The sequence below is a fragment of the Dipodomys spectabilis genome, unplaced genomic scaffold, assembly GCF_019054845.1.
Source record: "Dipodomys spectabilis isolate Male_0828 unplaced genomic scaffold, ASM1905484v1 ptg000096l, whole genome shotgun sequence".
NCBI classification, from domain to species: domain Eukaryota; kingdom Metazoa; phylum Chordata; class Mammalia; order Rodentia; family Heteromyidae; genus Dipodomys; species Dipodomys spectabilis.
The window spans coordinates 10,156,112-10,228,050 of NW_024870773.1; the positions used below are offsets into that span (position 1 = coordinate 10,156,112).

Below are 71,939 nucleotides of genomic sequence, written 5' to 3' on the forward strand. Positions count from 1 at the left end.
ACAAGGCCATACTAGAGCTACCAGCACAACTATGTTTATTGCGGAATTATTTCCCATAGCTAAGATACAGAACCAACCCAAATGCCCCTCAGTAGATGAATGGATCAAGAAAATGTGATATATGTATATATGAATTCTATGTCTCCATCAGAAAGAATGACACCGCCCATTTGTTAGGAAATGGAAAGACTTGGAAAAAATTATATTAAGTGAAGTAAGCCAGACCCAAAGAAACATAGGTCCCATGGTTTCCCTTACTTGCAATAACTAGTATATGTCTAGGACAAGCAGAAAAGGTCGCAAGCTCTGTACTTATGACCATATAAGATGATGTTAAGCAAAATGAACCGCAAGATAGGGACACAAGTGTTTCTTTTTTCTTTCTTGCTATTGTTTTTAATGTACTTATAATGTACTATGTGATTTTTTTTGTTTCTTTTGTATGTTCTTCCCCCAGGTAGAACCCCTGTTTTCACTGCATTTGCTTCCAGCATCCTGCATCTTGTATATACATTTTTCTAATTTGGGGAGGGGAAGGGAAATAACAAAATGCTGAGATAAGGATACAGGTTGACCCATTGTAACAATGAGATGTACAAGACACTATGTTGAAATGAACTTTACAACTTTGGTGGGGGGGGGAGGGATGAGTTGGGGAGGTGGGGAGGAAAGGGATGGTAGGGGTGAAACAAAGGAGGAGGTAACAATGCTTGATAGAAAGTGTACTCATTCATTACCTTACTCATGTAACTGTAACCCCTCTGTAAGTATTTTTACAACAAAAAACATTTTAAAGAGAACTGAATTATCACATGGCATAAGAGTAGATAAAAGACTTGTTGACCCAGTAACTTTGAAAGTGGAATATGTCATGATGACAAAGTCATCTCATCTTCATTTAAAGATAATCTTATTGATTTATATATTATTTCGTGTTTTCTGTGTGTGGTGGTACTGGGGCTTGACTTTTGAGCTTCACACTCTCACTTGAGTTTTTCACTCAAGGTTGGTGCACTACTACTTGAGTACAGTTCCACTCTTGGCTTTTTGCTGATTAATTGGAGATAAGAGTCTCATAGACTTTTCTCCCTGTGCTTGCTTTGAACCATGATCCTCAGATCTGAGCTTCCTAAGTACCTAGGATTGTAGGTATGAACCACTAGCACCTAGCTAATTTAAAATATTGTGTTTGGGGCTTTTTAGTGATATAACAATGTGATATGACACTGGGAACTACAAAAGCTTTATTTTTTTTCTCCCAAGCCAGGTGCTGGTGACTCACACCTGTAATCTCAGCTACTTAGGAAGCTGAGATCTGAGGATCACACTTCAAAGCCAGCCCAGGCAGTAAAGTCTATGAGATCCTTATCTCCAATTAGCCTCCAGAAAACTGGAAGTGGAGCTGTGGCTCAAAGTGGTAGAGTTCTAGCCTTGAGCAAAAGAGTTCAGGGACCATACCCAGTCCCTGAGTTCAAGCCCTACAAATGACCAAAAAAAAAAAGTTAAAAATAATTTTTTTCCAATTTTGGATTGGAACCTTTTGGGCACGTTAGATAAGCACTCTTACCACTGAGCCACCCCCCATCCTCAGTGAAAGGTTTTATAGGTGACCGTTCCTGTTTTTCTATGAAAAATGTGGAGATTTTGTATATAAGCATATAGGTTTGTGTATTATGTATATATGCACACACATATAGGCAATACCTATATTAAAAATGAAGTTTAAGAAATACTAATCCAGGCTGGGCACTGGTGGCTCACACCCGTAATTCTGACTACTCAGGAGGCTGAGACCTGGAGGATAGAGATTCAGAGTCAACTCCAGCAGAAAAATCTTTGAGACACCATCTTCTATAAAGCAGGAAAATGGCAGCAAAATGATGTGGTTCTAGTAGCAGATTCCAGCCATAAGCAAAAAAAGCAGAGAATATGAGGCTCTGAGGAAGGGGCAAAAGGTTGTAAAGGGGGAAAAGAGTGGAGAGAAAGCATGAGGAGGAGTTTGAAAGGTCAGACACACACACACACAAAAGAGCAGAGGGGGAAGTGGTGGACATGTGACAGGCCTAGATTTAAATTCAAGTTCAATACCTGCTCCATATCTTATCTTTGTTTGTTCCTGAATAAGTTTCTTAATCGTGCTGAACTTCAGCTTTTTTGCCTATAACAATGGAAAGAAATAATTATGTCTGTCTTAAGGAGTATCATACAAAGTAAACCAAGTTGTAAATGTGAAGTAAATTAAGTTTAGTAGGCACTCAGTGGAGGCCAGTTCCCATGTTGTTCTCTTTCCCTCTTGTCAGAGGTTCATCAGTAAGATTTCACTGCATGTCTATCAAGTAGAGAAAAAGAAAAAAATATATGAACGAGACAGAAGAAGAAAAGAAGGAAGAAGGAGGAGAGGGGGAGGAAGGAAAAGAAGGAAGAAGAGGAGGAGGAGGGAGGGGAGGAAGAAGAGGAGAAATAATACTCTTTTCCTTTTGAGGACCAGACTTGATGTTTGCACATATCACCTGATTGCTGGTCATATTCAAATAGTCTGAGCCATCACAAGGCCACGTGTAGCTGCAAGGGAGGCAGACAGGCTTCGTTATGAGCTGCATTGTTATATTCCTAGTTAAAACTTGGAGTGATTTTTTTAAAGAGAAAAATAGTATGTCTTATGAGGATTGAACAAAATTTAGCTATGCTTCATGTAACTTATTGTTACCAGTTTTTTGAGTATGCACTCATAAATTCATGGGGCTGGGAAGGTGGCTCAGTGGTAGAGTGCTTGCCTTGCATGCTTGAGGCCCTGCTTTCGATTCCTCAGCACCACATAAACAGAAAAGCCGGAAGTGGCACTATGGCTCAAGTGGTAGAACACTAGCCTTGAGCTGAAGAGCTGAGGGACAGCGCCCAGGCCCAGAATTCAGGCCCCATGACCGACAAAAAAAAATAATCATGTAATAATGTAATCATATATACTTATATACTTAAATTGAATACAAATAAGACACTATTGCAGTTTTTGCATCTGGAACTAGGATTTGAACTGAGGGCTTCATATTCATTCAGCTTGGTTATTTGGCTGGTGCTTAAGCTGTGCCTCCTGCCCAGTTTTTTGCTGGTTACTTGGAGATGGAATCTCACAGACTTCTTTTTTCCTTATTTTTTGTTTTTGCCAGGGCTGACCTCAAACCTCAGTCTTTTGATTTCAGTCTCCCAAGTTGCTAGGAATAAGGCATAAGCCACTGGAGTCTGACACTAGTACATTTTTAAACATGTCAAAAAATAAACTTAAAAAGATGGGTCAAAATATAATAGAAGTTCTAACATTTTTTTCTGTGCTCCAAAAGAAGAATACACTGTTTACTTTAGCTACTAATCTACATGCTGCCAAGTAAACACTTATATCTTTAAGCTGAATGTTCTTGTTTTGTAAATCATTATCTATAAAGTTGTAGGCAATGCAGAAATACTGAGAACATGTAAAATGACATCTTGTTTCAGTTGGTCTCACTCTTATGTGGAAAGAGCTGGGAATTGAACTCAAGGACTTGCCCTTGCTAGGTAACTGCTCTACCATTTAAGCCATGCCTCCAATCCTGTAGTTGGTACTTTGTTTTTGAGCTCCCTCTGCCTCCCAAGGAGCTAAGTTTACAGCCACCATGCCTGGTTTCTTTTAAACCATTCCTTTATTCCTCTAAGAAATATGTTTCAAGTGTCCACTACATTCAAGACACCACATTCAATGGCAGGGAAAGAGGATAAAGAAGATGCAGTCTCTCTGTGAATACTTTCTTAGTGTCATAGTGGGAGGAGCAAGCTATTAATTGTGACTCAGTGCAAGAGGGCTGTAGATAAGGCATAGGGGCTTACTCTGTCAGTAACAAGAGTGAGGGGGCTAGAAGAGCCTCAGAAACACAATAATGGTAGGCTGTGAGGGCCAGGTGGGAGCTGCTCATCATTTGTAAGACTCTGGGCTCCATTCCCAGCAATAGTGGGGAGAGAGGAAGAGACAGAGAGAGACACACAGAGAAACTGCCATTGAACTAAGTGACCACACCTAGCCACCTAACCATATTTAGTAAAGCTCAAATACAGGCAGTAGGCTGTATGCAGCCCCAGGGGAGTGAGTAACAGATGCGTGGCCACTGAAGTCTCACCTTCAAGCAGAGCACATGCTTGATGCCTCTCAAGGAGCCTTTCTCTGCCTCCATCCCATCCCAGGCAGTGGCCTTGTGATGACCACACGGGTGCCCCACCAAGACCCGTGTCCTCAAAGCAGGCCCGGTGCTCCAAATTATCCTTTTTGCCCTCTATAAAAGCCGATTACTTCAGGGCCATTGAGCTCAGCAAGAGGCCACAAAGGGAAACATCTGCTGGGCTAAGGTATGAGCAGCTCCGAGTGACCCAGCCTCTATCTCTCCCTCACTTGTTTTTTTCAGCTCTCTTGAAAGGTGATGCCATAAATCATGGGAATAACGTTTCTAAATGTGACATCAGTGGCCTTATTGCATTTGTTTGAAAGCATGCTGAAGGGACTTCAGAAGCCTCTGGCTTATGTTTATTGAATCTCACCTTTATTTACCCTTGGCCAGCCTTGAAAACACATTGTATGTATTTACCTTGTGGTAACAGATCTTTCTCAGCCCTTCGCTGGTGGTGGCACACGCCTGTAATCCTTGCTATTCAGGAGGCTGAGGATCATGGTTCAAAGCTAAGCAGGGCAGCAAAGTCTGTGAGACTTTTAGACTCTTATCTCCAAGTAACACAAAAAGCCAGGAGTGGTGCTGTGGCTCCAGTGGTAGGGTACTTGCCTTGAACAAAAGAAGCTCAGGAACAACACCCAAGCCTCAGGGCAAAACAAACAAACAAAAAACAACTTTCTGTATTCTCTTACACGTCTGAGTTTTGGAGGTCTCTATTTCATATCCTCCACTCTCCCCCCACCCTTGCCCCCCAGAAGCTTGGTGTCCACTGTACTTGAAAGCAAACATGCTATAACTATCTAACAAGGCAGTCTGAAACCTCTGAAAATGACACAGGATGCATCCTTCCATCTAATTGATGGGGGGAGGGATGTGTGTTGTTGGTTGCTCTAGAGGCTCTAGCAATGTCTGGTATATAGAGAGCCTTCCCCTGGGTGCCTGGACAGGTGAAGTGAAGAAGAAGTAAGGTGCAGAAGGGGGTTGGTATACCTCTTGGAGGCTTTACAAAGTCATTAGTACTCAATGATTAGAGACTAGTGGTTAACCAGACTAGCTATTACCATAGCCAGTTTGAGCGAGTCAGCAGTACTCTAGCTCTTCTTCCAACTGTCCTTTCTCTGCTCTGTGCCATGTGGAAATGACAAGTCATCTCCGGGACAAGGAGGCCCTAGCCTCTGCATTGCTGCTCCCTTTGGCTTCCTTCTTTTTGGCATGGTGATGGGAACACAGCTTGACAGAGGGTGTCCATCTGCAGGAGTCCTCCAGGAACTGTGATGAACAGGTTTCTCCCACAAGCCCTCAGAGAGCAGGCAGTCCAGGCTGGATATCAACTTTGGTTGTGTGAAGCTACTGAGTCTGGGAGGCTGCTTACCATAGTATCCCCTGGCTGGATATACCTGTATTTTGTTCCTTGCAATTGTAAACCACTTGGCACAGGTGTACACTAATTCAAAATCTTTTAGGTTTAAGTAGTAAATGCCAACTGGAACTAACTCAAACATTAAAGAGGGCTTGTGACATGGAATCTTCTCGAATCCGAGAGCAAGAATGTATCTATACCCCAGGGAAGACAGAGGGGCCAACTACTGCAGAAACTGAAATGTCTCCCCTGATATCCATCTTCTCCTTCCATTGGTCATAGAAATCTAGCATTATATTGGGGGGGGGGGAGCCAGTGGCCACCTAGAGGGAAAACTACATTTCCTAATTCTTTGTGTCTCCATTGACTGTGAAAACTCATTTTTTAACTAATGGCTTGTGAGCAGAAGTGAAGCTCACCTTTGGGGCTCGAAATTTGGAGAAGACAGACATTTCTTATGCTGTTACTTCCCCTCTTCTCACCAATTAGGATGCTAAAGCAATGTGAGGAACAGAGGTAGCCATTTTGAGCCATAAGTTGGAAGTTCCAGGTTGAAGGTAGGTGAGTAGTTCTATAGAAGGAATCTGTATCATTTGGAGCCCACACCAAGCTGGTTCTTCAATTTTCTTTTCTATTTGTGAGAGAGAAAAATCCCATCTCAAAACCAGTGAACACCTCATAATCAGGAAGATAGACTTTTAGATTTCTTATGTCCCATCCACAAGCTTTCTCCACTTTCCAGTCTCTTTTTTTAAATAGGAGACGTGGCTGTCCCAGAGATGCATTATGATTATTTCTGCAATATATACTTATTGCAACCCTGTCCTGTGCTGGGAACTGTGCTACCCCTCACAACAGAACAACAAATGAAATAGTCTATTTCCATGGATATCAGACTAGTGGGAAGGCAGGAACAGTGGTAGAGATCAAATGAAACAGAAACAAGGATATTTGAAGAAATAAAAGAACTTTATTAAGGATGGAATCAAGAGTGAGGAGGGCCAGGCAAATGAACAGCTTGATAGGGAGTTTGTCATCAGATGAGATACTTTGGGTATGGGAAGAACACAGTAGAACTATCATGTATATTTTTTATCTTGTTCTTTCAAAATTGTGTGCCTTGTGTATTATGAAATGTGTAATTGGTTAGTGTGAATACACTAAGCAGCACGTTTCTAATTGGGAATGGGTTTGGGTTTTAGCTCCATGGCAGAATGTCTGCCTAGCACATATGAAGCTCTGGGTGCTTATGTGCTTATGTGTGTGTGGGGGGGGGGGGAGGGGGATAAAACAAGGTATCAAAGAATTGAAGCCAGGGTCAAGTTTGCCATTTAAGGAGGACACTTGAGCTTCTGCTGTGTGAGAGCAAAGGCTGCAGTAGAAGAGCTGGTACTTCTGAAGGCCTGAGCTGGGAAGCAATTTTCTAGATGTCTTGGAATCTGTGACTTCTCTGTGGAGAAGAGAAAGAAGCAGAAGATAAGGACACAGATTCTGCTCTGGGCATGGAGCTAGTAGGGGGCTTGCTCCTGTGATGTTAGGCCCAATAAGGCTGTAAGTTGTTCTTAGCTTGGGGAAATGTGGAAGTTCCAGTGTCACTCTGAGAGTGTGGGCTAGAGTACAGAATGCTGAGAACTGGATCAAGGAAGATGGAGAGATGTCTGTGTGAGGGAACTTCTCTAGGACAAAGTTGCGGGAGTCCCCCTTACTTTCTAACATGGGAAAGTCTCTCGCCCTTTATTCTCCTCTCCAGCCCTCCTATCAGATACAAGATCACCTTCTCCTTCACCATTGCTGCTCCAACTTCTCTTACTTCATTTTGCTCTGTCAGGCTCCAATCCTAACATATGTTAAAGGTATGATAAAAAAAAAAAAAAAAAAAGCTGTGCACCAGTGGCTCACACCTATAATCCGAGATATTCAGAAGGCTGAGACCTGGAGAATCACACTTTGAAGCCATTCCAGGCAGAAAAGTGCAGGAAAAGTCCATCTCCAAAACATAACTAGTAAAAAGCTAGGCTGGAGGTGTGGCTCAAGTGCTGGAGCACTAGCCATGAACAACACAGCAAGAGAAGTCCTTTGTTTTGGTGGCTCTCCTCCGCCCCTCCCCCCCATCATAGTGGTGATCTACAAGAAAGAAAAGAAAGTCTACAACTAAACTTAGACGCAGGAAAGGAGACAGACAACCTTTCCTACCTGGAACTTCTCTTCACACACATATATCCAGAAATTGTTAAACATGTCCTTTTCTTTTCTCAAATAGTCCTCTGTGTGTGTGTGTGTGTGTGTGTGTGTGTGTGTGTGTGTCACGCGTGCATGTGCTCGCATGTGTGCTGCTTGGCTTCCAGGTCAGGGCATGGCAGTTGTAACTTACAGCTTGGCCTTTCTTTTTTCCTCCCTCTTTCCTTTCTTCCTTTCTCTATTTCTTTTTCCCTTCTTTCTCTCTTTCTTTCTTCTTTCCTTCCTTCCTTTCTTTTTTCTTTCTTCTTTCCTCTCTTTCCTTCCCTCCCTCCCTCTCCCTTTCTTCCTTTCCCTCCCTCCCTCCCTCCCTCCCTCCCTCCCTTCCTTCCTTCCTTTTTGGGCAGGATAGCTGGTACTGGAGAAAGGGCCACGATTTTAACCTAGGGCCGCTGTTAAATGCGCCTGTGCCCAGGCCCAGATTTGCCCAGGAAGATAAGAATCCGAGGTGGGGGGCTTACTGGGAAGTTCAAATGAATGCCTGGCAGGCAGCTGCCAGTCCAGATACTCTCACACCTGGGCACAGCGCCCCTTTCCTGGCCCCTCTGTCTTCTTACTCTCGAAACCCAGTTGAGGCTGGCAGAAGCAATGATTCTTTCTCTCCACTGCCTTCTCCATCCAGCGAACACGGAACAAACGCCCAGAGGCGTCAGCCCTAGCTGCTCCCCGTCTCCCCCCACCCCCGCCCGCCCCAGCCCCAGCCCCCAGGACCTTGGTGTGCGCCTAGCCCAGGCTGGCCGCCAAGGCTGCGGAGGGGCAACAGTAAGGGGACCGCGCCTGCCCCTCCCGGCCGCGCTCCCTCCCTCCCTCCCTCTTTCCCTCCCTCTCCCGGGGCGTCTCTATAGCAGACACCTGCAGCACGAGCGGACGCTCGGGCTCCGCGACACAAGGCGCTGGTACCTGAGCCCTTGACTGGTAATGCACCATAAACAGCTCCTTTCAAGCCCTTTCAGAGTCAGAGCGCGGAGGTCACCGTGTCTACAAACCCCTCTGTGTCCGCCCCGTCTCCCCAGCCCCGGGCGTCCGGGCCTCCAGCCGCAGAGCCCGCCGGTCCGTGGGAATCCTAACACTTGTGCTCCGCAGGGCCGGCGGGGCGGGGCCGGGCGGGGAGTGCGACCACCCGGCCTCCCCCCGGCCTCCCCCAGCCCGGGCCTCCTGCCCACCCGCCGCCCGCTCACACAGCACAGTGAGTGGAACGAATGTGGGCCTAGGACGCCTGCGGAAATCAGAGGCTGAGGCGGGATGAGCCCCCCCCCCCCCAACCTCCACTTAGCCCAGCAGCCAGTGCCCACCGCGCTCCGAAGGTGCCACGCAGGTGTCTGGCCCCGCAGCCTGCCTCCCTGGGGGAGCGATCTGGATCCCGCAGCGGGTCCAATTCGGGTCCCAGCCAGAGGCGCACAGCCACCCGAAGTCCGGGTGGGTCGTACCTGGGGCGCAGATGGCTGGGACTGCAACGTCTGCTGGGGCCAGCTGTGCGCGATCGGCTCGCGGGCCGCGTCGGAGGAAAGGGGGCGTCGCTCGACGCGCGGGATGGCGTGGCTCTCCGCCATCTCCCCGGCCTTAGCGCGCGTGGTGCTGATCGCCACAGGCTGGTAAAGGGGAAACAGGTTCAGGTACTTCCCCGATATGAGCCCGGGGAGAACCCCAAACTCCCATCTCTCCGCTAATCTGTCCCGGGAGACCGGCGGCGCAACGTCGGGCGGATCACTGAAGAGGCTGGCCGGGGCCACCTGGGCACCGCGGGCGAGCGATCGGCCTTGGGGAGAGCCGGGCGTTGGGCCGAGGTTGGAGAGGAAGCGCACGGCCAAGGCTCTGGTGCCGCGCGCCCTCTCCCGGGGCCACAGGGAACCAGGGTTACCTGGGGCGCTTGGCTTTGTGTGCCACGCGGGCTTCTCCGCCGCACCAGAACTAATTAAACGCCTTTTTTTTTTTTTTTGGCCGGGGAAGGCCTAGGGTTCCATAGGGTGGGGGTTTGTGGGGTCGGCATGTGGGCAGAGGAATAATCGACCCCATTCTTGCGCTGTTACAAAACCCGTGGCGCAGCGAGAAGTGAACAGCGGCTGCCTGAATGGCGGTTTCAAAAGGCGACACCTGCAAGTGCGGCCGGTTGTGAATTGAATGGAGTGAAACGCGGCGCGCGCTCGTACCTGAGCCCGGAGCTATTAGTGTCAGGCGCGCCCGGCCGCCGCCCGGGCGGGGACGCGCGCGGCCCGGCCGCCGGGCTGAAAGCGGCAAGCTGCGGCGCGGCCGCTCCATGGGAATGTCGCCACTTGTGCCGCTCGCGGTCGGGAGGGGGTGCGCCGCCCTTTCAGAGACAGACACAATTAGGCAAAATGCTCAATGAACATTATAAATGATGTGCGATCGCTCTGCAGATTGCCTGGCAAATCAAATTATATGGTCGCTCGCGGACGATTTCCATGTGGCTTTAAAAAACTGAAACAGGTATTCGCCCATTAAAGTTAAAAATAAAAAGAAGAAGAAGAAAAGGAGAGGGGGGCGGGGGAAGGCCAACTCAGAGATTCCGGAAAATACAACTGAAAGACTTGGTGTTGAATATTCACGCTTGGTCTTTGTTGGCGATTGACTTCACAGTGGGTTTGGAGAAGGGGGTGAGTTTGGAACAGACACATTTTTTACTGTCTTCCATACCGCAGAGGAAGGCACCAGAAGTTTGCATTTATTACAACTCACAATTACAGTGAGACTTTTTTTTTCCTGCTAGGACGAAAATTCTTCTCATAATGAATGAGTTGAAAGCCAGTGTCATTCTAATCAGATGGAAGAACGCCCGCCCCGGGCGCTTTGGGGGAAGGGAATGAGTTAAAGTCTGCGCTTCTCCCCGGCCCTGAGAACCAGGAAGGGCGCTGGGAAATACTGGGCTCCCAGGTCCTGGGGCGAACGCCGTCCCCGCCAACTCACCGCGGCCCATCGGCCTCGGGAACTTACAGGGGTGAGTAGCTGCACCTGGCCAGAAAGAGGAAGCAGCGCGCCAAACAAGCTCTGGTACTGGCACAGGCACCAGAGCCACCAGGGCTATGTTTGCTCCGAGACAGCTTGGCCCTGCGCTCTGAGTCTGGCGACCCTCGGAAGGAGTAGTTGGAGACGCTCAGACTCACAAGACTCAGTGGAGGCCCAGGGAGCCGTCTGCAAGGGGGCTGATCACCAGCGAGAGCCTTACTTTCCGGACGACTTCCAACGCCAGGACTTTCTACACCCGCTGGTTTTCATATAACTGGGCTGGAAGGATGGATGCAGAATTGGGGACTCTGGAGACCGGAGACAAATGTGCCTTGCCCGGGAAAGACCAATAGAAAACTCCAGACATTCGGTTTAAGGGTTCACCTTTGTCAGTGATTCAGTTATCCTGGGCAAGTACTAACCTCTTGGGCTCAGTTTTCTTATGCATGAAGTGGGAGATATCGCCAGGTCTGATGCCTCACAGAGACTTTAAATCCTTCAGTTGAGAATGGACATATTTTTGGTAGATTGTTACTGGTGGTTGGTTTTAATGTAAGAGCTATGTACAAACTCCGGGGCAGGGCGGGGGTGGGGGAAGCACGAACCTCAGAAAGAGCAAACCTGGGGAGTGTGCTCCTCCAGTTCTTGACGGGAAGAGAGACAAAGAATGCTAATTGCCCTCCAGTGCAAAGAGGGGCCAAACAGCACACAGCCCATCTGGCCTCTCTCTCTGTCTCTGTCTCTGTCTCTGTCTCTCTCTCTGTTGACCTAGGGCAAAGGGGAAGGTCCTGATAAGTTGGACATTTTCGTCTTTCCTCAAACATAGTTTTTTCAGCTGGAGTCAATGAAGAAGCTGCAAGAAGAGCAAGAAGGCATAGCTCGCGATTGAGAATGAACTTTGTTTATTGCCTTTTTGCTCATGAGAGTTTTGGAAGGGGGAAGGTCGCGAGAGCCAGGTGCGCTGGCCTTGGTGCTGAAGGTAATAGCTGCGTGGTGATGGAAGACACTTCCCTTAAACCACTAGCAACCTATTGGAAGAGATGAATCACATCTTCTTATACCTCCTGCCCAGGGCATGGGCTTATTTCCCGCGAAAGGGAGAGGGAGAGGAAGGGGGAGATGGAGAAGAGGAGAAGGAGGGAAAGGGGAATGTATATCTAGATTTTTTTCTCTCTCTCAGTCTCTTCAGTGACTTCTTTATTGCATTCAGTGTGATAAATAATAGTTTCCCACTGTCTTAAGAATGCCTGAATTATTTCTGGCCCTTTTCACTATTTCATTTACATTTTGTTGTAGAAAAATTTGGACAAAGAGCTGTTCAGCTGACTCTACTTTCTGGTGACACTTTGGGTCTTCTCTGAGTGAGATGATTTCATCTCAAGGAAAGAGACAGATGATGGGGACAGGGTGATCCTGGACTTATACAGGTAGTTTTACTATCCAGCCTGTTTTGTGGTGTTGGAAGAAACCTGCTATACTGGGTTCAACCCAATGATTCATGCCTCTCATTTGTAGAAACCATTTTTCTTGAGATAAGATATGGTCAAAAATGCCAGTTGCCAGGTGCTGGTGGCTCATGCCTGTAATCCTAGCTTCTCAGGAGGCTGAGATCTGAGGATCACGGTTCAAAGCAGCCCAGGCAGGAAAGTCTGTGAGACTTATCTCCAATTAACCACCAGAAAACCAGAAGTGGTGCTGTGGCTCAAGTGGTAGAGCATTCAACTTATGCTGAAGAGCTGAGTGACAGTGCCTAGGCCCAGAGTTCAAGCCCCATGACCAACAACAACAACAAAAAGATGCCAGTTTACCCCTTTATCCTTAGTAAGAATGAAACTGGTGAGAAAGAGACCTTGAGAAGGCGCACCTTGCCTGGCCACATCTTTAGTGGGATACTGAGCATCTGAGTGCTGAGACACGCTGGCAGCCTGGCATTCCTCACAGTACAATTGTTGCAGCTTCTGGGTGTGTGGGGATCCAGCCTGATACTTAAGGATGATAACGGCAACAGTGCTTGTAAAAGAAGTATTTGTTACCCTTAGTGCTGGAACCATGTCCCAGATTTAGAACCCATGAAAATCATGAGTTGTAATCACCTTTCTAGACCATAGAGATGGTGATTCCATACATCCACCCAAATATATGCAAGCACATATGTATATATATTTATGATTTTTGAAAAAATAATTTTATAAACATCACAGATATGTGATGAGATCAATAAAATCTTGATAGAGATAAATTAGTTTGGGGCTGGGAAGGTGGCTCAGTGGTAGAGCACTTGCCTTGCATGCCTGAGGCCCTGGGTTCAATTCCTCAGTACCACATAAGCAAAAAGCCGGAAGTGGCGCTGTGGCTCAAGTGGTAGAGCACTAGCCTTGAGCTGAAGAGCTGAGGGACAGTGCCCAGGCCCAGAGTTCAGGCCCCACGACAGGACCCCCCCCCCCAAAAAGAGATAAATTATTTTCCAGTTTCTTCCATAGATGTATGGACTATGGGATTTAACCTGGACAAACAAATGAAGAAAAAAAGACGGGAAGATCACTTCTAGTATGAGTTACTAAAGCCTTGATTCCTTCACACTGTTTTGTTTTGTTTTTTTTCCTCCTCTTGACATTCGCTAGCTGACTTCTGAAAGTCCCACAGAAGACTCAGGCCTTAGATTAGATGATGGCAGAGATATAGATGGAGGAACCTGACCCCTGAGTGACTGAACAGAGAGGTCCACCCTTTACACCTACTAACGGACACTGGAATGCTTCGTCAACAACAACTAAATCTTTATGCTGTTAAATTACTGAGATTTGGGATTGTTTGGCAAAGCATCTGGCTTTACCTAATGTAATACACCAGAACTCATCTTTGGAAAAACACTACCCTAGACAAGCAAGAAGCAAATGACCCAGATTTCTGCTGAGATGGAAGAATGACTCAAAAGCTAGCAATTCCACATGTGGTAGCATACCAGGAGAAGGCAAGACTTGAGACAAATGCATCTCTGATTGTATCCCATAAATGTTGCCTCCTCTCAAGTTACACTGAAAAATCATGATTTTTTTTTTGGGGGGGGGTCCGGTAGTGGGGCCTGAACTCTGGGCCTGGGCACTGTCCCTCAGCTCCTCAGCTCAAGGCTAGTGCTGTACCACTTGAGCCACAGCACCACTTCCAGCTTTTTTCTTATGTGGTGCTGAGGAATCGAACCCAGGGCCTCGAGCATGCAAGGCAAGCACTCTACCACTGAGCCACCTTCCCAGCCCCTGGAAAATCATGATTTTTATAATATTATTTCACTTCTTAATTCATCCCTTCTCTCTTTTCCTTTACCTTGTCAGCACTGGGGAGAAACATGAGTGCCAAGAGAGAAGGAAGTATCATGCCCATAAAAAGTCGGACATGTACTGTATGTGGCTAATGGAACTGTATATACTGAAGTGTTTCCACATATTGTACCATAAGTACCTATCTATAGTCTTCAAATTAGGCATTAAGATGATCATTTTGCAATGAATACTCTAAAGCTTTGTTGGGATTGTTGAATGAGGTATTTCATAAATGTATGAATTAGCTTAAAGCTTTGCTCTTCCTAAGAATTTTACTGGATAACCTTAGTATACCTGCTTCCAGGCATACACAGAAACAACAGAAAACATACCAATAATAAGTAGATAGACAGACAGATAGATAGATAGATAGATAGATAGATAGATAGATGAGAGAAGACCTGTTAAGGGAGCTAGATAATGTAATTACAGAGGCTGAAAAGTTCCACAACTGGTTGTGTTACAGTCTAAAGACCCTGATACATTGGTAGCGTGGCTCAATGTAACCTAAAGGCCTCAGAGCAAAAAAAACTGATGGTATAATTATCATTCTAAGGCTGAAGACTGAGCACCTGAAGGCCTCTGGTGTAAGTCCTTGAATCCAAAGCCTGGATATCATGTCTTTCTGTTGTCAAAGGATAAGGAAAGAAAGGTTATCACTGCTCTGGAGATAGATGCTTTCTCTGTTCTTATTCTCTTCTGGCCTCCTAGCCAATCAGACACTGTTTGCTCACACTGAGGATAAATCGTCAGTCTACTAAATTATATGCTAATCTTTGGAAACATTCTTATAGCTCACCCAGAAGCAACATGGATTTGAGTTTTAGGTATTACTTGACCTAGTCAAGTTGATCCCCATAATTTCCTATCACCACACCTACACCTCAATGGGAAGATAGACAAAAGGGCACAAATTCAACTTTAGTGGTATTACTAGACCAGACTAGCCATTTGGAAAGTTCTGTTCCATGCAGTAGGCCAGCTGGCCCAGCACTGTGAGACCTAGGAGAAGGCTCTAAACTTTTTAGTTCTGATTCTGGATGGAGGAAGGACATACTTTGTTTAAAGACCTGGGAAAAGTACAAATACTTTCTAAGGAAATAATTTGACAGATGGAAAAGACTGGATAAAAAAAGCTCTTCCTTGACACTATTTATAAATATAAGAAGAAGAAATAACCTGTTTGGCTGTATAACACCATTAAGGAGCATATGTATGTGGTCATTAAAATAGTGTCACTGAATAACTCTGAAAATGTTTAAAAGAGCATTTCTTGAAAAATAGTAAAAATGAAGATGTGAGACTATGACTATATGAAAGGGAAAATAATGAAGACATAAAAGTTAGTCCTGTGAGAAAAAGATTGGAAAGAAATATACCAAAATGTTAACAGTATTTGTCTATGGCAGGGAAAATTAGAAATAAGCCTCCTCAAGCTTTTTAATTTTCTTCAAATGGTCCTTTTTGTTCATGCATATATTTTGTATTGAAATTTAGCAAATTTAAACATAAAGAATTTTTTAGGGAAATAGCTTAGCGCAAAAGCTTCAAACTTATCTCTTAAGAATTGTGAAATATAAAGCCAGAAACCAGTGGCTCATATCTGTAATCCTAGCTACTCAGGGGCATGAAATCTAAAGTTCATGGTTCAAAGCCAGCCCAGGCAGAAAGATCTGTGAAGCTCTTATCTCCAATTTGCTGCCAAAAAGACAGAAGCAGAGTTGCAGCCAAATGGTAGAGCAGTAGGCTTGAATGCAAATGTTAAAGGACAGCACTCAGGCCCCGAGTTCAAGCCCCAGTACCATCACACATACAGACACACAGTCACACACAGTCACACAGTCACACACACACACACACACACACACACACACACACACACTGCTTTCAAGAGAAACATTACTGACACCAACACATAGAGACACTGTGCTGCTCCCTTCCACTCATTCATCATTCCCTTAGTTATCCCTAGGAGTAAGGATGGTCTAACATCAGTCTTCAGTGCATGCATGTAGAAATTTGAATTATAAGCCTTGATGTGAAAGTTCTGGATTACAGGATCTACACATCTTTAACTTCAGTTGATTTAATACCAAACTGTTTCCTAGGAGTTTTAACAGTTTATTCTCCCATGAGCAGGAAGCATGGATGTTAATTCTATCTGGAATGGGAAATGATGGCCCACAGAATGAGATTTTCTTTTAGCCTTTTCTTCCCCAAGATAGGCTGGGGAAAGCTGTGTCTGCTGGTGGAAATCTGGAGGCTCACTGTAGTGCTGCCATTGCTGGACACTTGCCAGATCAGATCTAAACTGCTCTGGATGTCAGCTTCCCCATAGGATGAAAAAGCCTCACCTCTCACAGAGCTGTGAGACACTGGGAATGGCATTTTGGTGACTGGTGGATACTAAGGGGTCAAGTACTAGAGGTATGTGATCACTCAAATGAGCTATGATGTTCCAGTAGTTCTCAATGTGGTGCCTTAAGAAGTCACAGAGTAAGTACTTGGGCTGTATTAAGAACAGATTGAACAATCCTAATCAGAAAATCCAAAATGCCTCACCATCTGAAAAGCTGTGGATACTGACATGATGCCACACGTGGAAATGTCCACAGCTGACCTCTGCTGATGGGTCTCAGTAAAATGCGGGTGAACTAAATACTTGGTAAAATTACCAGACACATTGTCTATAAGGTATGTATGAAATGTAAATGAACTTTTAGATTTGAGTCCCATATCTCATTATGTGTATGTAAATAATCCAAAATTTAAAAAAATCTGAAGTCAGAAACACATGTTCTGAAGCTTTTCAGGTCAGGGATGCTCAATCTGTATTTTAATAATTAAAACTTGGAAAAATGAAAAACATTGCAGAGGATAGGACTGGGAAGGATTTCTAATGTTTCTTGGTTTTGTTTTAGCTTGGAATTCTGTGAAATCTCTGTAAGAGTCCTGACTACTTCATGCTAATTATAAGCTTTAGTTGGATGTCATATATATTATATATATCATATATAATCATGTATATATCATATATAATTATGTGTTCACACAATGCGATACAATTAGCCAGAAAATGGTGATTTATACCTGCAATCCTAGCTACTCAAGAGACTAATATATGAGGACCTTGGTTCAAAGCCAGCCTGAGCCAGAGAAGTCCATGAGATTTTTGTCTCCAATTACCAAAGAAACAGAGGTGGAATTGTGGCTCAAGTGGTAGAGTACCAGCCTTGAGTAAAAACACTAAGGGACAGTGTTGACACCCTGTGTTCAAGCCCCAATAACAGCACAAAAATATTTAGAAGATTAATTTATTTTTGGGTCCAGTCATGGGGCCTGAACTCTGGGCCTGGGCGCTGTCCCTCAGCTCTTCAGCTCAAGGCTAGCGCTCTACCACTTGAGCCACAGCGCCACTTCCGGCTTTTTCCTTATGTGGTGCTGAGGAATTGAACCCAAGGCCTCAGGCATGCAAGGCAAGCGCTCTACCACTGAGCCACCTTCCCAGCCCAGATTAATTTTTTAATTGTAATCTCTGTTATGTTGAAGCACTCAGGGTCCATGGAGGTGAAGGGCTTAGAGCCCCGAGGTTTAGCAGGTAGAATATGAATGCTCTTGGCAACCTGTGACCACACCTATACCACCTGTTCTGATGCCTCCTTCCAGGCTATTATGTGCCTCCTCGGGCATGCTTTCACCGATGGTTCCCTGTGGGGTTTTACCCCTAATTGAAGGGCACAGGGGCCTAGCAGCATTTGATTATTCTGTTACACAGAGATGGTATATGCTGTGAACCACCTGGATCATCAGCTGAGTAGAACCTGGATTCCATTTGTACCTTTAATTCCTTTTGCTATGTAGCCCAGCCTACTCACATGCTGTATAGATTAGGGTGTGATCATATTTGGGGTCTTATCCTGACCACTATAGGCCCTTGGTGGAAAAATAATGATTGATCAGCCACAGGACTGAAAACTGAGGAGGAGGCCCTGGGCACAAGTGGAGAAGTATTTGCATCTTAGCTTCCAGGATTTCAAAACAATTTCTCCTCTGCAGCTTCTATTTTCTCTTGGTAAGGCAGGGTGTCTGTGATGTGACCATATGTTTTAATATTGGAAGTAACATCCGTGGGTTTGCTGAAAAATCTCTGTTTACTTCTAGACACTTCCTGGAAACAGCCAGCCTGACTTGTTGGAGAGACAATGGCCTGTTTTGTGGTCTGTTTGAACCTTTCTCCCCTTGCATCCAGAGAGAGACGCTTTGCCTTATGACCAAATACCTGAAATACACAACTTAGAAAGAGAAAAGGTTTATTTTAGGCTTGTGCTTTCAGAGGTCTTAGTTCATGGTTGCTTTGAGCCTGTGGTGGCTCAGTATATCATGGTGGGTACATATTATATGGAGGAAGCCTCTTCACTACATGGTTGCCAGGAAATGGCAACAAAAGAAAGAAAGAAAGGGGCTGAAAGGTGGCTCAGTGGTAGAGTGCTTGCCTTGCATGCATGAGGCCCTGGGTTCGATTCCTCAGCACCACATAAGCAGGAAAAAAAAAGAAATGGCACTGTGGCTGAAGTCGTAGAGCACTAGCCTTGAGTTGAAGAGCTGAGGAACAGCGCCCAGGCCAGAGTTCAGGCCCCATGACGAACAAGAAAAGAAAGAAAGAAAGGGTCCCAGTTCCCTTGAAGGGCATGACCCCAATGACCTAACTTCCTCCCACTAGACTTGCCTCTTAACAGGTCTGCCACCTTCCAGTAGCACCGCTTTGGGGACCAACACATGGGCTGTGGGTAGTCATTCAAGATCTTAATAGTAGCTAAAAATGTCACCCCAAGTATTGCCTCAAAGAGTGAAAGAGTAGAAGAACCAGATGGAGAACTGAAATACTAGAAAGACGGGGTAACAGTGGCTGATAGTGGTCTTCCTTATTCCAGGTATCCGGCTTAAATACTGGCATTCATTGTCTTAATTGCTGCAGAAACAGATAGTACCTGCGAGTATGCTGAGTTACAGATATAGAAATGAGACACTTGAGCATCACACTCCTGCAAGCCCAACCCAAATGAGGAAGAGCAGAAGAAAGAGCTGGGCACCTCAGGGCTTTTTCTTAGCTCAGCTTGCCATTTCTGAAGGGCATCATCCTTTTCACTTTGCTCAGCAACCCTGGGCCCATGTGGTTGTCGGCAACTTCTCCCTAGCAGCCTGGCAAATGGAAGCAACAAGTCGTTACAGCCCTAATTGAGCAGATTAAAAATGCCAGTTCCCAAGGGTGGATGGCAGCATTGCCTCCCATGCCACCTGGCCCCTTTGGGGCCCCGGGGATTCTGGGAAGAGTGGGGGGGGGGGTGGCGATGGCCAAGGGATTTAGCCCTCCTTTGTCCCCAACCTCTCTTGTTTGGGTGGGGCCGCATCTGTTGTGGGGGATGGCTGTCCTGTAATGAGGCCAGAGCCTTGGCCGTTTGTGCCCCTGGCCTCATTGGCATCTGATCAGCCTCGCTTGGGTGGGTGTGAGTCTGATGCCCTCCATATGGAGCAGACTGCGCAGAACTCTTAACATGGGGATCTCCAGGCCTTTAGCTTGGCTTTTCTGTATTTCTAACTGGGGTTCTCATGGACCTCGCCTCACGGAATTCCTGTTCCACCCAAAGATGGAACACAACTGCTGCCCACATCAGGATGGAAGCTATGAGTTCATGTTTCAAATGATTTCATGCACTCTTAGCTGCTCACCCAGAGCCACTCACCCAGATTGTGGAAGGCAAGTGGCAAGTTGTTCTTGTCTTTCAGTCACTCCAGTGCCAAAGCTGACGAAGGACACAATTAATTAATGCTTTGTTACTACTATTCAGGGGAATTATGGCAGAAATTTAAGTAACTTACACTGCTTTCTAATATATACACAGATGTCCAGCAGAAATAAAAGGTAAGCAACTTCTGACAACACAAATCTACAGTAAATGTCAACCTTATAATGAAATTTGGAAAAAAAAATAACTCTAAATAAGTAACTACATAAATAAATAGTCAAAGCCCTCTTTTGCTTCAATGAAAAATCATTTCCATTCCTAGACTGTATCCTTCTAAGGTAAAAATTCACATCAAAGAGTGGATGAATCACTGGCCACTAATCTTAGCTTATCAGGAGATTGAAATGTGAGGATCATGGCTCAAAGGCAGCCCAGGCAGACAAACCTGAGAGACTATTTCCAATTAACCACCAAAAAGCTGGAAGTGGAGCTGTGGCTCAAGTGGTAACAGGCCATCCTTGAGCAGAAAAGCTCAGAGATAGCACTCAGGCCCTGAGTTCAAGGCCTGCACACACACACACACACACACACACACACACACACAGAAAGACAAATTCATATTAGAAACTGGTGATAAGATAATACCTCCCTTTCCCAGAGAGAGCACAGAGATAAAGAAACCAAACCTTCAAGTTGACTGTGTGACTGTGGAGTGAACCAACCGTATGTGTAGCAGCTACAGCAAGCCTCATACCAGAGGGCAGGATGGTTAGGACTGCCCTCCCCTGCTGTGGAAGTATTGGCAGTAATGACCAGAAAGATGCCTGCATTTCCTATATTGTCCTAAAAATGGACTTTGGTTTTGTAGACTGCTTTCCAGAGTTCACAGAATAACAATCCTCCTAATGACCCCGGAAGGAAAAGTGAAAAAGGATATACATTTGTTTTATGGCCCCCAAGTTTGGAGTGCTCTACTCATTCCCAAAAGGACAGATGAGCAAACAAAGAGAACTAGACAGCTTCTTTTGGTCACAAGCAGCTCCCCTGTTCATCCTAGCATTTAGGAAAGCCTCTCTGGCTGTCTATAGCCACAGGTTGGATTTTTATCTGCCAAATTCTCAGAGACCTGATGAGTGTTTGGGAGCTCAGGATGCAAACAACAAGATAGAGCACTCAGTACTTGGGGGCCTTAAAACATTAACAAATGTTTTAAAGCCCCCAATTTCTGAGTGCTCTATTCTTTCCCAAAAGGACAGACAAGCCAACAAAGAGAAATATACAGCTTCTTTCTGTCGCAAGCAGCTTCTGTGTTCATGCTAACATCTAGGAAAGACCCTCTCACTGTCTACAACCACAGCTCTGGTTTTTTTTTTTCCCACTGAATTCTGGAGAGCTGAAGAATGTTTGGGAGCTCAGGACGCAAATGACAAGATAGAGAACTCAGTAACTGGAGGCCTTAAACATTTGTTTTAAGGCCTCAAGTTCTGAGTGCTCTACTCATACCCAAAAGGACAGAGAAGCCAAGAAAGAGAAATATCCAGCTTCTTTCTGTCACAAGCAGCTCCTGTATTCATCCTAGCATCTAGAAAAGCCCCTCTTGCTGTCTTACAACCACAGGTCTGATTTTTTTTTCCTGCCAAATTCTGGGAGACCTGACAGGTGTTTGGGAACTCAGGATGTAAACGACAAGATAGAGCACTCAGAACTTGGAGGCCTTAAAACATGTTCCCCTAGTTCAGAGTGCTCTACTCATTCCCAATAGTACAGACAAGCCAACAAAGAGAAATATACAGCTTCTTTCTGTTACAGGGAGCTCCTGATTCATCCTAGCATCTAGGAAAACCCCTCTTGCTGTCTATAGCCACAGGTCTGATTTTTTTCTGCTGAATTCTGAAAGAGCTGATGGGTGTTTGGGAGCCCAGTATGCAAATGACAAGATAGAGCACTCAGAACTCTACTCATTCCCAAAAGGACAGAGAAGCCAACAATGAGAAATATGCAGCTTCTTTCTGCCACAAGCAGCTCCTATGTTCATCCTAGCATTTAGGAAAGCCCCTCTTGTCTACAGCCACAGGTTTGATTTTTTTTTCCCTCAGAAGTCTGGGAGAGTGTTTGGGAGCTCAGGATGCCAATGACAAGATATAGCACTCCGAACTTGGGGGCCTTAAAACCAATTTTTACACACTATTAGATGCTGAAGACATATAAGTAGCATCAGATCCAGTCTGATAAATCAAATCTGCATTTTGCTGGTGAAGTTCTACATAGTATTTCATTTCTGCTCCATGTGATGGTGTAGTGTTCTCTCTAATGAGAGCTGATGCAGCTCCCCGATCAACACAATTTAATAGATCCTCTGCCTTTCCAGCCAGATCAGCATACCCAGAAATGATGATGGTAGCAAAACGATCCCATCAAACTTGAGGAGCTGAGCAGCTGGCCTGAAGAAGGTCAGGGCCTCCTGGACCTGTCTTTCCTGGCCCCATGCTCAACTTTGAATGGGAACAGAAATCCCTAATCCCCGGCTCAAAGGGTATTTCCAATGACTGATGGGAAACAGCTCATAGTAAATACTTCCTAGCCCATATTTCTTAATGTTTTATACCTTGTTCTTAAAGATACATATTCATCTGCATTGATTAACTCTTAGCATGTACCAAGTACCCTTGTGGGTTCTGAGGCCAGAAGTTGAATTTAAGACAACACCTCCTCCAATAACGCCTTTATTTTAAATTGTCACAGATCTCATCCTTATGTTTTCATTTCATTTATTTATTTTGTGCCAGACCTCATAGGGCTTAAACTCAAGGCCTAGGCACTGCCCTTGAACTTTTTTGCTCCAGTCTAGAACTCTACCACTTGAGTCACAGTTCTCCTTTTGGCTAATTGGAGAGCAGAGTCTCATGGACTTTCTTGCCTGGGTTGACTTTGAACTGAGATTCTTAGACCTCAGCCTCCTGTGTGGCTAGGATTACAAAAGTGAGTCACCACCAGCCCCTGGCTTATTTTGTTTTTAATTTGTATTAGGATTTATGATGATGTTTTATACGCACATATCACATAATTTAAATTCTATCCACCCCCATTACCCTCTCTTATATTCTACCTACTGGTCCCTTTCCTCTTCCCAAATAGTTATCCTTCTACTTTTGTGTCTTTTTTTTTTTAAATCAAGATTCCTGTTTTGAGATAAAACATGCAGTACTGGTCTGGTTTATTAAACTTTACACCATAGTCTCTGTTTCATCAATTTTCCTTCAGATGACATGACTTTGTGCTTTATAAACCTCCATTTCTTTCATTCATCATTGAGGGGCACCTGGGCAGCTTCCACACCTTGGCTACCACAGAAAACATGGCAGTGCAGATAAGCTCTAGTGTGTGCTGCATTGGCAGGTTTTAGCTACAAAAATGGTGTGGCTGGATCATATGGTGGTTCTATTCTTAATTTTTTTGTGTGCCAGTTCTGGGGCTTGAACTCAGGGCCTGAGAATTGTTCCTTAGCTTTTTTTGCTCCAAGCAAGTACTCTACCACTTGATCTACACCTCCACTTCTGGCTTTTTGCTGGTTAGTTGGAGAGAAGAGTCTCGTGAATTTTCCTGCACAGATTAGCTTTGAACTTGTACCCTCAGGTCTCAGTCGTCTGAGTAGCTAGGATTACCGGTATGAACCACCAGTGACCAGCTATTTTTAGTGATTTGAGGAACCTTCATACTGATTTCCACAGTGGCTGCACTAATTTACATTCCCACCAATGTTGTTTGTTGTTTATCTTGATGGTTGCTATTTTGACTGGAATGAAAGAAAATCTCACTGCTGTTTTGATTTGCATTTCCCTGATGATTAAAGTTGATGGAAATTCCCCATGTATTTATTGACCATGTTCATTTTCTAAGAAACATGGATTCAAAGCTGGGCAATCATGGCTCACACCTGTAATCCTATGTAATGCTATGTAATCCTAGCTGCTCAGGAGGCTGAGATCTGAGAATCACTATTAAAAGCAGGTCCAGGCAGGAAAATCTGCAAGACTCTTATCTCCAATTAATCAGCAAAAAGCTAAACGTGGATGTGTGGTTCAAGTGGTAGAGTGCTAGGCCTTGAGTAAAAGAAGTACAGGGACAATGCCTAGGCCCTGAGTTCAAACCCCAGGACTGGCACCAAAAAGGAAAAGAGTGAGGGAAAGAAGGAAGGAAGGAACGAACGAAGGAATGAAGGAAGGAAGAAAGAAAAAGAAAGGAAGAAAGAAAGGAAGGAAAAAAAGAAAAGTATGCATTCAGTGCATTTGCTAATGTATTCATTGGATTCTCTGGGAGATTTTGATTTTTGATTTTTTGAGTTCTAAGACAAAATTCTTTCCTGAAGAAGCTGACAGTTTAATACAGATGTTAGAATAAGAATATCTGCATGGTGGGAGTGGAGCTGTAACAGGTCACAGAATTGGAGACTCAGAGGAGGGTCTGCTGCCCCAAGTGAGAGGCGGAAAGGCCAGGATGGACATCAAGAAAGATGGAGAGCACGTTTTATGAATTTGGCTTGACTCAGGCATCATTTTCCCAGAAGTTCCTGGACTACAGCATGCCTTGCCACAGCCAAGGGCAGGGGACATGGGGAAGACAACCCAGTGTGCGCAGGACAGATGCGGGAAGGATGCATCCCAGCAGTTCTGACCCCATCACAACGGAAGCAGAAAAGTTCACTGTCAAGCAGAAGCTTAAGATGCAGTTAGTTGCAAGTGTAGACAAAGCTCTCAGCTCTGTGGGTCGGTGGGGTTACAACCATCCATGTTGCCTGCATCTTCCTCCACCCTTGGCTGAGCAATATACTGGCCTGGATTCATTCCTTGTTGTGTATGCACAAGTCACTCTTTCCTGTTAGTGTCTACTACACAATCGCAGACAATCATCACATTTCATTATGCTGCGATCACATCAGGATTATTTGTGGTTTAAGTGTCTGTGTCTACATAAGAAAATATGGAGTGTGCATTTGGAGTGTAAGAATAACTTTTGAATAGGGAAGGAGGGGCAGCTCAAGGCCAACCTGCTGGTGAAGGATTCTAAAGCAGTCATTGGGCTCCCTCTGGTGGTGTCTTGCAGGAATTACATCCCCTCCTAGGTCCTGCTTGCCCTTGACCTCACTCATCTGGGAAACAGACCACAGTCTGTCAACCCAAACCCCAGGCTCCTTGTCAGGGACGGAAGGACTTCAGTGAAGATGTTATGTAAATCAAGGCAGACCTTATTTAAGAAACTCAATGGAGTCTGTTTTTTACAAAAAGGTGTGGCATTTTAGCCATATCCCTGTGTTAATTTTAGTAGGGATCACCCCTCCTGCCCACCCCCTCCCCCACATACTTCAGTATACAAACAAAGCCTGTACAATGCAGGGTCTTACATCCTCCCTTGTCCCCAAGACTGTGTGATAAGAGTGCCCTCTGCCGGCTTGGATAAGTCCCTCATGCTCAGGTTGTTCTGAAGCCCCTAGTAGAATTTTCTTCTACACTGCAGCCTTTTCCAGTATAAAGATCACCTTCTCCCACAGGGTGATATTGGTTGTACACTTGTAATTGGTGGGAAAGATGTATTTATTACTGAGAACTATGTGTATGTTTTGTATGCGCACAGCACACAGACATTCCTGAACTACAGCTGGTCTCTGGTGGTACAGGTGGCTGAGGTTCACTTGCTCTTTGGTGGAAGGAGATGGCCCTTTTGTCTGCTCTTCTGCATGGATGTCACCTCCTGAAGACAGAGCCTGAAATACAGACTCCCCCACATTTAGGCATTTCCTAAGCATCTCTTAAGTCAGACTAACTCCTTCCTTGGTCCCCCATCCTCCTTTTTAAAGCAAATCACTTTTTTTGGGGGGGGTCCGGTCATGGGGCCTGTACTCGGCCTGGGCGCTGTCCCTCAGATCTTCAGCTCAAGGCTAGCGCTCTACCACTTGAGCCACAGGGCCACTTCTGGCTTTTTTCTTTTTGCTTATGTGGTGCTGAGGAATCGAACCCAGGGCCTCATGCGTGCAAGGCAAGCGCTCTACCACTGAGCCACCTTCCCAGCCCCGCGAACCCTTTTTACCAGCCAGACACTGGTGGCTCTTGCCTGTAATCCTAGCTACTTGGAAGACTGAGATCTGAGGATTGTGGTTCAAGCCAGCCCAAGCAAGGAAGTCTACGAGATGCTTATCTCCCATTAACCAAAAAGCTGGCAGTGGTGTTTGGTTCAAGTGGTAGAGCTCTAGCTTCAAGGGGAAAGTAAAAAAGCTCAGGAACAGTGCCCAGCCTCAAGGACTGGTACCTAAAAAAACCATCACATTTTATCATTAAGTAGAAGGGGCTGTGTCGTGTCTTGAGTTCATGGCTCATGGCCAGGGTCCTGGCGTGTTGGGAGGAGACAGTTCTTGGATGTGTGTAGCTGGACATAGACTCGGCCTTCAGTCCACTCGGCCTTCAGCTTGGCTGAGTGTGGCCAAGCACTGAGGCATCTGAGGTGACTTCTAAGCCCTCAGTGCGTCTCCCACCGTATGGAAGACCCGCAGAGCTGCCTTCCCTGCTTCTCACAAGATCTGTGTTAGTCCCTCCAGGGTGACACTGCAGTCACCTGCTCCCCCCAGTCTTCTCCACACTGAGGAGAATCAATGGGCCCCCTCCCGCATGTCCCATTTTTAAATCAGATATCATCTGCTGATTTAAAAGGTTAAGCTCCTTAGCCAAACAGGGTAGTACAAACCTGTAATCCCAGCACTCAGGAGGCTGAGGAAGATGGATCATATGTTTGAGGCCAGCTTGGGCTACAGGGCAAAATTCTGTCTTACAAATAGGTTGCTCAGGAGGCTGAGATCTGAGGCTTGTAGTTGGTTAAAAGCTAACCCAGGCAGGAAAGTCTGTGAGATTCTTATCACCAATTAATCACAGAATAAGCAGGGAGTGGTGCTGTGGCTCAAGTGGGAGAGTGTTAGCCTTGAGTAGAAAGCAGCTCAGGGACAGTGCCCAACCGCGGAGTTCAAGCCCCAGGATGGGGAGGGGGGAGGTTTCTAGCCTCTGCATGGCTGGCATTGTTCCGGGGTAAGCAGTTTCCCTGTGTGAGGAGAAGGTGCAGGAGCTATTTGGTTCACAACATAAATGGATGGGGACAGGGGGCCATCAGAGCTGAGCATAGATCCAAGTGTCCACTCTCAGATCCTGGAGTAGTAAACCCATGCACACTCATGCCCTGGGTAATTGCACAGCTGAACAGATCTTCTGTCACCTGACCTTACCTGTATCAGACTCCGCCCAGGGCCAGGATGGGCTGCAGGACATGCTCTGAAAATTACTTGCTAAGGTCTGTTGCCCATTTATCTACACTTTTCCACAATAGGAATATATACATATATATATATATATATATATATAATATATATACATATATGTTAGAGAGAGGACACACATATATGTATATGCATATGTAAATATATATATATATATGTATGTATATATATATATATATTCAATCCTGGGTTTTGAATGTGGGGCCTGGGTGCTCTCCTAGTTTTTTACCTCTTGAGTCATAGCTCCACTTCTGTATTTTTGGTGATATTCAGATTCCAGCTAGAATTACAAGTGTGAGCCACCGGATACCTTTTTAAATATATATTTAATTAAATCCCTTTTAAATATATATTTAATTATATACATTTAAATAACTATATTTAATTATATATAATTATTAATAATATCTATATATTTTTTACACTTGTAAGATATAAGATATATATATATATAAAATCATATAATCAGTTCTTATTTGTTGTACATTTTCGCCCTGTTTTGTCTTTTTTTCACATTATGAAGTTACCACATTCAATCGGTGTTTCCTGTCTAGCCCTTTGGCTTCTCCTTGTATTTACTCTCTCCTTAGGTGTTTACAGCCCCGCCCTCTGTGTTTTCGCCTCCCTCTTTGGCTGGTCTCCTTTCTCTCTGGTAGGACTCCTTCCCCCTCCCCCCCACTTTAAACCTTCAGGACCCCAGGCTTTGCCAGGGCTTTTCTCACACTCTCCTCCACCGCCTCTAGGCTTCTGTTAGCCTGACATCAGGCATCATCCCTGCATCCCACCTTAACCTCTCTCCTGACCATCAGACCCACAAGCCCCAGAGTCTATTGAACAGCTTCCCTTGGGTGTCTCCCAAGCACCTCAAACTTGAAAAAAAAAAAAAAAGATCATCATTTCCCCTTGGAATAAGTGCCTCCATCAGTTTCTGAAACCTGGATCTCAGCCTTCCCTCCTCCCCCTCCCCACCCCCCCACCCTCCTCCCTTCACCCTTCCCACGCATTCAGTCAGCAAGGAGTGAAACTCTCTCCTCCTGATATGCTCTAATGCCATACTCTCTATCCCACACTGGCACCCCTCCAGTCTAAAGATTATCTTCCTCTGGAATAATTCAATAACCCCGAGCCTGCCCGCCCTTCCTTCCAATCTGCTCCCTGTCTGTTCTTCTAGGTAGCTTTTGTGAATGCTTTTCAACAAACTGTCTTCTGCTTGAATTTTTGTTTTACTGTTCCTGCCTTTATTTCTCTAGTGTTCCAGAGAACAAGGTCCTGTTCTCTCGAATGCCAAGTCCGTTATTTCATAACAGTAATCCAGATTATCTTTCATTCCATGTAGTATCTACATTACTTCTACAAAAAGGAACTTCTCCAGGGTTGGGTGCCAGTGACTTATGCCTGTCATTCCAGCTACTCAAGAGGCTGAGATCTGAGGATTGCAGTTAAAAGCCAGCCAGAGCAGGAAAGTCCATGAGACTCTTATCTCCAATCAACCACCCAAAAAAAGCCAGAAGTAGAGCTATGGCTTAAATGGTAGAATGCTAGTTTTGAGCACAAAAGCTCAAAACCCAGGCCCTGAGTTCAAGCTCCAGTACTGGCACCAAAACCAACCAAACAAAAAGGAACTTCTCCAAAATCAGTGGCTTTGCAGTCTTCAAGTATATCCATGTAAAAAAAGAAAAGAGTAATATTGAGATCTGTTCTTTTCTTCACCAATCTCGGTTTCCTGATACTCTCAAAAGTGGGTCAATGGATATTTTACTTTTGTTATTAGAAATTTATGAATGTACACATATTTGAACTGGATGGGGAGAGAGGGACTAAGGCTGATGGAGAACAAATAGCATGGAGATATCTTATGTCTCTGTATAAAGACGGCACGAAGAAGCACTGAAGGCTGACAATGAGGCTGAGGGACAGGGATAGAGAGCAATAGAAGGGGTTATTGGACTGAAATACAATACAGCATGTGAGAAATACCATGTGAAATCCCTGTGTACAAGTCAGATCACTAAAACAAAAGTGACAGAAAAAATAAAATGCAGCCAATTGACCACGGATTGTCACCTCTGAATCCATGAGCCGAAGGAGACTGAGACCTCCACTTACAATTGCTTCTGTCAGCTATTCTATCCCAGTGATGGAAATCCACACACACACACACACACACACACACACACACACACACACACACACATGTTTTTCTGCATTCTCTTTGGCCAGGTGGTTTCTTACTAAGCCATCTGGCCCCAGTGATGGTGATGGTGCCCTGGGGTTACCTATGGTCCCCAGATGTACCTCCTCAGAGAGGGCATCCAGTTCTCAAGTTAATGATGCGCTCATGAATGAACCCCAGCGCTGAGTGAGCGGGCCTCAGACCACACCGCCATGTTTGTACAGGGAAACATAGAAAACAGGTTATTTGAATTGCTCATTGTTCTTGAGACCCCCTCCCCCTACCCGAACAAGCTAGATGTTTTAAATGTGGTCTAAAGTTCTTCTCCTCAGGCACAGTGACAGAATTACTCAGTAGATGACAGTGCTGACAGAATCACAAAAAGGCATAATTAAGGTGCTAGGTTCATTTCAGATTTTTGTTGTTGTTGTTGTTGTTGGTTGTGGGGCTTGAACTTTAGGCCTGGGCGCTGTCCCTCAGCATTTCAGCAAGCCACAGCACCACTTCCAGTTTTCTGGTGGTTCATTGGAGATAAGAGTTTCACAGTCTTTCCTGCCCGGGCTGGCTTTGAGCTGCGATCCTCAGATCTCAGCCTCCTGAGTAGCTAGGATTATAGGCGTGAGCCGCCGGTGTCTGGCTCAGATTTTTTTTTTTAACATTTCCAAAGAAAATTCTTTCAAGGGCTTCATGCTAAAAAAAAAAAAAAAAGAGCATAAAGCATTGCCAAATCAGTCTACTACTTCCATTACTAACTATCTCCCCTCCACCCCCAATCTCAGCACAATCCACATCCTACAGTCAGCATCTAAAGGCAACAGGCATGACTCTTTTATTCCTGAGTCTGATTTCAGGATATCCTGAACTCTGAGGCTCAGGAGAACTTCCCAGACCCAAATCTATCACAACACAGTGACAGGAGGGCATCCACACGGATCCTCCATCAAAAGGAAATGAGCAGAGAGGCTCAGAAACAGGGAGGCTGAGTGGACCAAATATCTCAGGCCAATTAGTTTCCTTCCCGGCTCTCAGAAGTGGAGTAGGGACCTCGGTGAGCAAGCTTTTGGGGCGGGGGACGGGAGGGAAGACCAGAGGAAGCAGAGTTTGACCCGTGTAGACTCCTGGTAGAGTCCCTCCCTGGCTGGAGTCTTCAAATCAGGGAATCAAACTCTTTTCTAGAGTCCAGAAGCTCCAGTGGTGTCTCATGGGACATCTTGTGGTGTCACTATGGGATAGATGAGAATCTTGAGGACAGTGGTCATTGCATTATGGGATAGGTAACATCGTGGAAGGCCTCTGCCAAGGCAGAGTTAGGCCACAGTCACCTCTATATGATGGCCATATTTGGAGCTCCTTAAAAACAGGCTTCCCGCCAGCACCAGTGGCTCACAATCGTAGCTCCTCAGGAGGCTGAGATCTGAGGATTGCAGGAAAGTCCATGGGAATCTTCAATTAACCACCTGAAGACCGGAAGTGGTGCTATGGCTCAAAGTAGAGTGCTAGCCTTCAGCAAAAAGAGCTCAGGGACAGTGCCCAGGCCCTGTGTCCAAACCCCATCACACACACACACACACACACACACACACACACACACACACACACACACACACACACACACACACACACACACACCCCACATACACACCACACACACAAGGCTTCCTGGACTTGAACTTGGAGCCTTGTGTTTGCTAGGCAGGTGTTTTCCTTCTCCCATCATACCCCCATCCCTTTTGACTTTATTTTTCAAGCATGCTCTCAAATTTATCCTGAGACCAGCCTAAGGTCTTGATCCTCTTTATGCTTCTAACTCAGCTAATATAACAGGTGCAAGACACGAAGCCCAGATTTTGGTTGGTTGAAATGAGGTCTTCACCCAAGCAGATGTCAAAATCTTGATCCATCTGGCCTCTGCCTTGACAGAGCAACAGCCTGGCAAGTTCTCCACTGTCTTATGTGTGCAAGTGAGTGTCACTGGTCACATTTTCAAGGTCAAAAGTGCGTAAGCTGAGCTGAAGGAAAGTGATTCCACACAAAAAGGCAGCTGTGCACCCCAGGCTTCCTTTTCTTTTAATCCTAATGAATTTCTTGCAGATCTAGCTAATCTCCGCCCTGCTTCCTGCGACGTCACATGCTTCAAGTTCTTTCTGTAGGCTGAAGGAAGCAGTTAATTTGGGGGGGGGGGGCAGTGTGTGTGTGGGGAGATTTCTGCTGAGCACAGCTCAGGAAAAGCATGTGCTATCTCATGAGGGAGGCCTGGATATGTCCTCAGGGACTGGTAAAAGGACCCCACGGTGGCTCAAGGACTCTGGAGCTCCCCTGAGAGACGACTCTGATCCAGACTGGCTTGTCTCTGTTTAGGACATGCCCAGTGAGATGGGGCCCTTCCAACCAATGATGACGAGAGCTTAATCCAACACACTCTAATACTTCTAGATGGTTCTCTGCTCTTAGCTTACAGTTAATTACTGTAGTAAATAAAGGTCTCCTATGGAGGAACAAATAAAGGAATTAATACCACTCCCAAAGACTGAAAGGATGTTGAGTAATGCCCAGACACATTTCCATATGGAGACAGAAGCTAGGTCACTGTAGATATGTATTCTGACCTCCTATTATTCCCTTCCTTCTCTCTGGCCCTATTGGACTGTGTGTGGAACTGTCTCTCTGAAACCTTGTGTGTGGCGCCCCCTCCTGGGAGGTTGGCCATCCACTCTGCATTGTTTTCTCTAGCATCAACCTAACTCAACTGGCATTTCCCTGAAAATTAAAATATCTTAGGTAGATTTAAGGAAATATGTATAATATCCATATTCTAAAATGATGAAATATTTATATCAAAACTAAAGATGTAAATAAATGGAGACATATACTAGGTGCCTGGATTGGGAGATTCACTATACTAAGATGTCAACTGTCTCCAAATTGATTTAGTTAATATTTTCATATGAAATTCTAGCAGGATTTTGTAGATACAGAACTACAAGGAACTGCCAAGGAATTTTTTAAAATATTCAATTTTAGAGAGAATCTAGAAACAGACCTTTATTCATATGGAAATTAAGTTTTTGACAAATAGTCCTGTGAAACTGGCTAGCTGTAGGAAAAAATTTCCATTCTTCAAATTAAAATCTCCAAATTAAAAATACTTCAAAAATGAAAGGAGAATAGGCAGAGTAAGGTGATACACACCTATCATCTCAGCTACCCAGGAGACATAGGTAGAAGGATTAGTCAGAGGCCTATGTGGGCCAAGGTGTGATACTGGTCCTGAAAAACAAACGAAAAGCAAAAGCACTGGGTCATGGCTCAAATGGTATTCACCTGCCTAGTGAGTGTGAGGTCTTGAGTTAAAATCCCTAGTTCTTTAGGGGGCTGGGAAGGTGGCTCAGTTGTAGAGCGCTTGGGTAGAGGCCCTGTGTTCGATTCCTCGGCACCACATAAGCAAAAAGAAAAAAGCCGGAAGTGGTGCTGTGGCTCAAGTGGTAGAGCGCTCGCCTTGAGCTGAAGAGCTGAGGGACAGCGCCCAGGCCCAGAGTTCAGGCCCCATGACTGGCCTCCCCCCCCCCAAAAAAAATCCCCAGGTCTTAAAAAAACAAAAAAGATAATAAATACCTTTTCTTATCCACAACAATGAAGAAATTCATCACTAGGAAACAGGTTCTAAAAGGAAAATAAAGTTTTCTTCAGGCAGAAGAAAAATAAGCACAGAAGGGAAAATGTGGCATTTCTGGGAAAAATAACAACAAAATGGACCAGACTGTAGGTAAATAATATCAACTCTACACATTAATATTGATTCTTCTGTGTTATTTCAATTTAGAGTCAGGTTTATAGAAAGGAAATTCACAGGCAGACAAAAAGCAAACATCAATTTTGATAAATATTTTATTTGAACACTTTAATGTTTCGTTCCATAGCCAGACGGTGAGAGGGTAATGTTTAGCAAACTCGAGTAGCTGATTTGCGTGCCACCATTTGAAGTCTTTTGAGAGATTTAAAATTTTGAAAAGAAATCACACATTTCCCTCATGTTCTATGTGCTCGCAAAGGACTCCAGGACAATGTCGAAGTCAGAGTTATTTTGTAGAAATGCTTTAACTCTGCCCCAGAGCTTCCTGGTGCCGCCCAAGAGTTGAACCCTATGGTCCTCTCAAAGCAGTAGAAGGACCTGGCTGTCATTTCCCTCCATAGTCAGGACTGGGGAATTCCACAGCCCCAGTGAGAGTGGCTCACTAAACAAGGTGAGTCTCATTTCGTCCTTAAAAAAAATTAAAAAGAGTCATACATCTGAATTCTGAAAATCTCTGGGCTGCCCACAAGAAAGGGGCAGAGGAGCCGGGTGCCAGTGGCTCATGCCTGTAATCCTAGCTACTCAGGAGGCTGAGATCTGAGGATCATGGTTCAAAGACACCCCAGACAGGAAGTCCGTGAGACTCTTTTATCTCCAATAAACCACTAGAAAACTGGAAGTAGTGCTGTGGCTCAAGTGGTAGAGTGCTCACCTTGAGCTGAAGAGCTGAGGGACAGTGCCTAAGCCCAGAGTTCAAGCTCCATAACCAAGAAAGAAAGAAAGAAAGGAAGGAAGGAAGGAAGGAAGGAAGGAAGGAAGGAAGGAAGGAAGGAAGGAAGGAAGGAAGGAAGGAAGGAAGGAAGGAAAGGAGGGAGGGAAGGAGGGAGGGAGGGAGGGAGGGGCAAAGGAGTGCCTCTTGGAGAGGGTCAGTGTTTGCCTGCTTTGAATTTCAGTGCCACACTGTTGATGCAAAACCTCTGGCCGCTGGGCGCAGGTCCATCGGGGAACACATGGCCAAGATGAGCATCACACTGCAGAGGAGAGAGGGTTCTGTTACTCTCAGACAAAGCTGTTTCTATAAAACCAGATGGACAGCCTGCCTGGCCACCCCACGCCAGAGTCTAATCCACACAGGAAGCAAAGTCTCTTTCATCAGAATTTGGTTGTAGCTGGGTGCTGGTGACACCTATAATCCTAGCTACTCAGGAGGTTAAGATTTGAGACCATGGTTAGAAGCCAGCCCAGGCAGGAAAGTCTATGAGATTCTTATCTTCAAGTAACCAGTAAAAAGCCAGAAGTGGAGGTGAGGCTCAAGTGGTAGAGCACCAGCCTCGAGTGAAAAAGTTAAGGGACAGAACTCAGCTCTGAGTGCAGGTCCCGGTACCTGCACCAAAAAAGACTAAAACTGATTACAAAATGAAAGAATAAACAACCCAGTACTGGTGAGTATGCCTGTATTATCAGTGTGAATGGGGGTGAATTATTCAATTTAGACCTTGACTTGCTCATATATAAAATGGAGGCAATAATTTTACCTATTTATGAATGGAAACAATACAAATCAGGTTAATATTAACAATTCCTGGGTAAGTCTCAGTACGTGTGGTTGACAGTGTGCATTTTTTCCTCTACTGAAGGCAAAACTAACTATGCTACTTTTATCTGCTTGCCTCTGCTGTCTCATAAAACCCATGATTCCACCAGGCAGCGGCAGCTCACGTCTGTAATCCTAGCTATCCAAGAAGCTGAGCTCTAAGCATTACAGTTGTGAGCCAGGCCACCAGAAAAGTCAGAGAGACTCTTACTCCAAATAGCCAGCAAAAAGCCAGAAATGGAGATGTGGCTTAAGTGGTAGAGCAACAACTTTGAGTGAAAAAAGCCTACTGTAAGGCCTTGGGTTCAGATCCAGAAAAAAAAAAATGAAAAGAAACAAATAAACAACAAAAACAAATCCACGCACCAGGAAATGTAAGTGGCCAAGGATATGAAGATGAGTTTGCTGTCTTGATTTAAGCCATCGTCCATACTGGGTTCCAGGAAGGATGTTCTGCCCCTAAGTGAGTCAAAGCAGCAGCCTTAGGCTGTCGGGAGGGGCCAATCACAGGAATGTCAAAGGTCAGCTCCTTCCACTTTCTGTTCTATTCTCAGCCAGGGCTTAGAGGAAAGCCTTTCACTCTTATCTGAGGGCCCAGGGCTAGGAAGGGCCCTTCTAGGGTGAGAGTACCCATCCAATTGTTTTGATGACAGGGTGCCTTGCGGGATGAGCAGCGGGGGTGCCAAGGACCGGAAAACTCCCTGTAGCACGCTTGGTGGAATCAGAGAAAACATAACAACGCAAGTCACCTGCTTGCAGACCACCTCGGTGCGTGCAGATCCCAGGGAGGTGTCCAGACGTCTCAGTATCCCCGTGTGGCTTTCATCGGAGCCGGAAGTACCGTGAGCCTCTGAAAACGAAGGCCAGCCAGTCCCGGAGCAGAACTTCTTCTCAGAGCTGTGGAAGACAGTCCCCACCCGGCAGTGATTAAACACGGCTGTTACTAGATGTGCTTCATGCCTTAACTGACTGCTCCTGTGAGCAGACCTGATTCCTGAGGACACCAAACTCAGCTGAAAGAGGGAGCAGATCCACAGAGCTGTTCCTCCTGCCATTCTAGGTGAGACACTGTCTGGTCACCCTGAGGGGTGATGTGAAGGACTTCCTTCTCTATGTCTAATCTAAAAAACAAGAGCTTTGGAAACTTTCCTACTAGGAACTGCAGATCAAATTCATGTGTTCTAGTCTGGTGACTCTCGTCTATAATCCTAGCTACTCAGGAGGCTGAGGTCTGAAGGATTGCGGTTCAAAGCCAGCCTGGAGAGAAAAGCCTTCAAGACTCTCTCTCTCTAATTAACTAGCAAAAAGCTGGAGGTGAGGCTCAAATAGTAGAACATCACCTGAGCAAGCATGAGGACCTGAGTTCAAATCCTGATACTGGCAAAACACAAAACAAGAACCCCTGTGTTCCAAATGCATAAAAGGGAGGGGGGAGGAGCCACAGCTGCCATAATGCTGGCACATCAGGGGAAGTGGTAAGACTCAGCAGGGGAAATTTCCAGGTCTCTGAACACAGTGCCTGGCTGCCTTGGGGATTCAAAGCTGCCCCTGTGATTCTGAAGCATGGAAAGCAGGGGAGCTGGGTGATGTCCTACAGGCTGGACTCTCTTGCCTGTGATGCATCTACTGCTCAAGGACATTTTGAGGATTCAAGGAAATGCTGCTGGTGCGCTTTACAGCTTCTCATGATGCAAGCCCAAACCAAACAATTGAATGCATGGGCCGTGAGATTAAAAACAGGCTCTGTTGGGAGGGCAGCAACCAGCCTAAGGAGTTTGGGTTAGCAAGAAGGCACAATGAGCCCCCCACTTTCCTCGTATAACTAATGTATGCTAATGAAAATGAAGCTCCTACTATGATTTGTTTTTGGTGTCTGAGTTCAAGGACTGGACGCTATCTTTTTAGTTCAAGACCGGTGCTCTACCACTTGAACCACAGCTCTTCAAGCATTTTGCTGATTAATTGGAGATAAGTCTCACAGACTTTCCTGCCAGGGCTAACTTTGAACCATGCTCCTCAGATCTCAATCTCCTGAGTAGCTAAGATGACCGGTGTGAGCTGCGGGTCCCCAGCTATGATTAGTTTTATTCACAGGTGTTTCTGGGTGCTTGCAGGGGAGCCTCTGCCTGCAGGGAGGTCTCATGAACACACTGACGCTTCAGGCTAGAGCAGACAGAACAGCTGGAACAGCTGGCAAGAGAAAGAGGACAACGTGTAGCTTGCTACTGAAGGCCCCTCATTCAGGGCTGGGGGGGGCGATGGTCAAGTTCAGTGGTAGAGCCAGTGTTCTGTCAGCATTAAAAAGAAAAAAGACTTCAATCCATTCTCCAAGAGCCTGCATAGAGAAGCTCCCATAAATGTCACTGGAAAAGAGTTGAAAGATTTTAGGTGGCAGGGGGATGGCTCTCTCTACCTAAAAAAGAAAGAATTGACCATTAAGCTCTGCCCCCAAGTGAAACAAAGAATGGCGAATAATGGGATCACTAGGCCGTGAGCATAGAAAAGCTCAGCAGAGAACAAAATGAGCCAAAGCGGGCAGGGACACAGTCTGTCACACCCAAATTATTGAGGATCCTTGACAGCTTCTGTCTACACGATCGATGTCAATGTTTAACAGGTCGGAAATTATAGCTGATAATTTAAAATATAGGTGTGCACTACATTTTTATTGTTCGAGACAGTCTGGCTCTGAAGTCCAAGCTAGCCTGCACCTGAGGGCCTCCTATCTCAGCCTCCTCAGAACTGGGACTATAGGCACACACCACCATGCCAGGCCTGAATAGAACTGTTAGTTGTTGGCGTTTGCTAGTATTGGGGCTTGAATTCAGGGCCTCTCATCTTGCTTGTTCATGGCTGGTGTTCTACCCTTTGAGCCACACTTCTAGTCTGGCATTTTGCTGATTCATTGAAGATGGAGTCTCACAGACATTTCTGCCTGAGCTGGCTCTGAACTATGATCCATAGGTCTCAATCTCCTGAGAAGCTACAATTACCGGAGTAAAACACCTGTACTCAGTTTAACAGAACATTTTCAGGACAATTGTATTTCCTGAAATATACCAGGCACTTTGAGAGAAGGGCTGCATTGTTTACAATTTTGCAAACCTTTTAATTGTCTGTTTTGAAGACAACTAAACCTTTTCTATGTGCCTCTGCACTCACTCTAATGCCAAGAAGTTCTGATTGAGCCACCGGAAGAGGGTGGGATGGGGTGTGGCCAGTAGTATTTGTATACTTAGCCACCGGAAGAGGGTGGGATGGGGTGTGGCCAGTAGTATTTGTATACTTAGCATGCATGAGGTGAGGTGCTGGGTTCAACCCAGAGCACCAAATAGATAGATAGATAGATAGATAGATAGATAGATAGATAGATAGATAGATAGATAGATAGATAGATAGAGATAGCTATAGAGATATAGATATATATATCTATATATAGAAAAGCTATTGTCTAACATGGATGGATACACAGTTGGGAAAAATATCACCTGGTTGGTCTCCTAGAAAGGCCTCAGGGATCTCAAGGGTTCTCTTTAAAAACCTTAGAAATAAGGACTTGATCCCACCAGATCTGGGTATGAAGCTAGGCACCATGGCTCACATCTGTAATCCAGCTACTCCAGGAGTATAGGTAGGAAGATCATAGCCTGTGGCCAGTGCCGGGCAAAAAAAGTGAGATCCTATCTGAAAAGTAAATAAATCCAAGAAGCTTGGAGGCATGGCTGAAATGGTGGAGTCCCTGGCTGGTAAAGGCAATGCCCTGAGTTCAAAGCCAAGTGTGCCTCCTCCCCCCAAAAGAAGATTGAGTATGGGTTTCACTCTCTTATGTGCTATTTATTCTTCTGGCATTAGGCTACTGAGGTCACAGAATACCAACAGCATCATTACCTCAGACGACTGCTGACAGGGCCACCGTGGAGCGTACACAGCATGTTGAGAAAGTGCCTGACACATGGTACATATATCAACAGCAATTATTTTTTAATATCATTGCTATGATAAATATTCGGGACCTCTGAGCAGCCCTGGGTCCAACTACAAGTGTGTATATGTTCAGATCTCTTGTAAGTCAGTGACCTAGCCTGAAGAAAGCCCTGAGCTTGATCCCTTGTACTGCCAAAAAAGGAAAGAAGGAAGGAAGGAAGGAAGGAAGGAAGGAAGGAAGGAAGGAAGGAAGGATTGAAAAGTTCACTTGGCCTTTGTTCCAGGGAATCATAGCAGCTTTAACCACAGCCTTTCTACCCTCAGCATCAGATAAACTACTGATTATGAAGGGAAGTTTGATAGAGAATTATGAATATGATAAAGCTTTCCAAAATGAGTGACTCTAAAACTAATAAAAAGTCACGGAAACACTTTACTGGAAGCAAATTCAGCAGAATCTAGAGATTTTACCAAGCAATACAAGGACCAACTTATGATGGAAAACCTAAGACATTCCAAACTACATATTTAAGAGGCTGAGTTTAACTCATTACTTGAAAAAAAAAAACCCACACAATTCTGGTTCACACATCCCAGGGTTTTCCTTGTGTTTCATTTGCTTTCCCACCATTTCTAGATATTCTATAGCTACTCAGGAAGAACAGAGGCATCTAGAGACAATGACAACCTAACCCTAGCTTGTAGAATTCCCATTCATTTGAAGGACTTGGGGACACAAGAGATTTATAAATAGTATTATTCAGATAGATGGGATATGCTGTGCAGAAAATGGACTAGTACCAGGCTCTCTCAGATTCCTCTGTGTGTGTGTGCCTATGTGTATGCACGCACTTATATGTTAATACTGGGGCTTGAACTTGGGACTCGAGGCTGATGCTATACCACTTGAGCCATAGCTCCACTTCTGGCTTTTTCCTGGCTAACTGGAGATAAGTCGCTTACTTTTGTCTGCTTGTATCAGTTTCAGTGATTCACAGCTCTTAGCTTCCGAGTAGCTAGAATTCCAGGTGTGCGCTGAGGTGCCCAGTGACTTCCTATTTTAAGATGATAGGACCATGATATGTGATCTCATAACACATTACTAGACAGAAGCTCCTCACAAACGGACACCATTCATTCCGACACCACAGGGCAGCGGTGTGGCAGCGGTGGCTGGAGACAGGGTCTGGAAAAGGAGCTTTGGGGATGAAAGGGGCGCAGGACACACCCCAGGGCTCCTGTAGATGGAGAAGCCAGAGTCATTCTTCACTCTGGGTCACTGCTGTGATTTGCAGATGGCTTCGTTCACATTGCATTTGGTCCCCACAGTGGAGGGGTTTGAAGGTGAAGTCTCTAGGAAGTGATTCCACACTTAAGGGGGAAATACTGCAGTTCTCCCAGGACTGGCTTAGTTATGCAAAGAGCTGGTTGTCAGAAAACAATGCTACCCTCATGAAGTTTCTTTCTGATGCAACTGTTGCCTGTGGCTTTTCTAGCGTGGGTTGACACAGCCCAGAACCGGAGCAGACACTGGCGCCAAGCAGTGGAACTTCCCAGCCTCGGACCTGTGAGCCAAAACAAACCTCACTTCCTTATAAATCACCCCCTGTCTGGTGTTCTGTTATAACATAAAACAGACTAAGACCTTGAGTAAGGGCCTTAAGGATCTGGAACATTCATTTTCATGTCTGTTGGGTAGGCATCCCAGGAGCACTGCTGGCAAAGTACCAAGCCCAGTGCTCATGCTAAGTGCTCAAGAAGTTGTGTTTCTCGGGGAGGGTGGGAAGGGATGCGAAGGGTAAACAAAGGAGGAGGCTGCAATGCTTGATAAGAAATGTACTCATTATCTTGCCCATGTAATTGTAACCCCTCTGTACAGTATGTTCACAAAAAATAAAAATAAAAATTAAAAAAAAAAGTTGTGTTTCTCATCCCACCTCCCATGGTAACTCCCTTCATAACTAATGTCCATAGAAAGCTTGCTTTCTTTCCTTCTTTCCTTCCTTTCTTCTTCTCTTCCTCGTCTTCTTTCTCTCCCTCCCTCCCTCCCTCCCTCCCTCCCTTCCTTCCTTTCCTTCCTTCCTTCCGTCTCTTTCCTTTCTTTTGTTCTTTCTTTCTTTCTTCTCTCTTCTTTCTCTTTCTTTCTCTCTTTCTCCTTCCTTCCTTTCCTTCCTTTCCCCCCTCTCTCTTTCTTTCTTTCTCTTTCTTTCTTTCTTTCTCTCTCTCTTTCTTTCTTTCTTTCTTTCTTCCTTATCCTAGGGCTTGAACTCTGGGCCTGGGTGCTGTCCCTGAGCTTTTGTGCTTAAGGGTAGCTTTCTGCCACTTGAGTCACAACTTCACTTCTGGTCTTCTTGTAGTTTATTGGACATAAGAGTCTCACTGATCTTAAGGCCTGGGCTGGCTTTCAACCACAATCGCAGATCCCAACCTCTTGAGTAGCTAGGTTGACAGGAGTGAGCCACCAGTGCCCCGTGTAAAGTTTTCATATTGCTGCAGCTGCGAAACAATGGGAGACGCTACTCATCTACAGTCAGGAAGCACTTACTGGGCACCTCCATTTTAGTTTCCTAGGGTGGAGGCGACAGATTACATGTCACAGTTGTAAAGTTAGAAGTACCAAATCGAGGTGTGGGTAGGGCCAAACTCTTCTGGAAACTTCAGGAACCCCTCTGTGCCCCTCCCAGGTTTCTGCAAAGAGCTAGCAGTCCCTGGACTCAGTTGCTGCGCCATTTTCTTGTGGTACTGTTAGTAACTGTGTTTCTTCTCTTCTTCCAAGACACTGAAACACTGCCACACCTTTGTCTCTATGACTTCAACACTGAGTCCATGGACACAGAGGGAGAAGAAAACTGGCAAAGAGTTACTGAAGATAAAGATAAGCAAAGAGCAGGGTGCTGATGGCTCACACCTGCAATTTTGGTGACTCAGGAGGCTGAGATATGAAGATCGTAGTTTAAAGCTAGCCCAGGCAGGAAAGTCCAAGAGACTTTCATCTCTAATTAACTACCAGGAAAAAAAAAGCCATAAGTAGTGCTGTGGGCTCAAGTGGTAGTGTGCCAACCTTGAACAAAATAGCTCAAGGACAGCATCCAGCCCTGAGTTCAAGACCCCCCCCCCGCCCCAAGATGAGCAGAGCTCCTGCTGACAAGAGGGGTCTCAAGGGAGAGCAATGCCTGGGGTCTGTTGTGCAGAGGTCAGGTAATATGGTGTCTTTAGGAGACAGCTACAGAATTCTTAAAAGCAATGGACAGCCTGTGGCCATATTAGTCCCCAGAGCCAATCAGAGGCTCCCTGCAGCCTGCACAAGCTTTCCCGTGTGTCAGTGAGCCCTCTGACTGGATGCCTACTCCAGTGCTCAACTCTGGGGTGCAGTCAGTGCACTGCTCACATGCAAGCTTCCAGGGGCAATGGGCCATGATGTGATGCCTAGGGATCCTCATACAGACTGCTCAAGGCCGGGGTGAAAGCTGCAGACCCTCTGTGGAAGGAGGCCTTCGCCCTGATTGCCTTTTTCTGCTCATCTGATCTTAACCCATTATATCCCCAATAATCCTTTTCCACCCGAAGTCACAACCATTGGTTCCAGGGATTAAGACTGAGAAACACAGTTCAACCCATGAGGTCTGTAAAAGACGTCAAATGATCAAGGAACTCCAGCAGCCTGTCAGTTTTATCTCCTTAACTAAACAAATGAGTTAAGCCATTATAAAAGTAAGTCCTCAACAGTGTGCTACTGAGTAACAAGAATCTGGAGAGAAAAAAATAGTCTAAACCTAACAACATGTGCTTTCCAAGGCAGGCAACTTCATGAACTGCTGGCCCCAAGAACACATAGAACTTCAGTGAGTGGACAGGAGGGGTGAGGAAACCCCAGAGGCCACACAGAGTGAGGGGCAGGCTGCAGGTGCAGGAAGTCAGGAGGTTATGCTTCCTGTGTTTGCTTTTTTAATTTAATGTTTAGTTTTGGTTGGCCATTGTTTTGCTTTAACTCTATATGAGCTTTATTTATTTATTTATAGTAGCAGAAAGCTGATGAAGAGACTACTCTCATTTCCCTCATTCTAAGCTAAAGCAGCAGGAAAAAGAGAACTGAAACAAACTCAAACGTTTTTTATTTTTCTTTTTAAATAAGAAATATCAACTTTGCATCCAAGAAACAACCACGGATCCTGACTTGTTAGTGTGGTGAACAGCTCCACACGCACAGGCTTTTGGAGAATTGGCTGGTAATCCTGTCACTTTGAGCTACTTTGTGACCTTGCAGATCCAGAGCTGTTTGAACTAACACTGTGCTAACATACGAGCAGCCCCTAGTCCCGTGCAATGTTCCTTAAATAAAATAACATGAAATGAAAATGTCAACTTCCCAGCCACGCCAGCCTCAGTTGAATGCTCGGCTGCACCCAGTGCAGAGGAAGGGCATTTCCATGGCGGGAGCGGGTTCTTGTTGGCCACAGCTGTCTGCCCTAGCTCTCAGGTTGTTCCGTGCCCACAGGCCTGGCCTGTGTGGGAAGGGGACATCAGATGCTGAATAGTGAGAAGATACTAACAAATCAATGCTCCCACTGGATGACATCTTGTCTCTGTCATTATAATCCAAATGTAGAAAGAGAGTGCATACCTACTGACCCGCCAGCAACAAGGCAGCCCTCTGAACTCTGGCCACATCGCTCTTCCTTGGAAAGCTCTCCACTGAAGGTCCACTTCTCTTTCACAGAACCAATGATCAAGGGGTAACTAAGATTTCTGAACCTGTGTCTCCATTTTTGTGTGTGTGCTGGTCCTGGAGCTTGAACTCAGGGCCTAGGTACTGTCCCTAAGCCACTTTGGGCTCAAGGTTAACATGCTACCACTTAAGCCACAGCACCACGTTCAGCTTTTTCTAAGTAGTTCACTGGAGAGAAGAGGTTTAAGGACTTTCCTGCTCAGGCTGGCTTCTAACTATGATCTTCAGAACTCAGCCTCCTCAGTAGTTAGGATTGTGGGCATGAGCCACCAGTCCCTGGCCTGCATCTCCATTTTACTGCTGTGATATTGTGAAATATCGATTTGCTCTTCTTCCTATTTCCTGGCAAATCACAATTGGAATCTGCCCAGTGATCATGTCTTTGTATGTGCCAATGAGCTGGCTGATAGCTAGCAGTCCCGTGGTAGCTACTGGATGGGCACTGGTCACCAAAGCATGACCAGATAGTTGATTTTTTTTTTTTTAAGGAAGGAAGACAGGCTGAAGGTTAAGTTGATCACCAATGGCCATGGCCATGGAGCTGCCATAAGCCTAAACATCAGGGTCCAGATAGCTGAACACATGGAGATGTCTAGAGAATGATCCCTGAGAGGGCACAGGAAGTGTGGCACCCCTCTCCTGTGTCATTCTATTCACCTCTGCATTATACTATCCTCTATCATAACCCAGTAAACCTATGTGTTTCCAGAGTTCTGTGAGCTCCTCAGGTAAAGTAACTGAACCCAAAGAGGGGGTGTGGGAAACTTAATCTGTAGCCATTGATCAGAAGCACTGGCCACAGCCCTGGGCTCATGATCAGCATCTGAGTCAGGGGGCACCCCTGGCATCTGATGCCCCTGCTGGTGTCTGGTCATGTGATCTCACTCCACCTAGGTCACAAAAGTCTCTGTTGTGCTATGATAGTTGGGAGAAAATGGTTTGTTTTTCTAGCCACTCCAGGGTGCAAACACTAACTTTCTCCTTGTTTCCCCAGAGCCTCCTGAGTTGCCTCTCCCACCCCTTCCCCCGCAGCTATCTCCCCACTGGCTGGCAGACAATTGTGCATGAATGTGGGCCAGTCTGGTCCCGTGTGGGCACTAGAGAAAATGGATTCTACTTGTTTCTCGTCCTTACAGGTGGGGTCTGGCTTCCCTAATGCAGCTGGCTCGCCAGGAAAAGTCTGTCTGCTCAAAGCCCAAAGGACAGAAGGAAATTCTGCCTAATGGAAGATTCGCAAGGCTGGCTTGATTTATATTTTATTCTAAACCAATTTAGGGATGATGCCAAAGAAAGGAAAACATCTTTGAAGTTCTAAAAAACAAGACTTCAAAGATATTTCCTTTCTTCTTCATCGAATCTATTTTTTTTAAAGACTGCTTCCTGTGTATCTAAACAAAAAGCTTTTGTTGAAAGATTTTAGATCCAGATTGACTTAAGAGAAGGCTTTGAAATCAGGGGACAATTAAATTTACTTCCAGTTAGTGAATGAGGGTCTGGTATTCACCATCAAGCACAGTGGGGAATCTACCCTCATAAAACCCTAAATTAAATTATAAACCTATTTTCCCTGAGAGAGGTATAGTTATTTTTTTAAAATCACATGACCAAGCAAATACTATTAGGGTTTAACTGTCTTTACATGCTTCCCTTTAAAACATTCTAATAGCATTATGGTAAAGAATCTGCCATGTTTTTGTTTGCTATTTCCTATGTTTATATAAAGAAAAATATAAGCTAAGAATATAAGCTAAGTCTTGTTAATTGCTCAAAAGCTACCGGGAAAAATTAAGACTGATAGCTTCTAAGAATAGTTCCTCTTAAACAAATTAAGGAGGAAACTAAAGGCTATCTGGGAGTTAGGGGAGTCCCTCAATGGCAAAGAAAGTGCTCACCATGCATGAAGCCTCAGCACCAAAACGTAAACAAGAAACGGTATTTATCCAAAACCTCAAATGAGACCGAGCTGTTTCAACAGAGGGGGAATTGCTCTTCGTTAGCTCTGGCTTCCTCATCTCACCTGAAGAGTGGAGCATCGCAGCACACACAATGGTACATTCCCGGGTCCTTGTTGTTCAGGTAGGTCCCACTGAAAGGCTGAAAGTAAATGACACATGGGTGCATGTTTCCCACATCACCAGAAGGAGGCAATGTAGCAGATTTAAGCCCAAAGACAGAGAGGATGAAGGTGTAGCTCAGAGGTAAAGCACTTGTCTAGCACATGTGAAACCCTGGGTTCCATCCTTAGTACCACTAGAAAACGAAAACAAAAGTAAACACCACCACCGTGATGTTTCCAAATCAATGAATTTGTATGAATTTGACAAAACACAAATACCACCAGAGAGGAAATTACAACCACCCAAAGAAGTAACCTGCAGGCTTATTTACAGCCTGGTCTTGATTGTACCCAATATTTAAGTTAGGACATAAATAATGCTCTGTATTTACACAGAAGTTTTCATCAATTTCCATGAAGAAAGATGAGAAATGAATCTGACCTTCTGTAATTTGTGGACGTTTTCAGTCTCTTTTCAAAAGAGCTAAATGAGGAACTGGAATCCTTGTCTCAAATATGTTGAAATCCCCAATTAAAGCAGATAATAAAGACACTGAGGGTGTGGTCAGTAGTACAGTATTTTCCCAGCATGCACAAGGCCCAGAGTTTGATCCTTAAGACAGGGAGGAGGGAAGAAGAGGGAGGAAGAATTCAAATGCCTACTGAGCACTGAACGCATTGTAGCATCCCAAATGCATGGGAGGTTAGGTTGGGAGGACTGCAGTCTTAGGCCAGCCCAGACACCTTTGCACCCCCACAAAATAAAACTGAAGTTACCACGTCAATGAGAGAAGGTGGGTGTGGTGGGGAATACCAGTCATAAAATAATAGGATAAAAATGAAATTCCATCTGAAAATAACCTTTGGGGGAGTGGAGGGGGTTGGAAGCATGATTCGGAAGTAGGGTGCCTGCCTAGCAGGTGTGAAATCCTGAGTTCAATCTCTAGTATTATAAAAACAAAAACAAGCTGGGTGCCGGTGGCTCACGCCTGTAATCCTACCTACTCAGGAGGCTGAGATCTGAGGATTGCTTGCAATGCAAAGCCAGCCCAGGCAGGAAATTCCATGAGACTCTTATCTCCAATAAGCCACTTAGAAAACCGGAAGTGGCGCTGTAGCTTAACTGGTAGAACACTCAGCTTGAGCTGAAGAGCTGAGGGACAGTGCCCAGGCCCAGAGTTCAAGTCCCAGGACTGACAAAAACAAAAACAAAAGAACTTGCAAGTGAAACCTCCAGTTCCCTGTTGTATTAGGCACATATTTTCAAAGAGCAGCGTGATGGGCCATTTCAGATCAAACTTCTGAGCCAACCAGATGGGAGCCCTTGGACATTTTCCCTCTTTAAAACCTCTATATTAGATGCAGAATTGTGAATGCTGTGAGCTAGTCCTCCAGAGCCAGGCGGCCAGCTCTGGCAGCATGGCATCTGTGGATGAGGCTTCATAGTCTCCCCCCCGCCTATGGTACATATGTGCCCGAGGGCTGCCAGCCTCAAGGCTGAGCTACAGAACTCTGTTCATACGAACAAGATACCTGGTAAGGGTCAGAAATGCAATTTCAGCATGGCAGGGGACAGATGGGTGGAGAAGTGACAGAGCATTGCTATCACAGTTAAGTAAAATAAGTGCAAATAATTCATATAAAGAGGAATTGTTCAGCCAATGTATTTTAGGGGCTGACAGCTACTCACTACCTCCCCACTCCTTCACTTGACAGATCCTATGATGTACTTAGGACCAAAATTCTGCTTCTCATTCATCTGTCCATTTTAGTATCCATGGAAAATGTGTCTACTTGGTGCAGGGCTGAGTATACACTAAAGTATGAGTACACACTGGGATTAAAATCCATGGTATTCTCTCTCCCTCTCTCTCTGGGGTGGTAAAGAGGTTTGAACTCAGGGCCTGGTACTTGCTCTGCATGATTACTCATGGCTGGCATTCTACCACTTGAGCCACTCCTCTAGCCTGGCTTTTTGCTGTTCAATTCAGACATGAAGTCTCACAGACTTCTGCCCAGATTAGCTTCAAACCATTGATCCAACTGATCTCAGCCTCCTGAGTGGCTAGGATGACATGGCACATTCCTTGTTCCCAAAGAATGTGCTGGTGGCTTGGGTGGGAAGTTATACCAGACCATGACAGCCAGGACAGAGGAGTGTATGGAGCTGGGTACTGCCCGACCACTGCCAAGAAGGTGTTCTCACCAAATATTGTCTGTCATTGTGTAGAGTCTGTTTTTGTTTGTATATTTTTACCCTGCACAGCTGATTGGCATTTATTATCTAAAAATTCTAAGACATTAGGGCAAGCTTTGAAGGATGAGACGGCAGAAGGACTTCAGACAAGTAGAACAGTCCAGATAAGGTGAGGTGGAGAGGGAGGACAGGCAAGGCCTGGCCACCATAGAGCTGTAGAGCAGGCTAAGAAATGGACACCCTGTCCTGCTGAGCGAGGGGAGCCACTGGGAACTAACTGTGCAATGGCCAAGAACATGACCAGAACTGGCTTTCAGAAATGATCCCTTGATATCCAAGTCAAGAATGGACTGGAGGGGCGGGGGAGGGAATGTAGCCACGTGGTACAGCACTGGGCATGCACGGGGATCTGGATCCACCCTGGACGCTGCAATTAACAAACAAAAAGAACAACAACCAAACAGATTGGACTAGAGGGAAAAATACACTAGAAGCAAAGAACAAGCAGCTAAGCGAGTCACTAATACAGGCTTGCTGTGCTCCTGCTCTGGCTGGAAACTGAAAACCAGAGGAGAGAATGAAATGGCTGGCTAGCTGTCAGGGCTAGGGGCCAGGGTCAGAGAGAAAATAAAGCTCAAGGCACCCCCTGGAATTCAGTCTGCCTGGACCCAGGCAGAGCTCTCTTAGATGCTGTCAAAACAGTACACTTTGGACCAGACATTGGTGGCTCACACCTATAATCCTAGCTACTCAGGAGGCTGAGATCTGAGGATCATGGTTCAAAGCCAGCTCGGGCAGAAATATCTGTGAGACTCTTATCTCCAATAAACCACTAGAAAACTGGAAGTGGCGCTGTGGCTCAAGCGGTAGAGCAGGGACAGTGCCCAAGCCCACGGCCGACCGACCAAAAAAAGAAAAAAAAAGAAGAAAGAAAGGATCAAAGCTGTTGACTCTCATTTCTAATTAACCAGCAAAAAGATGGAAGTGGAGGTGTGGTTCAAGTAGCAGAGCCCCAACCTTGAGCAAAAAAGCTAAGCAAGAGCTCCAGACCCTGAGTTCAAGCCCCAGTATCAGCCTACGCACACACATACACATACACACACATTCACACACAGACACCACACACACACCAACAACCAGTAGTAAAAAGCAACACTTGCTGAAAACAGCGGACCCCATCAAAAGCGATAACTTCAGACAAGTCATATGGGACTATTCTCAAAGGTTGGGGGACAGGGTCAGCAGACACCAATGAAGGGCTTAGTATCTGAGAGAAGTTACCACTCCCTATGGGCCTATGGGGTAAGGGAAGAAGCAGTCACCAGATCCCATGGTATGGTATGGTGTAGGAGCTGCCACCTGCAGAACAGGAACACAGCTACAGCCACACTTCCAGGGCTAAGGGAACCTCAGATCCCTGCTAATTTCTCTATCCTGCCCACTAAGCTCTGACATCTCTTTCTGCCTGAATTGAGTCAATGGCCAGGAGACAAGAAAGCCAGGGCAGGGAGAAGCCTGTGGAGAGTGGATGAGGAAGGCACCCAGAGAAGGGCCCCCACAAAAGGACCTGCACCTTCTCTTCTGAACACTGGCTTTAGTACTACTCTAGTTGGGCTGCAGCTTTCTTTGGCTGGATGACAGCAGAGACCCAACTTAGTTCTGTTGCCCAGTAAAAAACCATGTGTAACTGAATTCAATCTGAATCCCTTGGCCTAACGAAGCTGACAGAGGCTTACAGTTCTGCTGAGTTCTGAAATGTAAAATGTGGAAATGGAGCCACTGAAAGGGATTTATAACATTAGTTATAAGGGATGCTGCTCATTTTGTACAAGGGCCAAATGCAAAATAGAATGTACCATCTGTTTCAGAAGCCTACAGATTTATTCTCTGAAACATCTGGCAGAGAATCTCCAGGCACCAAGCCTTGTCTGGCTCTTCACCTGAGCATAAGAGCAGGCTTAGAATATTCTTGTGTGTGTGTGCCTGTGTAGACACACACACACACACACACACACACACACAGGTCAGATCATCACATATAGCTCTCCTATGCTATCAACAATAATTCAAATGAAGTCTCTTTCCCAGTGAAGACTTTATTAAAATCCCACCTGCAGAAAGCTGTGAAAAATACTAGCAAAAAGTCTGAATGCTTTAGCATCAGGGAACTGGAGGGTTTGATCATGACGACAAGGCCAAATGTGAGCCACCAGCTGTAGAGTTTTCCAGGTACTGAAAAAGGAAAAATGTAAATATTTTCACAATGTTACTGTACTGTGGTCTATCTGTGGGACCTGCTTCACAAATGAAAATATGGAGTGGAAGTTCAATAGCTCAATTGCAGTGCCTCTAGTTGGACCACTTGTTAAGAATCACAGTGCTGAAAAGAATAGCTTTACAAAGAGAAACCAGTGAAGGCTGAATGAAAGCTGAGATTGCTGACTTCAGTTTAAATAACGTTTTCTCCTCTATGCCCTCAGTCATTCTGTATCCATAAACGGTTATCCAGTATCACAGCCAGACATTACGGTAGACACAAGGGGACAAAACACAGCAGAAAATGTTATGAAGGGCAAGTACTGTAGAATTAAACCTGACTTGGGACTGAGAGGAGGGCTCCCTGAGGTGAACTTTGGGCTCAGAATTAATTGGTGGGTATGAATTAATCAGGAGGAGCTAGGAAAAGGAACATGGAACACAAGGGCCTTCAAGGAATGGGAACCCAGAGTACTTGTGAGCTCCCAGCTCTCCAGGTACAGCTCGGAGACTTGGGGTTGGGTAGGATACATGAACCACTGCCTTTAGGAACTAAGTAACTCTTCACTACTTTTCTCTTTCCTTGAAAGTGGTAGAAGCCACTGAGGGATCAAAGTTGGGTAGTGTTTTCAAAAGGTGTCTTTAAGCTAATACCTGGGGGCTCATTCCTATAATCCTAGTTACTCTAAAGACTAAGATCCAAAGGAGTATAGTTTGAGGTCAGCCTGAGCAGAAAAGACTATGAGCCTTCAGTTTAGAAAATAAGCAGCAAAAAGCTGGACTGGAGGTATGGCTCAAGTGGTAGAGTACCAGCATAAGCAATCATAAAGGCCTGTGTTCAAAACTCAGTACTGACCAAGGTGTGGGGACAGAGATCCTTCTTTGGTTTTGGTAGCCACATAGGGTGAGAGATGTGCAGCACGGCAGTGGGGGTGCTGGTGGTGGATGTGTCCAGGGCTGGATTCAGGATTCTACAACGGGACAGATTCCAATGCCCAGAGAAGGGGCCAATGGAAGAAGAGCAGACTTGCACAGTGGACAAGGCCTACTTGGAGTTTGTAGATGGTCTGCTGGCCCCTCTCCAAACCCTTAACCAGACACTGTACATCAGGCCACTCACAGGCTCAGTTCCTTTTTCTCTGGTGACGTAGAACTGCTCAGGGGTCAGTTTCTTCTGCCACTCAGCCTTGGTGAGAGACGGGGACTCACACTTCGTAAGAGACCCTGCAGTGTTATATAAGGAATTTGTTTATTAAAATTGAAATGCCCAACGAACTTCCCTTTCAACCAGAGTATCCTGTCACCCGGTGATAGCCCCGCCCCTTCCTCTCTCTCCATTTCTCCAAGCTCACAGGGACAGGAAGGATGGATTACAAAATGCTTTGAATAACCAGAACAGTTGGTTTTCTAGTCTTCCTGGGAACACAGAAGCTGAAGTAGTTGAACTAGGAGTAAGTTCATGCAGAGTAGGTTCTCTTCAAAGTGGAAACTGATTGGCCCTTCTATACTGCTTTCAGATCAGCATTTCCTGTCAGCACAGCTGGAAGCACCAGAACTACCACACTCCTATGCTTCCTGGTCTGTCCACTTCTCAATTACTTTTGGACTCTGTGTGTGGTGTTGGTACTTGGCTTTTGAACTCAAGTACAGCACAAGTACTCTGCATTGAGCCACACCTCCAGCCCATTTTTTTTTTAGTTTGGTATTTTAGATAGGGTCTCATACGTTCCCCTAAGACCAACAGAGGTGTCCTCCTACCTCCTCCTCCAAGTAGCTGGTAAAGGCATTACCACACACTTGGTTTGTTTTTGAGATACAGTCTCAATCATTTTTTTGCACAAGCTGACTTCAAATGAACAGTTTCCTGACCTCTATTGACCTCTGGAGTAGCTGGGATTACCAGTGTGGACCACCATGCTCAGCCTGTATTACTTTTATATGGTTGACTATAAACAAATAATTAGAACAAGCCACTCTGTGGACAAAGCCAAAAGAAAACTCAATTGTCAGTCTCCCATTAAATTTCCTATCTAATATTAAGAATTTGAAAGTATTTTATAATCTCTACAACATTTCAATTTTCAATGAGAAGAGGCCCAGAAGAGGTTAGCAAGCCATTCTTGCACTGAAGATGAAATACTAAATGTCTGTGATGTGTGCACGCAAATATCAAACATGCAGTGAAACTGTGTTTAAAGTTAATTTTTGGATACACACACACAAAGTCCTAAATAATTTTTTAGCAAGAAAGACACCTTTATCACCAGTTTATGAAATTGCATGATAATATACTTTTAGTATTGTATATTGCTGACTGCTTATGAGTATGTTTTATTTAAAGGCTTTTTAAAAAAATAGCAGTGCTGGGTTTAAACTAAGGACCTCAAGCAAGCAAGGCCCTCCACCATTTGCACTATGCCTCCAGGCTTGCTTTTTGGTGGTTACTTTTCAGATAAGGTCTTGCTTCCCAGACTTCTATTTTTAGGCTTCCCCCATGACTAGCTTCTCTTTCCACAGACAAGGAATCTCTAATGTCTTTCTGTCCTGGCTGGCCTTGAGCAAAGAGGTCCCATTCTCAGGATCCTAAAGAGCTAGAATGTAAGCACAAGCCACTGATGCCCTACTCTGAGAAAGCTTTTTGTTTCTTTGTTTGTGCAAAGGTTTTGGTACGTAGATCATTGTGGCCTCTGACTTGTAACTGACCTCTCTCAGCTCCACCAGTGCTGGGATTACAGTTAGGCAGCAACATGCCAGGGAGTCAAGCAAGAACCATCAGAAAATTCTCAATCTCTTGGGTGAAAGACTTTTGGGAAAAAGCCCCAAATATGGCCCTGAGAGACCAATTACAAAGAAGAAAAGACAACCTTTAAAATGGAGGAATCTGGAAGCCACCTTAACTAAGTGAGCAAAGTTAGTATCATTAAAGTGGATCTGTGGCATAGGAGACTCATAGTTACTGTACTGGGAAGAATAGTGTACCTAGTACTATTATCTTTCAATTCTTTTTATTTAGGTTTATTTATTAGGCTGGTGCTCTACCATTTGAGTCAAACCTCCACTCCCTGTCTCTTTTGCTGTCTTATAGGAGATAAGACTTTTCTGTACAGGCTGGCTTCAAATTGAAACCCTCAGATCTCAGCCTTCTGAATAGCTAGGATTATAGGTGTGAGCCACCAGGACCTGCTCCACAAAAATGTTTAATCTGATCATGAAGAAATACACAAATATAAAGGAAAGGAAATCCTGGAAAACAATGAAGTGCAATGAGTTTCCTTTCACTGATTTCTAGATCCAAGGAAAATTAAGCAATAGAGACACTAAATGGAACATAGAAATGTCAGTATGACAGATACATTAGACAACAGTGTTATAATGAAGTTCAATCTCAAGAGTAAGATAATTGTCCTCTTAGTTCACAGGAAAAAAATCTTTGGTCATAGGAGACAAATGCAGAAATATTTAGGGATAAAGTATTGTTAACACCTACAACTATCTCTAAAATGGTTTAGCAAGTAACACAAGTGTGTGTGCACATACATATGTGTGTCTCAATGGTATGTGTGTCCATGGTGGCAAAGCATGGGGAAGAGGTCACAGAATTAGGAGGGAACTTAATTTCTGTAGAATTTTCCCCAGTAACCTATAATCTCAGTTTAGTCTGAAGGCAAACATCAAATGATGACAGACTGAGAGAAGCACTCTATATGGTATGTGACCAGTACTCAAAATTGTCAAGATCCTGAAAAACAAGGAAAGACAAACTGTTGTCATAGCCCTAACAGTGATAAATGAATGTCACCCTGACTTCCTGAACACTGAACTTTGGTTTCCTAAGCCTAATGGATGAAAACTCACTCAATGTTGCACAAAGGACAATCTTAAGATCTCCAAGACCTGTTTTCACCCTAGCTCATCATCACCTCTTTTACATCAAAAGTAGCCTGCCCAGTGTGGTAGCTGAGTCTTCTGAGCCATTTTCGGGAATGGGGATGGGTGGGGTGAAGCTACTGATTCAGGACTTAATTCCTTTTCACACTGTGGGGTTTCTGTCCTTGCTAGGGAGTATGAAATAAATTCAGGAGCAACAGCTACAAGCTAGGAAGAGTCATTGTAATTGTAAACACTAGGCATCGATTTCACTAGGAATTAGATTTCAGTTGTATGCTAGCCCCTCAAGTTATTTGTAGTAGTTTAACAAGCATACTTTCCAGCCTACCATTTTGTGTGGAATTAGATCCTCCCTTCACATGCTGTAATGAGCAATGCTTAAAACTTGAAGTTAGGCATGGCAGCTCATGTCTGCAATCCCAGCTACTCAGGAGGCAAAGAGGAGGATCTCAAAAGTCTAGGCCAAAACACATCATTACTCTTGCTTAAAATTTCCATGTTCTGCTAGCACCCTCTGCCATCATACCTCTTTCCTTTTAGGTTTCCTGGCTAACTACTACTGGACCTTCTGGATGAAGTAGTCTATAAATGTCAATTAGAGCCTGTGGATTGATGTAACTTTTGAGTTCAATGACACCTATACTAATTTCTGCCTGCTGTCTGTCCATTTCTGAGAGAGGCTATTGAAGTCTCCAACTATGATAGTAATTTTTTCTCTTCTTGGAGTTATTTTCACTTAACATGGTTTGGTGCTCTGTTGTTAAGTGCATATACATGAAGGATTGCTTTGTCTTGGAGTACTGGCCTCATGTATTATGTAATATCTACCTTTAATCACTGATAACTTTCCTTTCTCTAAAGTCTTCTCAAATTAATATAGCTACGGGTTTTTTTTCAAATTTTTTATTGTGATTAAGTGGTTATATAATTTCCCAAATTTCATAGTATTGTGGGATAGTGATGCTCAGTTAAAGTCACAAACACATTCTAACTTTCCTGGAGCAAACTGTCTATCACGGTCTATAACATTTATGAGTTCTATGTATAGCTACGTTTTTTAAGCATTAGGTGGTATATTCCTTTACTTTTAGTCTATCTGTTTATAGTAAACTAATTAAAGGTGTGTTTATTTTATTATTTATTTATTTATTTTTGTAGTACTGGGGTTTGAACTCCAGGTCTCAGGCTCATTCGGCTTGCTTGCTTAGTTAACACCTCTGCCTCTTGATTCATGCCTGTAACTCTTTGGCCTTCGGAATCTCAGCCTCCTCAGTAGCTCAGATTATAGGTGTGAGCCATGGGCCACAGCACAAGTGGGATTCTTATGGGGCTACTAGTGTCCTTATAAAGAAAAGATCTGATAGACTGGGAATGTAGCTTAATGGCAGAGTCCTTGCCTAGTACGGGCAAGGGAAGGCCTTGAATTTGAGCCCATCACAAAGAGAAAGCAGGAGAGAGAGAGAAAAAAAGGCATGAGGGGAGAAGAGAGACTTAAAAGCCTGTCCTACCCCTCTGCCCCCCTCCCCCAGCCAGAAAGCTAATTCAACACTCAGCAAAAACATGGCCATCTCCAAGCCAGAAAGTGGGTCCTTGTCAGGCAACCAAATATGTCACCATCTTGGTTTTGGACTTTTCAGCCTCCAGAACTATGAAAAATGAGTATGTGTTGTTTAAGCCTCCCATTCCATAGTATTCTCATATGGAAGCTCAAGGTCAGACACAAACTCAGGAAGGGACAGCAAGCCAAGGCTCAAACTATTGACCACCAAGCCTTTAACGGCAGAACCAAGCCTTTGACCACAGAACCACTACTTGCTTGTCATTTTTGGTGGAGGCCTACTTCTTGGTTGAATTGAACTTGCATGATTTACTTATGCATTCCTTCACTGATTTGGAGGGAAGCCAGTTTCTGGTTCCTAAAGGTAATACTACTAAAAATGTCTTTGCATATAGAGCTTTGTTCTTTTGAATTATTTCCTTAGAATACATTCCAGAAAGGGGGTGTCTGATGAGTTACACAGCTCCTGGTATGTACTGGTGTCTGGCCAGATTTTAATATGGCTGAAGAACTTCAGATGTCAGGCCCATTTATCAGGCTGCTTATGACAGCACCAAGCACATGCATGAAGCAGTTTCTGGTAAAACCCTATGAAGGGTGATGAGGAGAAACCCAGCTCACAACTGTGATATTTCCATTACTTGTGGCTCTCAGCAAACCCTTCCTGGCATACCTGAGGGCTTGGGACAGATAGCAGACAGGCTGCTGAGACACTGAGGGACTGGGAAAGTCATCACTTGGGGTCATGTTGCATCAGCCGCAGCTCCACATTGCCAAGGCTTTTATTTATTTACCATTACATTTTGTAACCTTCAACAGAAGGCCAGGCTGGTAATCCCACAGAGGTGAAGCTTGGAGCTGCCTGGGGCCTGCCACAAGGCAAAACGATGGTGAGTCTACCCGAAAATTAACTGACACACAAAAAAGCAAAAAAGGGCTCAAGTGGTGGCGCGCTTTTCCACCAGTCCCTGAGTTCAAAACCCAGTTTGACAAACACAAGACAAAAATCAAACACGCAGTAAAAAAAAAACACCACCATCACCACCACCACCACCACCACCACAAAACCCTCCTGAGATTAAAACACAAAAGAGTCACACATGAGGTAGTACACTTTCAGATGGCACATTCTCAGGTATCCCTGTGTCTTCAATGGACACACAGAAAACTGGATCAGGAACTGGGTCAGTTGAGGTCTCTACTACACCCCTTCCTAACAGAGGACGGCAGATATGCCCCAGTTGCCCCCCCCCAAAAAAATGGGGGCCAAAAGTGCTTCTCAGGAAACACACAAACACACACCTGGTCCCTTTGGCCATGAAGAACGAAAGGCCAGTTTCGTGAGGGAGCTGTCTAACCAATAGGTCTCCCGGGCCCAGTCGGGAAACCCCGCCGGGCTCCGGGGGCGCGGGCCGCTCCCCCTGGCGGCCGGAAAGCTGGGGGCGACGAGCGGCCCGGCGGGATCTCGGGGTCCTCCACCCCCGAAGCCCGCGGGCCAACGTGGCGCCTTCGGAGCCTCACATTTTTTACAATAAATAAGTCACACAACAGCTTTACAGAATCGCGAGCCCGTCCTGGACAGACGCTGCGCCTCTCCGGCCTTTCTCGCTGCGCTGGGGCGGGGGGGACCCCATCACCTTGAAGGCCAGGCCAGGATCGCGGCGGTCAGGACACCCCCCAATCAGGGCAGTGAAACCAGAAACCGCGAGGAGGGACGGGAGAGGCCCTGTCCTACCTGCGTCCCCGCGGCGCGTCCCTGACAGGCCCCGAACCCTGCGCCCAGGGACCTCTCGGAAAGGAAGGACGCGGAGAGCTCGGAGGAGGACCTCCATGCCGATCCTAGGCCCGCGCCCCGCCTCTCTTCTCTAGCTCCGCCCCCGGTACAGCCCTCACGCCTAGCCCCGCCCATTTCGTTGCTCCGCCCCCTTCGTGTCGTCATGCCTGTAGCCCCGCTGATTCCCCCATTCCCTGTCTTTGCCCCGCCCCATAACATATCACCACGCCTCCTCAAAGCCACGCCCTCTCACGTTCCTTGCCCCGCCCTTCACTCGTCCTGCCCCGCCCTGGCCTGGAACTCCACCACTCCCGGCTTTTCCTCCCTCTCCCTGCCCATCTAGGCCCCGCCCCCTTCCCCTCCCTTCCTCTTACTTCTCATCCCCTCCATCTCAGACTTGCAAGACTCTGCACTTGTCTCGCCCCACCCCAGCCTGCTAGACCTTGACCTTCGCGGAGCTTTTCCGGGTTCCTCCAGGCCAACTCCTCCCCCTAATTCTCCAAGCCCCTCTCAATTCCTGGCTCCACCCATCCCCACGTGACTCCTGCCCCGCGCCAACCTGGAGCTGCGTTGGTTTGTTTGCATTTTGCAGGGTGTTTATAGTTGGAATCGTGCAATGTGTCCTTGGCTCGGTCTGGCTTCTTTCACCCAGCCTGGTTATTTTGACAACCCTGAGAGGTTTTGCACGAAGCAATGGTTCATTCCTCCTTCGTGTTGAGTAGTATTCCATGTATGGATATACCAAGCTGTATTTATTCACAGCCACTCTGGACGTTAGGCTGTTTCAAATATTTCCATATTAAAGTTAGAGCTCCCAGGAACATGGCTGCGCAAATCTCTGTAGATGTGGGTGCTCTTTTTGCTTGGTTAAGTACCTGGGAATGGGGTGTCTGGGTGAGACGGTAAATGCTGCCCATCCAAAGGTCCAGACATTTTAATTCTCAGTACTTAGTGGTGTCTCTCTGCTTTAGTTTTGCAGTCTGTACGGCTAGTGGTATCGAGAATTTTTTCATGTGCTTATATTCAGAGGATATGTGTGAAATTTTTTTATCCATTTATCATTAAGTGATTTATTATCGAGTTTTTGGATGTTCTTATATATTCTGAGGACAAATCTTTTTTAAAGATTTGCTTTACAAATATTTAAATGTTCCCCCCAGCCAGCTGCTTGTGTTTTTTATCTCCTAACATGGTCTTAGGAAAAGCAGGAGTTTTTAATTAGCATGAAGTCCAATTGATCATTTTTAAGGATGGAGCTTTTGTAGTATCATATTTAAGAATTCTTTGCCTAATCCAAGATCACAAGATCACAGAGCTTTTCTGAGTCTTATTCTGAAGGTTTTACAGTTTTATACTTTTTATAGTTTCATGTATACATTCAGGCCTACCACCCACTTTTAGTTAATACTTTTATTTTTTAACAAAGAACATAAGAAAAAACATAACGTTAGTATAAGATATTGTATTATAATATGCTATATAAATATGTATATATAACATCATAATATATACATATTTATAATATATAAATAACAATATATAACATCGAACTGTTCAGACCATATGTTATAAAAATCACTTTTTTCCACCCAACTCTTCTTAAATCTTTGTCAAAAATTAGATTTTGGCTAGCAATATAGCTCAGTGGTAGATGCTTGCCACACAAGGGCAAGGTTCTGGGTTCAAACCAGCATTGAAAAACAAAAACAAAAATCAAATTTGTATCAATGTGGGAAGATGTTTCTGGACTTCCTGTTCTGCTTGTTACTCAATTTGTCTATTTTACATTAATACTACTACAGCATTGTCACTGGACTGCGACCAGCTATATAATGCTGTTCTTTCTCAAAGATGTTTTGTGCTTTTTTAAGTCTTTGTATTTCAGCATGAATTTTTAATTGGCTTGAATTTTGATTGCAATTGTTTTGCCTCTATTCACAAATTTGGGCGAAATTGTCATCAAAACAATAATGAATCTTCTGCCCTGTGAGTAAGGTATATGTCTCAATTTATTGTGGTCTTTATAAACAGTGTTCAAGAGTTTTCAGTTTATTGATCTTTCACATTGTTTTTACAGATTTATCCTGAAGTATTTCATGTTCTGATATTGTATCATTTTATTGATTTCAACTTACACTTGTGTATTGCTAATATGTAGATTTTGTGTATTGATCTTGCATTCAATAATCTTGCTATACTCAGTTCTAATAACATCTTAATGGACAATCTGATTTTCTGCATAAACAATCAGGTGATCTGTGAAGTGTTTTATGTTTTCCTTTTCCTTTCTTTCTTCCTCCTTTCTTTCTTTTTTTCTTTTTCCTTCCTTCCTTCCTTCTTCCTTCCTCCCTTCTTTCTTCCTTCCTTTCTTTTTTTGCTGGTTCTGGGGCTTGAACTGAAGGCCTGGGTGCTGTCCCTGAGCCTCTTGGTGCTCAAGACTAATGCTCTACCATTCAAGCCATAGCACCACTTCTGGCTTTTTCTTAGTAGTTTATTGGAGGTAAGAGTCTCATGGACTTTTCTGCCTGGCTTTGAACCATGATCCTCAAATCTCAGCCTTCCATGCAGCTAGGATTACAGGCATGAGCCACCTGCCCAAGCTTTGTTTTCCTTTTCAAGGCAGATGCCTTCTATTTCTTTTTCTTGCCTTATCACGTCGACTAAGGCCGGTGTGTTGTTGAATAAAAATAGGGAGAGAGAAATCCTTGTCTTGTGCTTGACCTTAGGAGGAAAAGCCTGACCATGATTAAGTGTGGTAATAGTGGAAAGTTCTCCATAAATACTGTGTATCAGACTGAGGAAATTCTCATCTATTTGTAGTTTGCTGACAAGTTTTTCTTTGCCCCTAGTGTAGAAGGCTGAACCCAGCCAGGGCCTAGAGAAGGCTAAGCAAACTCTTCTACTTGAGCAATACCCAGCTCTTTGTGTTTGGTTGTAATTTTGAGATGAAATCTGGTGCTAAATTTTCCTGGGCTGGCTGGGATCATCCTGTCTCTGCTAGTACATCCTGTGGCTGGGATTACAGACGTATACCAAGCTGGGGCTAGCTTTGTTTCTGATTGGGAAAAGATGTTGAGGGGTTGTTTGGTTGTTGTTTTGTTTTGTTTGTTTGCTGGCTTGATTTATGGTATCAGAAATAGAACTTGGGGCCTCAAGCATGCTGGGAAAGCACTTAACACTTGAGCCACTACCTCAACCTATATTTTTGGAAATAGAATCTTCCAGTGTAGCCCAGGTTGGCCTTGAATTGAGGTTCTGTTTCCTTAGCCTCTTGAGTGTTGGTATTACAGGAGAGTACTACCACTCTCAGTGATAATGTCATTATTGGTATAGCCACACCTTTTTCTTTGTTTCCTTTTGATTTTAGTTTATTTATTTAGTTTATTTATTTATTTTGCCGGTTGTGGGGCCTGAACTCTGGGCCTGGGCACTGTCCCTCAGGTCTTCAGCTCAAGGCTAGCGCTCTACCACTTTAGCCACAGTGCCACTTCCGGGTTTTTCTGCTTATGTGGTGCTGAGGAATGGAACCCAGGGCCTCATGCATGCAATACAAGCACTCTGCCACTGAGCCACCTTCACAGCCCCTAGTTTGATTTATTTTAAAATATTATGCCAAGTTGATTTAAATGTTAAATCAATTTATTTGTTTAGTCTTCCTGCAACAACACTCACTTTATTATTGTTTTTCTATATTATTGGATCCCATGGAAGATGAGAACTTTGCATCTGTTTTCATGAGGAGTGTTAGTTCTGTAGTATTTTTTTCTTGCAATATTCGTCTAATTTCATATCTGAATAATAAAGAAACAGATCCAAATCCTAGGAGGTTAAGTACCTGGTTGAAGATCACACTGTTAATGGGCTGAAGGGTTAGTAAACTCTCCTAAAGTTTAGAATTAAGAAAATATTCAGAAATAGTAGAAGCTTAACCCAGCTAGCTACATTCTCAAGTAAAATCCCAAGTAGCATTAAAAAATGAATTTAAGACTGTGACTTTGTGAAAAAAAAGAGAGTCTGGTCTAAAACAAGACTCAGTGCAGAAAATCCCAGTTTGTCTCAGCTCAGTGTTCCTTTCGGTGAATTCCAAAATTTGGAGAAAGTGATTACTGATACAGAGAAGCTCATCTTAGAGTCTAAGACTCAGATTGATAACTCCCTTTGAACAAAAGAATATCTGAGTTAAATGTAGCATGTGGATGTATATATGTGTGTATTTGCAAGTGTATACATGAAATAACAATGCTACACATATGTAGTTTGGGGTAAAAAGAATTTTTTTAAATTTTTAAGTCAGTATTATGTATATTTATATATATTATATATTTATATATACACACCCCAAGTTCTGCATGTCCCACCAAGAAAGGAAATCCTTCTGTTTGCTCGTTTGGTTGTAAACTGTAAGTCCTTGTGAGTCAAAGGTGGTGGCGGCAGGAGAATTAGAATTTTTAACAATGAAAGCAATAAGTGAAGTTAATAAATGATGTGGTTGACAAGTTAAGGTACATGCAAATTTAAATATACACAGATCACAAAATAAAGAACAAAAACAAATGACTAGTTCCAAATGGGAAGAATAAAAAAGATAAGAACAGAGGAGCTCTGAAATAAACACACAGATAAACATTTAATATTCTATAGAAAAAGAGTTATTATTATCTATGTGGGCAAGCTTCAAGTCTGCTGGACAGATGGTTTAAGGGGTCTGAACAGATGGTTTGTACAAGGGAAATACAAGTAGTAGGGAAATGTTTTATTTTTGTAATAATTAAAGGATTTCAAGTTAAGATAGTTCCGCATATTACTTCACATATATTAACTTATTAATAATAGATACTTGAGAAGCCAAAGCTAGCAAAGCTTTGGGGACTTGGAGTATATTTTTTACATTGCTTGTAAAAAATAGTAGCATTGTTTTGTTTTGTTTTTTCCTAGACTACAGAACTCATTACATCCCTCAATTTGGCAAATCTGTTTTGGGAAGCCGATCCTGAAGAACCGACTTGATATCCAGGGAAATATTATTTTTGCAAAGATTTTTACAACTACATTTTCCATAATGTCAGATGAATCCAAAATCATTAGCAGCCAGTTAATGGCTAAGTAAATCTTGACACAGTCATGTAATGAAACATTTTATAGCCACTAAAATGTCAAGTATGAAGACTTAACTAGATTTATGAAATTGTCTCATGGAAGAATGTAGGGAGGAAAGAGGCAGAGATGGAAGAGTTTATATAAAACCTGTGAATGCACACACTAGGAAATGGTTCGTTCTAAGGCATAAAAATTGGGAAGACTGTCATTTAGTGAGAAGAAATATTTTTTATACTTTTCATTTCAAAAGATTTTTTTCATCTTACAAATACTTCATAATTATTTTAGATAAAAAAGAGTATGCAAAAAATTCTTAATACCATCTTAGTAATCATTACTGATATTAGGGTGCATGCTTTTTTTTTTAACATTTTCTATCATATGTAGCATAATTAATATTTCAATTCCTTCCCCTTCTCCTTAACTATTCTAACAGTTTTCTTGAGACAAAGCCACTTTTCTTAGCTGCATACATACCGACATGATTGGGAGAGGAAGGATATGTACCTGGGTATCCTTAGTGTATATATGTGTGCCAGTACTGGGACTTGAACTTAGGGCCTTCCACATTTGCTTGGCTTTTTTGTCTCTCTCAAGGCTGATGCTTTACTACTTGAGCCATACTATCACTTATAGATATAAGAGTCACACAGACTTCTCTGCATGGCCTGTCTTTGAACTGTGATAGTCAGAACTCAGCCTCCTATTGGATGTTACTTGAATTTATATATTAAAGACTATGATAGTCTATATGTTAGATTATTACTTTTATTAAAAAAACAGGGTGGGGGAGGATTGGGTTGGGGGCGGGGGGGGGGGGGCGGGGAGGCTGGGAAGGGATGGGAAGGGGAAACAAAGGAGGAGGCTACAATGCTTGATAAGAAATGTACTCATTATCTTGCCCATGTAATTGTAACCCCTCTGTACAGTATTTTCACAATAAAAAAACAAAAACAAAAACAAAAAAAACAGGTTTTGAACTCTGAACTTCATGCTGTCTTTCAATTGTTTTGTGGTAGAGATGGTGATCTACCAATTGAGTTATGCTTTCCTCCTAGCTTTTGGTTAATTGGAGATGGAGTCTCTTGAACTTGTCTGCCTTGGCTGGTTTTGAACTGTGATCATCTAGGCTGCAGCCTCCTGAGTGGTTAGGATTACAGGCATGAGCCACTATTGCCTGGCTCTTTTGCTATTTTTAAAATAATTTTGTTATGAAAATAATAACTAAGTGAACGCTGTACCTCTCTGTTTATATAGATTTTCTTTTATGCTTGTTCAGAGCCTCATGCTACTACCATTAAGATGCTATTATCCATCTTTTGCTTGTGACAAGAACTTTGTTAAGTTTTGTTGCTGTCATGTTGGCATTTAATTGTGTATTCTAACTTGTTTGTTGTTTGTGTGTTTCAATGCAATTTTAGTATGTCAAAGTTTTATTTATTAATCCCACCAAATTCTCTTAGCAGATTCAACAGTTTAAGACTTCCTTAAGTTTCCTATAGAAAGCAATCTTCTTGTCACATTACCGTTCTTCTTTTCCTGTCTTATATCTTTAATTTTTTATTATGCTGGCTTAGTCATCCGATAAATGTTGGCTAGAGTAATGATAGCAGAGTCCTTTGTTTTCCTTCCTGACTCTAAAAGTCATGTCTTTAACGATTTCCCCAGTACTTACAATATTTGTTATTGATACCTATAATTAATTTTTACTAGAATTAGCTGCTTCTTATCATTCCTAGTTTACTAAGAGTTCTTGTCATGAAGGAGTGTTGAATTTTATTTGTTGCCTTTTCCTGCAGCTAAAGCCACTGCCATATTTTTCTTTTATTACATTGTAGTATATTAATTGATTTTCTTTTTTGGGGGGGGGGGTCAGTCGTAGGGCCTGACCTCTGGGCCTGGGCGCTGTCCCTCAGCTCTTCAGCTCAAGGCTAGCACTCTACCACTTGAGCCTCAGTCCCACTTCTGGCTTTTTCTGCTTATGTGGTGCTGAGGAATTGAACCCAAGGCCTCATGCATGCAAGTCAAGCGCTCTACCACTGAGCCACTTTCCCAGCCTTATTAATTGATTTTCTATTACTGATAAACCACCATTAAATCTTGAGACCAACTCTACTCGGTTATTTTGAATTTTTAAATTGAGTTTGCCAATCTTATTTTCTGAATTTATGTTGAAAACTGAGTTTAGTTTGTGATTTTTCTTTCATAGAGGACTACTGTCTGGTTTTAATATCATGCTTGTGCTAGTCTTAACAAAATGTGACTGAAAGCTTTAGATGCTCAAATTTTAACATGTATAGCATCTATTTTAATGGCATTAATATTGTTTGGCTATATCATCATTGATTTACAAGTTAAAGAAGATACCTTGTATATAGTTTGTTGTTTATTTTAATTGTAAAGATGGTAAATATTTAATGCGACCAACTTAAAAATCATCGGTCATTTTTCTGATTTGTCTGGTTCTGCTCCTATATCACAGAGATGTCTTGGCCTAATTGTTATTTGGCTGGCACTTGCTGCTTAATAGAGGTTTGTCCTCTGTCCAGGCGACAGACATCTTGATGACTCTGAAGACTGGCTGCCTTTGCAGGTGACCTGTGTTCGGTCAGTCCAAAGATCTCTGGCTGTGGCTGCTGGCTTTCTGTCTCTCTTGTCTAGTACATCTCATGTTGTCTCCAGACTCTGTCAATTGATTTCCTTCCATTAAAATATGACAGCTTTTGCTGTCTCTACTATTTAGCTCTTTTGCTTCCTGAAGCTGATCTAAATTGGTTTCTTTATTCTTCAAGGTAAATCAGATCTAGAAAGCTGAATAGCAACTTTAGTAGTTTCCCTGTTAGTAACAGCCCTTTCCTACCCCCACCTGCCTGGCTACTGGCCTCTTCACCAATTTATACAAGACAGTTTCAGGACCTTCCCAATAACTCTTTGCAGTATATTCAGAATTCAAACTGGTCCCTTCAATCCCAATATCACCCTCCTGCAGTACAGAATGAAAGGTATAGATTCTCCTTAAGTTGTGTTTTAAATTCACCAGATGAACCAGATGATCAAGGCTTTCATAATTCTATATGACTTTGAAACCCCAGATGTTTCTTTTAGTTTGTTTCCCAAAATTAGGGTAAGATTCTCAAGTTTTGCTTATTTCCATTTCATTTATTTATTTGCAGTGTTGGGCCTCCTGTGTGCTGGGCAAGTGCTTTACCACTGAGCTACATCCTTAGCCCTGATCAAGGCTTTCAGAGGAAACATCATTTGTGGCTTCAAGTACCTTCAGCAACTTCTTCTAAAATCATGGTGGCAAATCTCTGAACATATTTTCAGGGGATGGTGGATCTTCTCTGTCCAGATGGCTCGCTACTACCAGTTAATCCCACTTCATGTTACTGGTAATTGAATTCTCCCCTGAGAAGCAAATTGTATGAGATCCATGAACAGTTGATGTATGGATATTTCTAAACAGCCTGACTTGGAAAAGATTAAAACAGCCTTGTATTCCCAGTCCCTCAGACCTCCTTACCCACAAGACCCAGATTTTAATCTGCTCCAGGTGGCTGAACTCAGGAAGGTTCGTATCTCTCAGCATCTTCAACTAATGCCAAGTGCAATCATAGTTGGCAGAGTTCAGGGTATTCTGGCATGTTCGAGAGATGGGCAGTCTCCCTGCCAAGTCCTCAGAGTCCTATCTTTTGGATTGCATTTTTCATAATCAAAAGCTACCATGATTAATGGGCTGCAGGCAATGGTTAATCCCTGATACTTAAACATTAGAACCATGGTGGGAATGGGGAGGAATAAGAGCAAATGATAGCATTGCCTTGGGGTTCTTGACCTCAAAAGTTTGGTGCGAAGCCTTTTTTTTTTTAAAGGACCTTTGTCACATAGACAGCTGAGACAGATTGAATTGTGTTGTTTCTGAGCTAGGCTCTGAGTCAATGGTGGACTTATTGTTATGCTGCTGCTGGGCTAAGGTGTGTGGGGCTGGTCATGTGGAAAAACAAAATGAAGCCGCAAAACATTGAACATTCATAGTTACCATTACCAAGTTATGAAAACAGCCCAGCTGTACCCTTCAATCAAGAAAAGATGCTCTCTTCTTTGTATATGTATATATCTATGTATAAGATACATAGATACTACATGTGTATACATACATATATACATATACATACATATAATGGAATTTTACTCACATCTATAGCAGAATTTTATGATATTGTGTCATTTACAGAGAAACAAATAGACCTGGAAAAGGTGATGTTAATTGAAGCAAATCAGGCTTAGAGAGACAAAGGCTTCCTGTCTTCTCTTGTATGTGGAAGTTAGATGAAAATTATAAATCTAGGTAAACATATACAGGATTATATGCATATATACCAAACATATTAACTTAAGAATGGCATGGGCTGGGGAGGATTCCAGTGGTGTAACTCCTTTGCACAACTAACAGTTGAACACAACTCATACCAGGAAGACGGAACATATGTTGTTGGGAGTGAGATGGGGTCGAGGGGAGTGGGGTGGGTGAATGGGGAGAGGAAGAATGGGAGAATGCAGTCATACTACTCAATGCACACATGTGAAAATGGGAATTGAGGTAAATTGAGGGGATAGGTGGGGCTGGAAGAGATGGGGGAGAATAATGGAAGGGCAACATTAACCAAGATGCTTTGGACTCACAAAATGACACGTTGAGCTGAAACTCTTTTGTACAACTACTTAATGATAATTTAAAGAATTCAGAGGAAAAACATAAACATCGGGTTTAGGGAATAATCATAGAACTGCTTTTATCATAGCCTACTTGATTGAACTGAGGCAATAGTGAAGCAGGATATTTATAAAGGGCCAACTATACAGGGGAAATGGCGATAGTCCAGCCTTCAACACATCTTTAGCAAATTAGGCAAGTGCAAAATATAAAAATTCAAACAAACGTCTTTCATTAATCAGATGGCAATGGCAAAGTTTGAAAAGTGAAGCTTCTAAATTCCACTGGAAATCCAAGGCAATCAGTTTTGTATGGCAGATGAAGAAGAGGTTAGCATTTGTATTTGGTGCCATGCTACGCAGATAATGGAGTGAAAACTCACCTCTCAGAACCTTAAATAGACTTACACATTTTTGGTGAAGGTACTATGTTGGCTTTTATGACTATCAAGAGGTCATTAGAGGAAAAGAAAATAGCGTTCATTTATTGTGACTAAAAGAAAGAAATATTAGTTAAAATGGGATTGCATAAAGTTGCAGAGCTTCTGCAGGGCAAATGACATAGCTAGCAAGATCAATAGAAAGCCCACAGATTGGGAGAAGATCTTTACTAGCTATACAACGGACAAGGGTCTCATATCTAAAATATACTTGGAACTCAAAAAATTAAATCCCCCAACAACAAATCCTCAAAGAAACAACTGCCCAATAAATAAGTGGGCGAAAGACTTAAAGAGAAACTTCTCTGAAGAAGAAAGAAGGATGGCCAATAGACACATGAAGAAATGTTCAACATCCCTAGCCATAAAAGAAATGCAAATCAAAACAACATTGAGATATCACCTCACTCCAGTTAGAACGGCAAAAATCAAGAACTCTAACAACAACAGATGCTGGAGGAGATGTGGACAGAAAGGAACCTTACTTCATTGTTGGTGGGAATGTAAACTTGTTCAACCACTTTGGAAAGCAGTATGGAGGTTCCTCAAAAGACTTCACATAGAGCTCCCCTATGACCCAGCAATCCCACTTTTGGGCATTTACCCTAATGTTTACAAACAAGACCACACTAAAGCTACCAGCACAACTATGTTTATTGCAGCATTATTTACCATAGCTAAGATATGGAACCAACCCAGATGCCCCTCAGTAGATGAATGGATCAAGAAAATGTGGTATATATACACAATGGAATTCTATGCCTCCATCAGAAAGAATGACATTGCCCCATTTGTTAGGAAATGGAAAAACTTGGAAAAAATTATATTAAGTGAAGTAAGCCAGGCCCAAAGAAACGTAGGCCCCATGGTTTCCCTTATTTGTAATATCTAGTATATGTATGAGTCAAGCGGAAAAGGTCAGATAATGTGATGTCAGGAAAATGAACCCTTAGATGTGTATTTTAATGTTTTTTTCTTTCATGCATGTGTTTCTAACACATTTATAAGATTATTTCTTTGTTGCTTTGTATGTCCCTCCCCCACAGTATAACCCCTGCTTTCACTATGTTGATGTCAGTATAACTTGTGGAGGAGATGGGGAAAAACCAGTTGTTTAAGGATTCAGGTGGACCTGTTGCAACAATGAGAAGTACAAGTTGTCATGTCCAAAACGAGCTCTACAATGTTGGTGTGGGGGGGGGGGGGAGGAGAAGGATTGGGATTAGGGGGGGAGGGGGGAGGCTGGGAAGGGAGGTGAAGGGTAAACAAAGGAGGAGGCTGCAATGCTTGGTAAGAAATGTACGCATTATCCTGCCCATGTAACTAACTCCTCTGTACAGTATGTTCACAAATAAAATTAAATTAAATTAAAAAAAAAAAGAAATATAAGATAAAGAAAAAAATTTAAAAAAAAAGAAATATTAGTTAAGTCCTTGGCATTTTTCTTTTTCCGTTTTATAAATTGCTAAAGTTGGTATTTAAATGAGATTTCATTAGTCATTGTAAAATGGTGCGTTGACTTCATTACACATTGTTTTAAAGGCTGCAGAAATGGAGTCAATTTTATTTTATCACACACACGACATAAAAGTCTGTGTAATTACTCTGTTTTATGAGACTCCTCATCCGCTGGGTATATTGTAAATATCCTATTCCACAGTTTATAGATAGAAAAAAACCCAGCCACGTGGAGGTTAAGTTGCTTATGTTCACATTATAACAGCAGCATTGGAATTCAATCGAGACATTAATTCTAAAGGAAGAATCTGTAGCCTCACAAGAAACCCAGACCCCTTCAAGTATTCTTTGCAGAGAAGGGTTTTAGAAATGGCATCTCTCAAACTCAGAGGAGTCCCCAATCAGCCCTATGGGATGTCATTATCTTTTTCTTTAGAAAAACAAACAGCAAGTGTCCTAATCTGTCGTTATCAACAATGAAAGCAACACCATGGTGGTTCTACTTTGCACAGTCCAGGAAGACTGAGAATTCTGAAACATGAATGAAAGCAGGAGGAAAATCAGAAGGAAATGAATGGAGCATCAAACCTGATTCATTCATCCATCCTGTCCCGTAATTTGTAGGACCTCACATTCACCCTTTTCCCCCACAGCTTCCCTTCCATGTAACCTTCCTCACAGTGCCTTTTGGAACTCCAAATTTGCCACAAACAAACTCTTGCTTGGAGGCTCTGGTTACTTCTGCCTGCAGTTCTTATGACCAGTTTCTCAGCCTGGTCATCTGTCAAACCTTCAGATAACACTCCCACCCTCTCCGAGGACATGAACCTTCCTCAGTATCTTTCTCTTTAGGTAACCTCAGAGTTCATGCAGGGAAATGTTCGTCACGAACTACAGGTTATTTGACTCTCTCACTTTCCCCAGTTAACCAGGGCATCAGATACTCAAAAGCCCTGGGCTAGACAGCATAAATAAAAGGTGATACCCAGAGCATTTGCCTCAAGCAATCGTAGTAAGATTCCCGGCTACAGAATCAGAAAAAACGTTGAGGACTGGGGAACTCCCTCTTCCAACCTTCAGCACCTCTAGAATCTTGCTCTTGGCTCAGAGTCCCCTGGTAGCTGTTCCTCCCACTCCCACAGGGTCTCAACTTGCATATGGATAGCTGAGACTTCAGAGAAAGACTCAAGAATTTAAGGAACTCTTTGACAACACATGATTTCAGCAGCTCCTTCTTTGAGAAATGCTCTGATTTATAATATTTGAGATCTCCTAAATCTAGCTGCTTTAAAATCTTGGAATCCAGTTTCTTTTTTCTCAGCTCAGTGAGATGACTGATACCTGTACTTCATTGCCATGTGTTACAGTTTCCATGTTTCCTGTCTTTCCAGGATCACAGCCTTCTGCTGTCTGCTGTCTATTGCCTTTAAAGAATTACTACACATATTTTCTTTGTCCTGGAGTTTATCTGTTGGGAGTCTCATAGTTGCTACCTGATCAGGACCACAAAGATCAGCCTAAGGTTTGTTTCGTTTTGAGTGTTTTCTATTTTTAATTTTTTTTTATGTTAAAAACTCTTTGAATAGTTGTACAAAGGTGTTTCAATTCAACTTATGAATTCTGTGCATCTTGATCAATGTCACCCCTTCCATCATTTTCCTTCATCGCTCAACTTATTTGCATTTTGGTCAAATGAGATTCATGAAGGTTGATGCTGTTCCCAAATTCCCCTACAGGATCAGAAGCAGAGTGATGGCTTGTGTTTTCTGACCTTTAGTGCGGACTTTCTTTCTTTTTTTTCTTTTTGTGATGAGAATCAAACCTAGGGCTTTGTGTGTGCTAGGCAAATGCTCTAGCACCTCTGTTACTCTCTCCTCTCTGTCTCCCTTTCTCCATATTGGTACTGGGGCTTGTACTCATGGCCTTACCTGGTCACTTGGCTTGTTCACTCATGGATGGTATGCTACTACTTGACTTGCACATCCAGTTCTGGCTTTTGGCTGGTTAACTGAAGGTAACAGTTTGTTATTTGTCTGCCCAGACTAGTTATAACCTCGGTTCTCAGATCTCAGTCCCCATCACTAGTATGTATGCTTTATACTTTATGTGCAAAATAATGATTCACTTCTTCCAATTTGGTTATTTTCTTAGAGGCAGATCTATTCATTCAACAAGTTCTATGAGCCATAGAACTCTACAGGAGGGCCACAGAGAACTAGAGATGACTAAAAGGATCATATCTATTTTGTCTTAATTACACCAGTGCATTCTATTTCCTAATGCTTGGTTTATTGCTCCAAAGGCCTGTGTTTTAATTAAAAATATTCATTTTCTGTTATAATGAATACATATACTTTATTTAAAACTATCCATTTCTCTGCATGTCTTCATAGCTGACTAAGCAGGCGATGATAGCCTGTTTTGATTACCTTTCAGCTTGCCTCTTGTTACTTACCTAGATCTACCAGGGGTTTGAATGATTGACTTACAAACTGAGAAACAAAACAACACATGCCATCTATCTGCAAGTCAAGCTGACAAGGATGTGGCAATTATCTAAGCAGGTGATACCCTAAGCAAAGTATCTTCTGTTTCCTGTCCTTCATAAATAAATAATCTTCCTTTGAACAAAAAAAACATTTACTTCTTGATTCCTTATTTTGTATTGCTTTGTAGAACTTTAGGCTTTCAAATGATGAATGAAAGGAGCTTCCTCTGTAAATTCTCAACCCTGTAACCTCTACATCACTTAAGGACTTAGGACTACAAATATTTATTAAGGGCTTGTGTGAAATGTCATACAACAGACATCCAGTTTTAGTCTGTCCTCAAGATGTAGATTTCCATGATGGAAACAAGAGCATAAATAAGTTGGAAACATTGGCAAGAGTTTCATAGAAGTAAGTTTCAGCTCAGAGGCATGAAAAGAGCTAGACAATGTGTGAAGTTGGATGGAAAACAGTCAAAGTAAGAGTGGTAAAACAGGCACAGGAAAGATATCTAGCCAGCAGGCTACTTGCAGGAATGAGGCTAGGTGGTAAGTAACAGCCAGAATCCAACATTCCTGGAATTCCAGGTATTCTATTCCTTTCTGCACATCTTTGACTTTATTTAAGCTCCTATGTATGAGTCAAGGATTAATCATTCAACTTCAATTATGACTGTCTTCTGTAGCT

At 43.8% G+C, this 71,939-nt stretch overlaps 1 protein-coding gene and 1 long non-coding RNA gene across 2 annotated transcripts; both read right to left on the minus strand.

Moving 5' to 3' along the window:
• Positions 1 to 33,159: 33,159 nt before the first annotated feature.
• On the minus strand, positions 33,160 to 57,127 carry Msrb2 (methionine sulfoxide reductase B2). Its single transcript, XM_042686077.1, has 6 exons — positions 57,017 to 57,127; positions 50,956 to 51,059; positions 45,344 to 45,420; positions 35,426 to 35,573; positions 34,000 to 34,113; positions 33,160 to 33,604 (listed from the first exon to the last, which is right to left on the minus strand). The coding sequence occupies exons 1-5, from the start codon at positions 57,111 to 57,113 to the stop codon at positions 34,009 to 34,011; spliced, it is 531 nt and encodes a 176-aa protein (XP_042542011.1). The 5' UTR covers positions 57,114 to 57,127; the 3' UTR covers positions 33,160 to 33,604; positions 34,000 to 34,008.
• On the minus strand, positions 49,660 to 50,942 carry LOC122113129. Its single transcript, XR_006148385.1, has 2 exons — positions 50,692 to 50,942; positions 49,660 to 49,811 (listed from the first exon to the last, which is right to left on the minus strand). It is a non-coding gene; the product is annotated as an uncharacterized LOC122113129 (long non-coding RNA).
• Positions 57,128 to 71,939: the final 14,812 nt, after the last annotated feature.

What these genes read in the sequence shown, in the direction of transcription:
- Msrb2 (XM_042686077.1), bottom strand. Translation starts at nt 57,113, where the DNA reads ATGGAGGTCCTCCTCCGAGCTCTCCGCGTCCTTCCTTTCCGAGAGGTC. An exon ending in GACGCGCCGCGGGGACGCAG is followed by an intron (nt 51,060 to 57,016) that starts GTAGGACAGGGC and finishes ATAACACTGCAG; the next exon opens with GGTCTCTTACGAAGTGTGAG. An exon ending in CCGAGGTGGTCTGCAAGCAG is followed by an intron (nt 34,114 to 35,425) that starts GTGACTTGCGTT and finishes TCTCCTCTGCAG; the next exon opens with TGTGATGCTCATCTTGGCCA.